The sequence below is a fragment of the Callithrix jacchus genome, chromosome 13, assembly GCF_049354715.1.
Source record: "Callithrix jacchus isolate 240 chromosome 13, calJac240_pri, whole genome shotgun sequence".
In the NCBI taxonomy this organism is placed as follows: Eukaryota; Metazoa; Chordata; class Mammalia; order Primates; family Cebidae; genus Callithrix; species Callithrix jacchus.
The window spans coordinates 60,180,903-60,252,991 of NC_133514.1; the positions used below are offsets into that span (position 1 = coordinate 60,180,903).

At 41.0% G+C, this 72,089-nt stretch overlaps 1 long non-coding RNA gene and 2 pseudogenes across 1 annotated transcript; all 3 read left to right on the plus strand.

Annotated features, from left to right (window-relative positions):
- Positions 1–18,522: 18,522 nt before the first annotated feature.
- LOC144579096 (uncharacterized) lies at positions 18,523–21,276 on the plus strand. The gene is made up of 3 exons (XR_013525981.1): positions 18,523–18,581; positions 20,742–20,852; positions 20,994–21,276. It is a non-coding gene; the product is annotated as an uncharacterized LOC144579096 (long non-coding RNA).
- Positions 21,277–43,663: 22,387 nt separating this feature from the next.
- On the plus strand, positions 43,664–48,939 carry LOC100412766 (keratin, type II cytoskeletal 8 pseudogene; annotated as a pseudogene).
- Positions 48,940–49,733: 794 nt separating this feature from the next.
- Positions 49,734–50,400, plus strand: LOC100413122 (N-alpha-acetyltransferase 20 pseudogene; annotated as a pseudogene).
- Positions 50,401–72,089: the final 21,689 nt, after the last annotated feature.

The window sequence follows — 72,089 nt, forward strand, 5'->3', positions numbered from 1 at the left end:
ATTACTGGGTATATACCCAAAGGACTATAAATCATTCTACTATAAGGACACATGTACACGAATGTTCATTGCATCACTGTTTGCAATAGCAAAGACCTGGAATCAACCAAAATGCCCATTGATAATAGACTGGATTGGAAAAATGTGGCACATATACACCATGGAATATTATGCAGCAATCAGAAATGATGAGTTTGTGTCGTTTGTAGGGACATGGATGAATCTGGAGAACGTCATCCTCAGCAAACTGACACAAGAACAGAAAATGAAACACCGCATATTCTCACTCATAGGCGGGTGATGAAAAATGAGAACACATGGACACAGAAAGGGGAGTACTAAACACTGGGGTCTATTGGGGGGAAAAGGGGAGGGCCAGTGGGAGGGGGAGGTGGGGAGGGATAGCCTAGGGAGAAATGCCAAATGTGGGTGAAGGGGAGAAGGAAAGAAAAGCACACTGCCATGTGTGTTCCTATGCAACTGTCTTGCATGCTCTGCTCATGTACCCCAAAACCTAAAATCCAATAAAAAATTAAAAAAAAAAAAAAAAAGAAGTCCAGAACCATTCTAAGACCTGTTCCTTTCTAAGAAATCAGATTTTTTTTGGAAGGTTTTTTTGTTTCATTTTTGTTTTTAGAGATGATGTCTTACTCTGTCACCCAGGCTAGAGGCAGCCTTAAACTCCTGGGCTCAAGTGATCCTCCCACCACAGCCTCCCAAGTAGCTGCAACTATGCACACCTTAAAATCTTTTTGTAGAGATGGGATCTCTCTATGCTGCCCAGGTTGGTCTCAAAATCTGGCCTCAGGCAATTCTCCTGCACTGGCCTCTCAAAATGCTGGGATTACAGGTGTGAGTCACCATGCCCAATCCCCTTTGGAAGTTTTTAAGACCTTTTACATCATTCTTTACAATGATAAACCCTAAAGTCTTACTATTACTATCCATTATGCTTGGCACTTTGTGTGATCTTACCATCTGAAAGTTATTTTTTTTTTCAATTGAGACAGGCTCTTCTCTGTCACCCAGGTTGGAGTGCAGTGGTGCAGTCATGGCTCACTGTGGCCTCAAACTCCTGGGCTCAAGTGATCATCCCACCTCAGCTTCCCAAGTAGCTGGGACTACAGGTATGTGCCACCACATCGAGCTAATTTTTAAATTGTTTGCAGAGATGAGTTCTCCCTATGTTGCTCAGGCTGGTTTCAAACTCCTGGGCTGATGTAATCCTCTGGCTTCCCAAAGTGGTGGGATTACAGGTGTGAGCCAGTGCTAAGCCTGAAAACTCTTATAGGTTAGTTTTGGGAAATGTTCTCAAATTATTTCTTTGTTGTTTTCTCTCTCCATTGTGTTCTGCTCTCTCTTCTTTTTCAAACTCTTGCTATTGATTTGTTGGACTGTCTGGTTTGTCTCTAATTTTCTTATCTTTCCTCTTTTGTTTTCCTTTTCTATGTCTTTTTTTCCCTACTCTCTGGGAGATTTCTTAAATTTTATCTTTCATCCATTCTAGTGAGTGCCTTTTGTGAGTGCCTTTTGTTGTTGTTGTTCAGATGGAGTCTCACTCTGTTGCCCAGGCTGGAGTACAGTGGTACAATCTCAGCTCACTGCAACCTCCGTCTCCTGGGTTCAAGTGATTCTCGTGCCTCAGCCTCCCAAGTAGCTGGGACTACAGGCGTGTGCCACCACATCTGGCTAATTTTTGTGTTTTTAGTAGAGACAGGGTTTCACCATTTTAGCCAGGATGGTCTCAATCTCCTGACCTCGTGATCCACCCACCTCGGTCTTCCAAAGTGCTGGGATTACAGGCATGAGCCACTGCGCCCTGCCCGTGAGTGCTGTTTTAAAATATTCTTAATTGATTCTAAGGTGTATATTTTGCACAGTTTATAGCCTCTGTGACCAGACTGTATTGCATAAATAATGATCCGTGACAACAATCATTGTCCAGGCAGCAGTCACAGCATTACTACTATTGCCTTTGCATGCACAAACTTGCTGTCTCCTCAGTTACACGCATGGTTGATGCCATGCATGTTGATACTACATGTCAGAAAACGCACCTGAAGGCAGTAAACATGTCAAAGCCTTTGGAATAAATGAGAAAACTTTCAAAGCAACGAGGAGTTGGTACGACCGATTTGTGCATTGTACAGGTTTATCACTGAAGCATCGAAACTTAGTGTGTCAGAAGCTTCCATAGACCTTGGACTGAAGTAGCATGGCATTCAGTGATGAGATTCCATGGAGAAAAGGTGAATTGATGATTTAAGTTAAATAAAGTCAAATTAGGTGCTAGCTTCAAAATTTAAAAATTGGTATCAATATCTTAGAAAAAAATCCGTGACACACTAGTGGAACAATTGCCTAAAATATAAAATATCATCAATACTCTTAATGATGTGGAGAAAGATATTAAACAGGGAAGAAATAATGTCCATGATTCTGAGCTGGGAACTGGTTTCAGAGGACTCGCCCTTTAAATGTGACGATGTTTATGAATTTCTTAAGTAAAATGTTTTGCTTAGTTTGTTCTTTCATATATACACACAATGGTGATTTTTAATACATTTATCTCTAATATTAAAAGACATTTTCAATAGGCAAAATTTGTAAATGTTAAGTAGAATTATACATTGGTTATCATTTTTTTCCTTTCTCTTTTCCCCTTCTTTCTTTCTTTTCTCTTTCTTTCTTTCTTTCTTTTCAAGATCTTGCTTTGTTGCTCAGGCTGGAATGCAGCGGCATGGTCGTAGCTCACTACAGGTGTTTACCACCACACAGGCTAATTTTTATTTTTTATTTATTTGTAGAGATGGGGGTCTTTGTTGCCCAGGCTGGTCTTGAACTCCCAGGCTCAAGTAATCCTCCTGCCTTGGCCTCCCAAAATCCTGGGATTATAGGAGTAAGCCACCATGCCTGTCCTTCTTTTTTAAATGGTACAGAAAATAATGGGATATCTTATGGCTAGAGTTGTCTTAAATGTGGGTACTTTAATTTTATAAGAGTTGAGTTTTGGTCGGGTGCAGTGGTTCACGCCTGTAACGCCAGCATTTTGAGAGGCTGAATCGGGCAGATCATGAGGTCAGGAGTTGGAGACCAGCCTCACCAACATGGTGAAACCACATCTCTACTAAAAAAATACAAAAATTAGCTGGGCATGGTGGCACACGCATGTAATCCCAGCTATTCGGGAGGCTGAGGCAGGAGAATTGCTTGAACCCAGGAGGCAGAGGTTGCAGTGAGCTGAGATAGCACCACTGCACTCCAGCCTGGGCTGAACAGAGCACGACTCTGTCAAAAAAAAAAAAGAGTTGGGTTTTTCCTGAAATTTTTTTTTATTTCATAGATAAAATATTTATTCACCTCTATGGGAATGTTCCTGATTTTTTTTAACTTTTCATTTCTATGTATAGTCTAGGTTTTCTCTGAGTTGCTTCCCCCCCACCCCCATGTTTAGAACTACACCTTTCATATAAGGAACTCCCCCTCAGCTGTCTGATCATCCTTGGCTTCCTGCCGTTGCCTACATTTAAGTACTAAAAGCTGTTTGAATACTTAGTATATATGGAAGGGGACAGAGGGGGCTTGGGCGTGCTTGGAGGCTGAGATTCTTCAATGAGGACCATTCCACACCTTCAGTTTCAGAAATTTTACGTATTTTTCTCTCATGTTGATCAGTTTCCCCAGAAGAAAAAAAATTTCTATTTCCTGCCTGGGAAGTTTACACCTGACAGCCAACATTCAGGAAGCAACTAACTTGCCCCCTCCCCCCGCCACCAAGGTGGGACTCACTCAGCTGAAGGTTTGAAGCGAGCGTCCTAAGGCTGTAAACCCCTCTGTTCCATTCCCTCCCTTCTGTCTCTTCCAGAAGGAACTGCCGCGCCATTTCCCTGGCTGCCTAGAGCTTCCCGTGGGAATCCGAGCTGCCTTATGGCAGCGGGGGCAGGTGTTGAGTCAGCTCCCCGCCCTTTCTGCTTTCGGCCTTTGCTGTAGTCTTCCCTCCTGTACTCCAGTACTGTGTGTGTTCAATCCGATGTCCATCAACAGAATCTCCTCATTTCCTCCTGGCCAATTGGAATATTTTCAAATTAAGTTACACGATTTGCTTTAAGATCAATATTTGTAGATTATTATTTTCCTTTTTTTCTCCTCACTTTATTCTCTCCAAAGCATAATCATCTTGTTTTGTTTAACTTCATTTTTATTTTTATAAGTCAGAGTCTGGCTCTGTCTCCCAGGCTGGAGTGCAGTGGTGCGATCTCAGCTCACTGCAACTTCTGCCTCCTGGGTTAAAGCGATTCTTGTGTCTCAGCCTCCCGAGTAGCTGGAATTACAGGTGCGCCGTACCACCTCAGCTAATTTTTGTATTTTTAGTAGAGATGGGGTTTCACCACGTTGGCCAGGCTGGTCTCAAACTACTGACCTCAAGTTGTCCGCCTGCCTTGGTCTCCCAAAGTGCTGGGATTACAGGTGTGAGCCACCACGCCTGGACTTAACTTCATTTTTATTTGGTGAGAGAAAAGAAATTTCATTTTGGAAAATGGAGAGGGGAAGTGAAAGGATTCCAAGTTTGAGAGTTAGTTCATTTAACGCCCACGCAACCCCAGCAGGACAGGCGCTAGCACCTCTTCCATGGGGGAAACCATCAGGAAGGTTCCACAGCTGGCTCAGGGCTGCGCGATGCCCCTGAATGGCAGATCCGCGAATGCACTCAAACTCCACCTCTGAGGCGCCTAGTTCTTTGCTGAGAGAGGAGATAAAAAATGGGAAATACCCAGAAGCACATGGTCAGACGTCTTTCCTATCCCAGACAGGATCCTTGTTTAAGCCATCTTCTAGATCCTTCCTTTCCTTTTACAGCCATGGCAGAAGACATTCCCTCCTTCCCACCTCCCTCTCTGGGCACTTCCTCAGGATCTGTCAGCCCCCCTCCCCTCCACCCTCACCCCTAACCCTGGCCAGCTGTAGATGGACAATCTCGCTAAGAGCCTGTACTGGGGAAACCATTTCGGGATTTTGTTTCCCAGCTGACAATTGGAAAGGCTGATGTGCAGTCATTTCCAGTGATAAAGATAATTGAAAGTCAGCTTGCCTCGGAAGCCTAAAAGGGGCATTGGTTCTGATAATTAAAGTTAAGGTGAGCTGGCTCCATGAGGCCTGGTGCAGGAGTGAGAAGAGAGCTTGACAGAGGCCGGGCCTGAGGGGCGTGGCCCTACATCCGCTGCTGAAGGCCGCAGGGCTCATCACCATCAGGGGTCAGTGAACAAGGGGCGCTTTGTCAAGATCTGGAGCGGGACAAAGGGCTGCTGGCTCACTGGGATAGGGAAGGGCTTCCAGCTAAAGTACAGGACACCCAGTTGACTTGGAATTTCATGTAAACAACTGATTATTCTTCAGTATAGATATGTCCCATGTAAAATATAGGACATACTTATACTAAAAAAAATTTATTACATATCCAAAATTCAAATTTAGTTGAACATCATGTATTTTTATTTGCTAAACCTGCCACCCTTGAGTGGGCGGGGGGGGGGCAGATATGCGTAGCCTCCAGAGATAGTTATTACTATAATCCATCTTGAAGAATTTTTTTTTGAAACAGAATCTTTCAAGGATGCCAAATACGATGGCTAATTTTTAGGTGTCAAGTTAAAGAACTGGTAAAGCATTATTCTGGGATGTGTCAGTGAGGGTGTTTCCAGAGGAGACTGGCCTGTCAGTCTGAGCGAACTAAGTGGGGAAGATTTGCACCATCCAATTGGCTGGGGTCCTAGATAAAACAAAAACAGAGGAAAGGCAAATTGGTCTTTCTATGTCTTCTGGAGCTGGGAAACACCCTTCTGATTTTAGACAGAACTCCAGGCTCTCTGGCCTTTGCACTCCAGGACTTACACCAGTGGCCCTTGGGTCCTGAGGCCTTTGGACTTGGACAGCCATGTTACTGGCAGCCCAAATCCTCCAGCTTGCAGATGGCTGTCAAGAGACTCCTTAGCCTCCATCATCCAGTGAGCCAACTCCTCTAACATGTCCTTTCTCATCTATCTATCTCTCTATCCATCTACCTAGGTATTATCTATTAATTTTGTTTTCTGAGCAACTCTGAGAAACATATATTTTTCAAAACAAATATATGTTTTGAAAACAGGAATATATCTGCTCAAGTTGAAGCCACTATAAGGGGCCTCTCTCCCATTAACCTTATTCCAGACTCCCTTTCCTGCAATGGCTGAGGCACCACAGCCAAATGTAAAATGCACTAAAGAACATGCTGCAATGTGAGGAAAGGGGGGAGTTTCTTGGGTTATTTCTGTAACCCTCTAGGAGTCCTGCCATGCCCATCAGTGGGTGTTGACCAGCTTTGGAGGAAGCAGAGGCCTCCCCTGCAAGGATTCACACCATCAGCACCTGATGCGAATCCTTGCAGCTCTGGGTAGAATATCTTGAATTAAATTGGTATCTATTTAATGAGATTTTGCAGTGTAAAAGATATTTGGGACAGCGAATAAAATTTTGCCCTGATAGAACCAAGTGATTGGATGGCATCCCTTATGGGAATTGGGACTCATGCGGCCAGTACAGGGTTTCAGTTGGTTTGGTCCTTGAAGAGGCCAGTGTGTAAGGTTTTGCAGGCCTTCTCTGGTGTCTGGAGATCTGATAGATCAGCCATGAATGAGCATGTAAACATGTTCACTGGGCAGGAAGCATGGAGAGAAAGAATTTTGTACCTTCCAATAGTGACATCATTTATGGGGAACAGAATGGTGTGATTCAGTACATGATGTGTGTTACTTTTGATACTCATTTAAAAACATTGTTTGTACTATATGACAAAGACTCAAGATTAATTCAAAACTCAAAGGAATAGGAAAGAATAGAACTACATGTGGTATCTTTTAGTATATTTATAATAATACAAAATAATCTATCATATTAATGGATCCTAGAGTTAGCAAGCGAACCCTTCCAGCTCTGGATAGTGTATCTTGAATTAACCTGATATCTACTTAATGAGATTTTGTAGTGTAAAGGATATTTGGGACAGCAAATACAATTTTGCCCTGATAGAACCAGGTAAGACAAAAAGAAAGATCATCAATGTAAATAAAAAAGTTGTAAAGTATACAATAAAACAGCACAAAAGGTAAAGCTTTTGTTTTCTCTCAAGCAGAGCTGTCTTCAACCTAAGACACTGGCAAAAAGAGCATCTAACTGCTTAAAATGAGAGCAGGGATGGCTGTTGGCTTAGATAGATGGCACCCCAGGGTCCCAAAAGAACTTGCAGATGTGATCACAGGACCATCTGAACCGGAGAAAGCCGGGGAATGGAGAGCCGGCAAAAGACCGGAGATGAGTAAATGACTTCCAGATTTTCCAACACAACAGGAAAGGTGACTTATGTGCTGGTTAAATTTAATGTCGAGCTTCAGCAAAACTCTGGAACAGATGATTAAAGGGGCTCTGTGTGTATTTATTAAAGAAAGTAATGACTGCTAGGCACTCTCACGAGTTCCCTGAAAGCTGAGCTCACGCCAGACAAGCTTGTTTCCATGCCGCAGCACTCCACTGGACAAGCAGGAGCATATCATAGTGAGCAATGACTTATTTTAGCAAGACAGCGAAAGTCTCACGTGACATCCTTGTGGACTGAGGAATGTGGCCTGGTGGTTACTCTGTGTCCAAGTTTCAGGGGACCCACACAGGGCCCACCTTATGCCAGTGTCACTACACAAAAGCTCAGCCACAAAGGTACAAGGGAAATAAAATGACTGTCACAGAGACAATTGGTAATGAAATTTTAAAAAACAAACGACTTATTTTTAAAAAGTGTTTCTTTTTTTATCAAGAGAACTAAATTTATTCTCAATGCTTTATGCAAAATGGAAAAAATCGCTACTTCTTACTTTCTTATTTCTTTTTTTATGGAATATATTTAAGGTGTACAGCATATTTTCACATACTTAATCTTTTTTTTTTTTTTTTGGGGGGGGGAGGAAGGCAAGAAGGGAAGGAAGAAGGACGGTAGGGAGGAAGGAAGGGATGAAGGAAGGAAGGAAGGGAGGACGCGGGGAGGGAGGGAAGAAGGACGGTAGGGAGGAAGGAAGGGATGAAGGAAGGAAGGAAGGAAGGGAGGGAGCGGGGAGGGAGGGAGGGAGGGAAGGGAAGGAAGGAAATCAAGCAATGAGAGAGACATTGCCGACCTGGATCTAGAGGTTTACAAGTTGATTTCTTTTTTTTTGAGAGAAGGAAAGAAAAAAAAAATAAGTAAAGGAGAGGAAGAAAGAGGAAGAGAAAGAGGGAGAGTAAATGGAAATATTGCTTTATTTTGAAAAAAATTGAGTATTAATAATGGCCAATCAATGTTTCATTTAAACTTATGGGTAGGTGTGATGTGGTATTGACAAGAATGTATATTTTGTGTATTTGAAGTGGAGAGCTCTATGAATATTTATTAAGTTTACTTGTTCCGGATCTGAGTTCGAGTCCTTGATATCCTCATTAATTTTCTGTCTCATTGAATCTAAGTCTCGTATCTGGGTGTTAGGATCGTTAGCTCTTGTTGTTGCATTGATCCTTTTACCACTATATCTTTGTTGCTTTAAAATCTATTTTATCTGATACGAGAATTGCAACTCCTGCTTTTTATTTATTTATTATTTATTTTTGCTCTCCATTTGGTTGGTAAATCTTTCTCCATCCCTTTGTTTTGAGTCTTTGTGTATCCTTGCATGTGAAACAGGTCTGGATGTAAAATGCCATTGGGTTAATCTTTTTTTTTTTTGGTGAGAGACAGAGCCTCACTCTGTTGTCCAGGCTGGAGCCCCGTGGTGCAACCGTGGCTCACTGCTGCCTCCAACTCCTGGGATCAAGTGATCCTCCTGCCTTAGTGCCGTCTCAGCTTCCCAAGTAGCTGGGACTACAGGCACGCACCACCATGCTCAGCTAATTTTTAAATTTTTTTTAGAGATGGGGGTCTCACTATATTTCCCAGGGTAGTCTTGAACTCCTGGGCTCAAGCAATCCTCTGCCTTTGCCTCCCAAAGTGTTGGGATTTCAGGCATGAGCCTCCGTGCCTGGCCAATAGACTTATCTTGATATGCATATGCAAGATGAGGTGGTCACTATAATCAAGTAAATTGATGTACTAGTACATTATCTCATTGGGCTACTTTTCCTCTGTGTGTGTGTGTGTGTGTGTGTGTGTGTGTGTGTGTGTGTTCAGAATACCTAAAATCTACTCTCTTGTCAAATTACCAACATGAAATAGAATATTATTAACCGTAGTCCTCATGTTGTACATTAGATTTCTAGACTTACTCATCCAACAGTTATGCAACTTTGTACCCTTTGACCTATATCTTCCCATTTCTACCTCCCTCTCTGGGTCCCCTTCACCTCTGGTATCCACCCTTTTAGTCTTTTGTTCTATATATTCAATTTATTGAATTCAGTTTTTTAGATGCCGCTTACAAGTAAGATCGTGCAGTATTTTTCTTTCTGTGTCTGACTTATTTCAGTTAGCATAATGTCCTCTAAGCTTACCCATGTTGTCACAGATGGCAGGATCTGCTTTTTTAAGGCTGAATAATATTCCATTGTGTATCTATGCCACAATTTCTTTATCTAGTCATCTGTCAATTACTCTTCAACTGTTTCTATATCTTGGTAATTGTGAATAACGCTGCAATGAACACAGGAGTGCAGCTATTTTTACGAGGTGGTGATTTCAATTCCTTTGGGTATATACCCAGAAGAGGGATTGTTGGGTTATATGGTAGTTGTAGTTTTACTTGCTTTAGGAAACCCCCACACTGTTTTCCACAGTGGCTGTACCAATCTACATTCCCACCAACAGTGTACAGGAGTTCTCTTTTCTCCACACCTTTACCATTTCTTTGTAACAAGGAATAATGGTTTTTTGGTTAAAGCCATCCTAACAGCTGTGAGATAATATCTCATTGTGGTTTCGATTTGTATTTCCCTAATGACTAGTGATATTGAGCAGTTTTCATTTCACCTGTTGGCTGTTTTTATATATTCTTTGGAGAAATCTCTATTCAACTCTTTTGCAGTTGTGTGAATTCTTATGCATTTTGGATATTAACCCCTTATCAGATATGTGGGTCACAAATATGTTTTCACAATCTGTAGACTGACTTTTCATTTTGTACACTGTTTCCTTTGCTATGCAGAAGCTTTTCAGTTTGATGTAGTCTTGTTTATTTTTGCTTTTATGTCCTGTGCTTTTCGTATCCTATCAAAAAAAGTATTGCCAAGATCAATGTCAAGGAGATTTTCCACAAATCTTTTTGTAGGAGTTTTTACGGTTTCAGAGCTTCTGTTTAAATATTTAATCCATTTTGAGTTGATTTTTGTGGATGGTGTAGGATAAGGGTCCAATTTATTTTGCATGTAGACACCCGGTTTTCTCAACACCATTTATTAAAGAGGCAGTGCCTTCCTCATGGTGTCTTCTTCTGCCTTTGTTGAAAATGTGTTGACTGTGTGTGCCTCAGTTTATTTCTGGGCTCTGTATTGCGTTCCGTTGATCTAAGTGTCTGTTTTTTATGCCAGTACCTTACTGTTTGTGATGCCTCCAGCATCTTTTTGCTCAGGCTTGCCAAGGCTATCTAGGGTCTTTGATGGTTCTATATGAATTTTAGGATTTTTTTTCAATATCTGTTTAAAAAAAAGTCATTGGAATTTTGATAGAGACGGCATTGAATCTATAGATCACTTTGGGCGGTAGGGCTATTTTAACAATATTAAATCTTTCAATTCGTAGACGTGAGATATTTTTCTATTTATTGTGTCTTCAGTTTCTTTCATCAATGTTGTATAGTTTTCTGTGTACAGATCTTTCCCTTCTTTGGTTTAACTTTCTAATTACTAATGGCTTTTTAAAGTAAGATATTACACTTAAATATTCATTTGTGCATGTATTAATTTGTTAGGGCAGCCATAACAAAATAACACCAGTTGGGTGGCTTACACAACAAATGTTTATTTTTTCATAGTTCTGGAGGCTGGAAGTTCAAGATCAAGGTGTCAGCAGGGTTGGTTTCTCCTGAGGCCTCTCTCTTTGGCTTACAGACGGCTGTCTTCTTCCTTTATCTTTGCATGGACTTCCCTCTGTGTCTGTGTGTGTCCTACTCTCCTCTTCTTATAAGGACATTAGTCATATTGAATTAGAGCCCACCTTAATAACTGCATTTTAATTTAATTGCAGGTTTAAAGACCCTGTCTCCAAATACAGTCACATTCTGAAGAATTGGAGGTTAAGACTTCAACATATGAATTTTGGAAGGAACACAATTCAGCCCATGACATCCCTTAATACCAGTACGTTTGCCAACCCAAGGTGTCAATTTCTTAGTTAGCTGCTTGCTGATACTCATGTACAATACAATAATAAAAGTGGGTACCATATTATTGAACATTTCCTATGTGCCAGGAACTGTTCCATGTGCTTTACCCATATGAACCTATTAATCCTCATTATAACCCTATGAGGTAAACATTATTATTAACCCATTCTACAGATAAGGAGATTGAGGCTCAAGTGAGCAATGAAGTAGGATTTGGACCTGGGCAATCTGGATCTAGAACTCATTTTAATAGTGATCTCATTTTCAGGAATTCAAATCAATAGAAAGGTAAAATTATAAGTCTTGAAAAATGTATAGAAATTCAAGAAGTCTTTCAGAGAATTGCTTGAAAGAGACCCAAAATCAGAAAGAAAAGAGCATCTGGAAGTAGACTTGTTAAATGAGAAAGAAAACAAAATTGATGAAGACATCAAAGGACCACAAAAGTGAATTATTTGAGTATAAAAGCCATAATGAGGACCTTGAGAAAATTAATAAAGTCTTCTAAAGTTTTTGCAGAAATGACACTCTATGGTTACGCTCCGAAACTCAAAAGTGAGATGAAGACTGCCATATCTTACCATTGTACAGTTTTGTCAGAAAAATTCTTCCCCCACCCCAAAACAAGAGAACTTTATTTATTCTTAGGATTGACGTATGATTGTAATCACAGCTGAAATTTTGCTAACTTTGGGGCAAAATAAATTCATTGGCAAATTTTTTTGTTTTATTTTTACAATGAGCTCCAATCAAACATTATTTCTAATATTTACTAGACATTTTTCTGTTTTCAATGGATTTTTTGTGACCTTTTTTTAGTGCTAATTACAGTCAGCTAATAATCTCCTATGTTACTTCAGCTGATTGTATCAAATATATATTTTTTTAATGTATAGAGAAAAGAGGTTTAATTGGCTCATGATTCTTCAGGCTGTTCAGGCTTCTGCTTCCGGGAATGCCTCAGGAAACCTACAATCATGGTGGAAGGTGAAGGGGAAGCAGACACATCTTCACATGGATGGGAGGAGAGAGGGGGAGAGGGAAGAGGTGCTACATGCTTTTTAGCAAGCAGATCTGGTGAGAGCACTACCATGAGACAGCACTAGGGGGATGGTGCTAAACCGTTAGAAACCACTCCCATGATCCCATCACTTCCCACCAGGCCCCACCTCCAATAAAGAGAATTACAATTCAGCATGAGATTTGCCTGGGGACACAGCCAAACCATATCATTCCACCCCTGGCCTCTCCCGATCTCACGTCCTACTCACCCTTCAAAACACAATCATGCCTTCCCAACAATCCCCTAAATTCTTAATTGTACCAAAGAATATTAACTGATTCGTGTCAAACTGAAGATAAGTTTCCGATGATATACCTTGGGGCCCTTGTTTTATGTTTTAATCAAGGACTTGGAAGAAGTGCAATTAGACATGCTTATTTAATAAGTTTGTGTCAAAAAGCTGGGAGGGATGATATGATGGATTAACAGAAGCAAGGCTCACAAAGATTTCAAGGTCTAGAGCATGAATGGAAACCAAACAATAAATTTTATCTGGAAAAAAATTGCATATAAGTTTAAAAGTATCTGTTTCATGAGTACAAGAGAGGAAAGAACTCACCATATTACAGACTGGAAAGCATGATTTAGATATTTGATGACATTCCTTAGATTAAGCTAAGTCATCCGAGTTTACCATGTCCTGGCTGGAGTTACTGGGCTGCTATGTTCATTTCTAGATACCATTAAAAAAAACAAACTGGCACAAGCTGGAGGGTGACTTGTATTCCAAAATATTTAAAATGTCCTATGAGAAATAGTAAAAGAAACTATATACACAATGTTAAGTCTTTAGGAAAGAGCACAGAAGGAATACACTGGGGTCACCAGACATGGAAAAGGGCAATCCACTTGTTGTGGATTTTTCACCCAAGAATACAGGCAGTAAAGAGGTATCTTTTGGTTTCATATATTAGAAAAACTGTAACAAGGGCTCACGCCTGTAATCCCAGCACTTTGGGAGGCCGAAGTGGGTGGATCATGAGGTCAAGAGATCGAGACCATCCTGGCCAACATGGTGAAACCCCACCTCTACTAAAAATACAAAAATTACCCAGATGTGGTGGTGCACACCTGCATTTCCAGCTACTCAGGAAGCTGAGGCAGGAGAATCGCTTGAACCCGGGAGGTGGAGGTTGCCGTGAACCGAGATTGAGCCACTGCACTCCAGTCTGGCGACAGAGCGAGGCTCCATCTCAAAAAAAAAAAAAAAGAGCAGACACTCAGATGTGTGCAGCATGATGGTCCAGTTGACCCTTGTGAGCCAGGAAAATTTTACTTTTCAACTTTAACTCTTAAAGGAAGTTAAATATAGTCTGAAACGGTGGACTGTGTCACTGATCTTTTTCCGTCCACTGAAGCATACAGCAGCAGAAAGTTTCAGGCAACCATGACCAGTAAGTCTGTTTCTCTCTCAGTGAGGCTATAAGAGAACTCCCTCTTCATGCTTATTCAGTGAGTTAAAGAGTCTGTGTGGGTAGAGACACTTAGAACATCCCCGAGGACAGACATGGTAAGATAAGACACAAAGTATTGCCACTAAGTATTTTCCAAGGTTACCTGCTACTTGCTGTGACTGATTTTGTTGTAGGCAAAAACCATCTTATGTAAATGAATCAGTTCAGATTAGTAGCATTAAAAAAGCTCAAAATACCAGTGGCCTAAGTAAGACAGAAGTTCATTTCTCTCACAGAGAAGTACAGAGGCCAGCTAAGAGCCTAAAGCTGCCATGACAGTTCTGTGAAGGCATTCCAGGGCTCAGTCCAACTGAGGAAACAAGGCCAAGAACACTCTGCTCTCCTAAAGTCCAGAGGAAAAAAGTCAGCTTATTCTTCCTCTGTCAAAATCTTTTGTCCCAAGTCAGGTGTTAAACACAGGGTAGAGCTGACACACTCAGAAAGAACACATGTCTTTCCCCCATAAGGAGAAAGGTGGAATCCTGGGCTGTCACCTACATCTCGCTGACCTGAACTTGATCACATGGCCACACCAGCCTTCAGGGGAGGATAAGAAATAAAACCTAAAAGATGAAGCTCTATTATTAAGCTAGAAGGGAAAAGAAACATTGGGAGTTAACTACCAATTTTTGCCATAAGAACATGGGGGCAAATTAGTCACCACATGTGTGCTGTCCAACATGGCTACCACCAATCACATGTAGCTACCGGGCACTTAAACTGTGATTGCTCTGCTGATGGGATCATTCCACAATGTGCGCATGTCTTGAAGCATCACATTGTATCCTATAAATATATAGTTATCATTTGTCCATTAAAAATACAGTAAGACTTTTTTTTAAAAAAAAGAAATGCTGCTGGTCCAAATTGGGATGTGCTGTAAGTATTAAATACACACACAGGATTTCAAAGTCTTAGTATGAAAAAAAATGCAAAAAGAATGCAAAATATCTCTCAGTTTTCATATTGATTACATATTAAATGACACTATCATTGAAATAATACCCAAATATGTTGGTTTAAATAAAATATTATTAAAATAATTTCATCTGTTCCTTTTTACTTTTTAAAATGTGGCTGCCCAGGCGTGGTGGCTCACGCCTGTAATACTAGCACTTTGGGAGGCCAAGGCGGGCAGATCACTTGAGGTCAGGAGTTCGTGTCCAGTCTGGCCAACCTGGTGAAACCCCTTTTCTACTAAAAATACAAAAATTAGCCAGGCCTGATGGTACACACCTGTAATCTCAGCTTCTCAGGAGGCTGAGGCAGGAGAATTGCTTGAATCCAGGAAGCAGAGGTTGCAGTGAGCCGAGATCGTACCACTACACTCCAACCTGGATGACAGACTGAGACTCCATCTCAAAAAATAAAAAATAAAATAAAATGCAGCTACTATAAAATTTCACATTATATATGTGCCGCACATTATATCTCTGTTAAGCAGTGCTGCTCTAGAATAATCCATACAGTGTCTTCTGAAAGACTCCAGGCTTGGTAAGTGAGACCAACATGGGAAATTTAGCAATAGAACAAAGAAAGAGAAACAAAAGAGTTCAGAGAGGAAGGGAGGGAAAGAAGGAGAAAGGAAAGAAGAAGGAAGAAGGAAGAAAGAAACGGAGGAAGGAATGAAGGGAGGGAGGGGAGGCAGACACTGAGGATTAAGTCATGGATGAGCTTTAGACTGCAAGGCTGACTTCCCCAAAGGAGTGGGAGGAAGAATTTGAGATGATCCAGGGATGCAGAAAAAGTGTTGAAAGATGCCTTTGTTGAATGAACCAAAAGGAAAACTATGTTTCTGGTTTTCCAGACCCGGACATAAATGTCTGAACTCTGGGAACTGCACATAGAAAATCTGGGACCAGAACCTCAGCACTCTTGGGCACCTCTGGGAGCTGTCTCAGTACTTCTGTGTACCTGTCAGTTGTCTACCGCCCCAGCTCCCCTCAAACTCAGGCAGTGGCCACAGAAGACTCTGGCAGCAGGCAGAGCAGGGAGCCCCGTGTGGTAGTCCTGGCCTTGTCACAGATCCCAAAGTGCATTACTGGAAGGCTAGGACTATCGCAGCTTTCGCAGGGTCCCTGGGGACTGTCAAACATAAACCCAGCCCCACAGGAAAACTGGGCTGTACACTGAAGAAGGCAAAGAATACTCTTCTGTCTCCCAGAGCTCCAGAGGAGAAAATCCAGTTCACTTTTGCTTTTAAATGAGTTTTTTAAAATCCCAAACCAGATGTTAAGCATAGGTAGAGAAAAAGAAAATGGAAGATTTGGCAATCATCTGGTGAATTGAAGCTGGATAGAGAGCAACCCTAGCTCTGCTTTGGGAATGAATTGATCTTGGTGAGTTACTCGCATTGATCCAAAAAGAAAACAGAGAAAAAAGTGCTCCCACTTCATTTTGAGTGTTGATATATAGCGAGAGAAATTCAAAAGTCTCTTTGGTCCTGAATAATATTTTCACCAACCATTACTCCCACTGTCTTGAGCACAAATGGAGCAAAACATATTGTTACTTTGTGTTATTAGAGGAAAGGGATGCTTTCAGGCCCCCTTTTTAAAAATTTTTTCTTTCTTTCTTTTTTTTTTTTTAAGATGGGGTTTCACCATGTTGGTCAGGCTGGTCTTGAACTCCTGACCTCAGGTGATTCGCCCGCCTTGGCCTCCAAAGTACTTGTATTACAGGCGTGAACCACCGCATCTGGCCAAAAATTATTTTATTTTATTTTTTAATTATAAAGACATCACCTTGCTCTGTCACCCAGGCTGAAGTGCAATGAATGGCATGATCATAGCTCACTGCAGCCTGGAACTCCTGGGCTCAAGTGATCCTCCCACCTCAGTCTCCCAAGCAGCTGGAACCACAGGCATGTGCCACCACGCCCAGCTAATTTTTTAAAAATATTGTGGAAGGTGAGGTCTTGCTATATTGCCCAGACTGCTCTCAAATTCCTGGCCTTAAGCGATTCTCCCGTCTTGGCCTCCCGAAGTATTGGAGTTACAGTCATGAGCCACCACACCCAGCCCAAACATTTTTATAATAATAAGAATTTTTATTATCATTAATGTTACTTTAAAGGCAATTCAGCTTTTCTAACTTGAAGTCGTTCCATTGCAATTTAATAACTTTAAAAAGTGCTATTAAATATACTTTTCAAAGATTTGAACTTTTTGACAAAAGTTTTCAATTTAGATTCAATGAAATTTGTATTGTACATGTCAGTGCATCTGGCGTGGCCATATTTAAATAGCCATTATGTTTTCTTTTACTCCTAGTATTAAATAATCAGGAGTTGCAGGCTTTCTACCAATGTTGGACACCTACTAATGGATTTTGTTGGCATTTAGAGAGAAATAATTAAGGTGCAAAATATAAATGTGGGTAACTGAGGAATTGCCACCTGCACGATGAGCTGATGGCAGGCAGAGCGTGAAGCCTGGGGAACTCGTGGTAACTGCCAGTCAGTGAGCAAGTGAACACAGTGACTGTGCGGAAGTTTTCCACCTGGCAAATGCCCCAACAAGCAGTAACTCCAGAATACTCTGAACCTGTTCAGACAGTTCGGGTGGAAGGTTTATGATGCTATCTGACTCCTCTCCCACTTGGAGTGTGAATATGCTTGTGTCATGACTCAGAGGGTTAATTTTCTTTTAAAAGGCTTGTCGGCATGGGCTGGAGGCAATTGCCTTTGAACAACTGCTCCTTTGGCACATTTTGCTAATGAAGGAGAACAAATGCTGCTATTATTTAATAAGTCTTATTTATTTACTTTTAAATTTTTGAGACAGGGTTTTGCTCTGTTGCCCATGCTGGAGTGCAGTGGCTCACTGCAACTTCCGCTTCCTGGGTTTAAGCGATGCTCCTGCCTTAGCCTCCCGAGTAGCTGGGATTACAGGCTCATGCCACCATGCCTGGCTAATTTTTGTATTTTTAGTAGAGACAGGATTTTACCACATTGGCCAGACTGGTCTTGAACTCCTAACTTCAAGTGATTTGCCTGCCTCAACCTCCCTAAGTGGTGGGATTACAGGCATGAGCCACCGTGCCTGGCCAGGATTTTTTGTTTGTTTGTTTGTTTTTTGACCTAAGGTTCAGTTCTTTTCACTTTATAGTTTTGGTTTTTATTTTTCTTTTTTGGAGACATGGTCTCACTCCCTTCACCCAAGCTGAAGTTCAGTAGTGCCATCTCGGCTCACTGCAACCTCTGCATCCTCAGCTCAAGTGATCCTCCCACCTCAGTTCCTCCCGAGTAGCTGGGACAACAGGCACCACCATACCTTGCTAATTTTTGTATTTTTGTCAGAGACAGGGTTTTACCATGTTGCCCCAGCTGGTCTCCATCTCCTGGGCTCAAGTAATCCACCCTTTCTGCCTCCCAAAGTGCTGGGACTCCAGGTATGGCCACTGCGCCCGGCTACATTTTGTGATTATTTGGCAGTAAAGCTGGAGCTACTTTGTCCCCTCACTAGGCGGCGATACTAACTGTCCTCTGAGTGAGGAAATTCCTGCAGCCTACAAAAGCCTGTTGAGGAACTGTCAAATCAAAGAGTTCTAGAGCAAGAGACCTTCAGTCCAGCTGGTCTTCAGTCCAGCTTGTTTCACATAAGGGTGAGGAATCTAACCCTCAGAAAATAATCAGATTCTTGGATCTCACTAGTGACAGCCCAGCGACACCTCTCCAGCTCTCTCTTCAGGGACAGAGAGGCATCATTCTTATTTGTAATGAAAACAAGTGCATATACTATGGATAGAATTGTTAAAATATCTAATTGTGTTAATTAAATATGTACTTTTAAATATTAAGCAATAGTTTGGTCCAAATCTGTAAGCCCCAGAAAAATACAGAAATCCTCCCACCTCATGCCCTCTTCCCTAGTTCCTCAGCTGTTACCAATATGTGGGCCATTCCCAGGATCTGAGCTGAAGGTGGGGGAAGGAAGGAAGCCTTGTGGCAGCCAGGGAAACTGATTATAGGGTTGGACGTCACAGAACTAGAACCTGTTTCTCTTCATTCCCAGCCCAGTGATCTTTACACAACTTTTTCTTTCTTCCTTCCTTTATTTTATTTTTATTTTTATTTTTAGGACCAGAGTCTTGGCTGATTACAGTGGCTCACGCCTGTAATCCTAGCACTTTGGGAGGCTGAGGTGGGTGGATCACCTGAGGTCAGGAGTTCTAGACCAGCCTGGCCAACATGGTGAAATCCCGTCTCTAACTAAAAATACAAAAATTAGCTGGGCGTGGTGGCGGACGCCTGTAATTCCAGCTACTTGGGAGGCTGAGGCAGGAGAATCACTCTAACTGGGGTGGGGCAGAGGTAGCAGTGAGCCGATACTGCACCACTGCACTCCAGCCTGGGCAATAGAATGAGACACCATCTCAAAAAAAAAAAAGAAAAGAAAAGAAACAGGGTCTTGCTCTGTCTGTCACTCAGGCTGGAGTGCAGAGGCACACTCATGGCTCACTGCAGCCCCAAGCTCCTGTGTTCCAAGTGATCCTCCCCCTTCAGCCTCCTGAGTAGCTTGGGCTATAAGCCCACACCGCTACACCCAGCTAGTTTTAAATTTTTTTTTTTTTTAAAGAGTCAGGGTTTTGCTATGTTGCCCAAGCTGTTCTCAAGCTCCTGGGCTTGAGTGGTGGTCCTCCTGTCTTGGTCTCACAAAGTGCTGGGACTACATGTGCACACCATCATGCCTAGCCTTAAACAACTTTTAATTGTTCCTAGGGAAGAACAGCAGCAGTAATAAAATCTCCAATCTCTCTCACATTACTGGTAGGTTGGTTTGATTTCTGTTTTCTTTCTTTCTTTTTTTCTTTTTTTGAGATAGAGTCTTGCTCTGTCACGCAGGCTGGAGTGCAATGGTGTGATTTTGGGTCATTGCAACCTCTACCTCCTGGATTCAAGCGATTCCCCTGCCTCAGCCTCCCAAGTACCTGGGACTACAAGCGCGTACCACCACACCCAGCTAATTTTTGCATTTTTAGTAGAGATGGGGTTTCACCATGTTGGCCAGGCTGGTCTTGAACTTCTGACCTCCAGTGATCGGCCCGCTTTGGCCTCCCAAAGTGCTGAGATTACAGTTGCGGGCCACTCCACCTGTTCAATTGGTTTGATTTCTGACATATTTTAATTCCCTAGATTATTTAATGTATAAATGTAGAATTTCGTGTTCTTTTTAATGAAAGAAGTTCAGCTCTTCAGGGTATAATGAGGCAGGAGGACTGAGTCATCTAGGGAAACTATACCATGTACGTATTATTTTATTTTATTTTGTTTTTTGAGACAAAGTATTGCTCTCTTGCCCAAGCTGGAGTGCAGTGGTGCGATCTTGGCTCACTGCAACCTCCGCCTCCCAGGTTCAAGCGATTCTTTTGCCTTGGCCTCCTGAGTAGCTGGGACAACAGGCATGCACTACCATGCCCAGCTAATTTTTGTATTTTCAGTAAAGACAGGATTTCACCACGTTAGCCAAGATGGTCTCGACCTCGTGATCCGCCCGCCTAGGCCTCCCACAGCTCTGGGATTACAGATGTAAACCACCATGCCAGCCCTTATTATTATTTTTTTAGTGTTGGGATTAGGGTTGTCAGATAAAATACAGGATGCCCCACTAAATTTGAATTGATAAACAAGGGGACATACTTACACACAAACATTATTCATTGTTTATCTGAAATTCAAATTCCGCTGGCTGTCAAGCATTTCTGTTTTCCACCTCTGGCAGCTCCGGCTGGGAGGGGTCCCCTGAGCTCTTCTCCCTGGAAGTCCTCTTACCTGCTGTCAGCTGAGTGATTTGCCAGGTTTGCTTTGGGAGTTGGTTTGAAGTTATTTGGATTTAATGACTTTCTTTGTCTTTTGTGTAGGAATCTACTTACCAAGAAGCAAGTGGTTACCAGAGCCTGCTTTCTAGAAATTCAATTAAACAAGCAGCCCCCATCTCTTTTTCTCCACTTTCAGTCTTGGGGAAAGGATTGGTGGGGTAGTCATTCTACCTCTTTATTTAGTAATTCTGTTTTGCATGCCCTTTACTGAATGATCATTCCTTAAGTGGTTTGCAGTCAAAAGCCTCATTCTGTATCTTATTAAACATCACGTAGTCCCATGTTTTCCTTCAGGAATACGTGCGGAGGAGAGAGGGGTCATGTTGGAGCAGCCAGGACTCAGAGCATTTCTGCAGACTGAGTCTGGATCCTTTCCTTCAGTCTCCAGGATTATCCCCGGCTCCACACCCAGGGTGGTAATCTGGGCAAGAGCTCCGGTGTGTGGCCACCCTGCCACCTACTACCTGTGTGTCCAAATGCAGCGACTCAACTTCTCTGTGCCTCCCTTTCCACATGTATAAAATGAGGATAATGTCGCTATTGTAAGAATTGCATCAATTAATAAACAGCACTCAGTAAATCTGTTAACCAATCAGTAGATCACGCCTTACATGCTGGGCACGTTCCCTCTTCTCTCTAGACTGCGTGACCCCAACTGTGAAGTGGCTGTAGCTAATCCACTTGGTATGTAGGATTTGTAAAGGAACATGTTAATAACCCTCAAGTGATTGCAGAGAATGGGGCCATTCTTTTTGGGAAAAATATAGATTGTTTATCATCAGGGATGAATACTTAAAAGAAAATCTGGGATTTTTTTTGTAAGTCACAGAGAAGGATATGAGAGGGATTGCACACTTTTGAATGGGGAAGCCTCTCTGGGAACTGGAGTGAACTGGGTGACACAGAAGTCCTGGGGATTTTGGAGCTGTTCTGAGTGAACACACAGGTCCAGTCCGGCTACTCGAGGGCAGGGTCCCTGGAATTTATCGTGTTTTGCCTGCAAAACTGATTACCCAGCTGCCTCTTCTTTTCTCACCTCCATGATATGATCACGAAGCAATTGACAACAATTAAATCTGAGAACTCCACACCATGCACTAAGATAAAAGCCTACTGCACTATTATGTCTCAATAGGTATAGAGAGAGAAACTTCAGGATTAATGAAATGTAGATAATGTCGAGAAATGGCCAAAATACTGAAGCACTAAATTAGGAAAAGAGCCTTACGCAAATGCTTGGTACCAATGCCTGCTTTATTTTTTACATTTACATTTTTTAGTTTAATTTTTGTGTTTTTTTGATACAGGCTAGAGAGCAGGGGTACAATCATGGTTCACTGCAGCCTTTACCTTCCAGGCTCAAGTTATCCTTCTGCCTCAGCCTCCCAAGTAGTTAATTTTTCTGTGTTATAGAGATGGGGTCTCACTTTGTTGCCCAGGCTGGTCTCAACTCCTGGACTCAAGTGATCCTCCAGCCCTGGCCTCCAAAAGCACTGGGATTACAGGCATGAACCACCATGCCCGGCCAATGCCTGCTTTAAACAACAGGAATAGTCACTTATCAGACCCTCAGAATGGCGTGGGTGTCCAACTGGAGTGAAGTCTGAGTATGGATGGCTTTAAAAAGCTCCAAAGGTTAAAAGTGACTAACTTAATATATTCAAAGTCCCATGCCTCCATTACATTTTAGTGAGGACAAATTGGAAACTGGCCCAATAAACTCACTGTATATTCTTTGCAATGTGCTGAACGTTTATATAAACTGTGTGGTCAGCTGTACATCGTGCTCATTCTTTGGTGTGGATTCATTCCTGACTACCTCCTTTTATGGCTTTATCAGTTCTGATTTGAAGTACCCTCCAGATATTGGATCTAGATAACTCTTGGGATCATATGGCTTTCTCTAGCTGTGGGAGTCAAGACGATAGTTTCAAGAGTGGGAAGTGTACATAGTCCCTCTTTTTTTGAGATGGAGTTTCACTCTTGTTGCCCAGGCTGGAATGCAATGGCGCGATCTCAGCTCACCACAACCTCCACCTCCTAAGTTCAAGTGATTCTCCTGCGTCAGCCTCCTGAGTAGCTGGGATTACAGGCATGGGCCACCACGCTTGGCTAATTTTTGTATTTTTAATAGAGACAGAGTTTCTCTGTGTTGATCTGGCTAGTCTCAAACTCCTGATCTTAGGTGATCCAACTGCCTAGGCCTCCCAAAAGTGCTGAAATTACAGGCATGAGCCACCGAGCCCGGTCCATAATCCCTCCTACATTGCACTAAGTTAGCCAAATTTAAGTCTCTTCCATGTGCACCACATGAGGTGTAAGTAAGGATGGGTAGGCTTGGGAGCAGAGCTGCAGCATGTTGGAACCCGCTCACAAGCAGGCAGAACATCACAGAGGTTGGAGCCCTGCAGAAGAGAACTGTCATATTCAAATATTATTGTGAAACCACAGGAAGAGAACTGACCCGCCGGCAAGAGACCTAGTTCTTCTGTTACTGAGCATGTGACCATGTGGGATTATTTTAAATCTTCAGGATCACAGTTATAACACCACCCATCCTCACTTCCTAAAGAACAAGTGAGCCCGCACACATGTGGAGACCATAAAACCCTCTCCAAATGCAATGAATGATTAAATAAGCACATGCTTATGTGAGCATATTGTTTAGGTTTCGTTTGCCCTGAAGGTCGTATTTATTATATAGTCTCCAAGGGCTGGAAACCAAGTTCCACTGTATGGGATTTATGTGTGCTAACGATGAATTCTCTGAAAATAATTCTGTTATTATTACCAAAGGACCAGGGCTGTAAGAGAGTTTTATAAAACAAACTTGAGGTCTGTCATCTCTATAAAACATTCTTATTTGGGTAAGCAGAGAGGCTTACACAGGTTTACAAAGGATTTCACAGTAAAGTCTAGAATTAATGACAGCATCCAAAAAGATCACTGGTGTCTTTCCAAACTGCCCCAAGCATTAGACTCTCCCAAAGGGAGGGTTTCGTTAAATCATCACAGAGCTGGCCCATTCTCTGTCCAGTCTGGTTCATTCTTTGTAGAGTTATGACCTTGTCAGGGCATCCAGAGGTGAACAGTTTCTCAGATTCTGACTCACGTTAATAAAATTCACAAGAGACAGATATATAAAATAGTATATCAAATGATTGATGAATAACTATAGAATATAAATTAATTGATAGAAATATTAACAAGGCAGATATTCATGTTCGCTGATGAGCACATTCATTCCCTGAAGGCAAATCCATGAGGAAATCCTTTTAAAATCCTAAGGCTTCCTGCAGAGCATGAAATCAGAATGAATTTCCGATTCAGCTGGAACCTCCATTTCCAGCTCGGGTGATCCCATCACACTGCCTAGTGGGGCCTCCCTCCCGCCCTGTGAGGCTACTCAATGAGTTGAGTAGGTCAGGGTCCGAATTTTTTAAATAAAGAAATAAAAGAATAAAATAACAGAAAGCATTGTACCTAGCAAGAGTAAGATTTATTTCATGAAACTTGTTTTAAGATAGATGATAGATAGATAGATAGATAGATAGATAGATAGATAGATAGATAGATAAAGTATTGGGTCCTATGTAAAAAAAATGTGTTTCTTACAGTGACTGCTTTTCAAAAAACATATGAACATTCACTTCTATAGAGACACTAACATCTTTTATAGGTGCCTATTCTGTAATCTTGTAAAGATTACAATGTGGGGGAGAGATTATGAGAGAGATGTAAGACAGGAAATAAACAAATACCAATACCCGTTGGGTCCCCTACCCCTTTCTCTAGTCCAAAGCCTCCAGTGGCACATTTGCTGTTCCTACAGATGCAGGTTGGGAAGGACTCATCAGTTCACCTGTCCTAGGATTAGGCCTGGCCTTTGAACTGGCCTATGCCCTGCCAGGTGGTTTCTTAGGATGGATCTATGAACAGAAGGCTGTTTTCAGCGACCACCTGCCTAGTTTTCCTTTTCCTCTTTTTTTTTTTTTTTTTTAAACTCTCTGTCGACCAGGTTGGAGTGCAGTGGCGTGATCTTGGCTCACTGCAGCCTCCACTTCCCAGGTTCAAGTGGTTCTCCTGCCTCAGCCTCGCAAGTAGCTAGAATTATAGGCAAGTGTCACCCTATCCAGCTAATTTTGTTATTTTTAGTAGAGACAGAATTTTGCCATGTTGGTCAGGCTGTTCTCAAACTCCTGATCTCAAGTGATCCACTTGCCTTGGCCTCGCAAAGGGTTGGAATGAATTACAGGCATGAGCCACTGAACCTGACCTCCTTTTCCTCTTTTATTTTTTATTTTTATTTATTTATTTATTTATATTTAATTGCATTTTAGGTTTTGGGGTACATGTGCAGAACATGCAAGACAGTTGCATAGGTACACTCGTGGCAGTCTGATTTGCTGCCTTCCTCCCCTTCACCCTCATCTGGCATTTCTCCCCATGCTATTCCTCCCCAGCTCCATGCCCCAACTGTCCCTCCCCTATTCCCTCAACAGACCCCAGTGTGAAGTGCTCCCCTCCCTGTGTCCATGTGTTCTCATTGTTCATCACCCACCTATGAGTGAGAATATGCGGTATTTCATTTTCTGTTCTTGTGTCAGTTTGCTGAGAATGATGTTCTCCAGATTCATCCATGCCCCTACAAAAGACACGAACTCATAGTTTTTGATTGCTGCATAATATTCCCTGGTGTATATGGGCCACATTTTCCCTGTCCAGTCTATCATTGATGGGCATTTGGGTTGGTTCCAGGTCTTTGCTATTGTAAACAGTGCTGCAATAAACATTCCTGTGCATGTGTCCTTATAGTAGAATGATTTATAGTCCTTTGGATATATACCCAGTAATGGGATTGCTGGGTCAAATAGAATTTCTATTTCTAGGTCCTTGAGGAATCGCCACACTGTCTTCCACAATGCTTGAACTAATTTACACTCCCACCAGCAGTGTAAAAGTGTTCCTATTTCTCCACATCCTCTCCAGCATCTGTTGTCTCCAGATTTTTTAATGATCGCCATTCTAACTGGCGTGAGATGGTATCTCAGTGTGGTTTTGATTTGCATCTCTCTAATGACCAGTGATGATGAGCATTTTTTCATATGTTTGTTGGCCTCATGTATGTCGTCTTTTGTAAAGTGTCTGTTCATATCCTTTGCCCACTTTTGAATGGGCTTGTTTGGTTTTTTTTTGTAAATCTGTTTTAGTTCTTTGTAAATTCTGGATATCAGCCCTTTGTCAGATGGGTAAACTGCAAAAATTTTTTCCCATTCTGTTGGTTGCCGATTCACTCCAATGACCGTATGACTGTTTCTTTTGCCGTGCAGAAGCTGTGGAGTTTGATTAGGTCCCATTTGTCTATTTTGGCTTTTGTTGCCAATGCTTTTGGTGTTTTGGTCATGAAGTCCTTGCCTACTCCTATGTCCTGAATGGTTTTGCTTAGATTTTCTTCTAGGGTTTCTATGGTGTTAGGTCTTATGTTTAAGTCTTTAATCCATCTGGAGTTAATTTTAGTGTAAGGTGTCAGGAAGGGGTCCAGTTTCCGCTTTCTGCACATGGCTAGCCAGTTTTCCCAACACCATTTATTAAACAGGGAATCCTTTCCCCATTGCTTGTTTTTGTCAGATTTATCAAAGATTGTATGGTTGTAGATATGTTGTGTTGCTTCAGATGCCTCTGTTCTGTTCCATTGGTCTATATCTCTGTTTTGGTACCAGTACCATGCTGTTTTGATTACCGTAGCCCTGTAGTATAGTTTGAAGTCTGGTAGTGTGATGCCTCCTGCTGTGTTCTTTTTGCTTAGAATTGACTTGGCTATGCAGGCTCTCTTTTGGTTCCATATGAAGTTTAAGGTAGTTTTTTCCAGTTCTGTGAAGAAGGTCATTGGTAGCTTGATGGGGATAGCGTTGAGTCTGTAAATTACTTTGGGCAGTATGGCCATTTTCACGATATTGATTCTTTCTAACCATGAACATGGAATGTTTCTCCATCTGTTTGTGTCCTCTCTTATTTCGTTGAGCAGTGGTTTGTAGTTCTTCTCCTTGAAGAGGTCCTTTACTTTCCTTGTTAATTGTATTCCTAGGTATTTTATTCTCTTTGTAGCAATTGTGAATGGCAGTTCGTTCTTGATTTGGCTCTCTTGAAGTCTGTTATTGGTGTATAGGAATGCTTGTGATTTTTGCACATTGATTTTGTATCCTGAGACTTTGCTGAAGTTGCTTAGCAGTTTCAGGAGTTTTTGGGCTGAGATGATGGGGTCTTCTGGATATACTATCATATTGTCTGCAAATAGAGACAATTTGGCTTCCTCCTTTCCTATTTGAATACCCTTTATTTCTTTTTCTTGCCTGATTGCTCTGGCTAGAACTTCCAGTACTATATTGAATAGAAGTGGTGAAAGAGGGCATCCTTGTCTAGTGCCAGATTTCAAAGGGAATGCTTCCAGTTTTTGCCCATTCAGTATGATATTGGCTGTTGGTTTGTCATAAATAGCTTTTATTATTTTGTGATACGTTCTGTCAATACCGAGTTTATTGAGGTTTTTTTAGCATAAAGGGCTGTTGAATTTTGTCAAAGGCCTTCTCTGTATCGATTGAGATAATCATGTGGTTTTTGTTTTTGGTTCTGTTTATGTGGTGAATTACATTTATAGACTTGTGTATGTTGAACCAGCCTTGCATCCCCAGGATGAATCGTACTTGATCATAATGGATAAGCTTTTTGATGTGCTGTCGCAATCGGCTTGCCAGTATTTTATTGAAGATTTTTACATCTATGTTCATCATGTATATTGGCCTGAAGTTTTCTTTTCTTGTTGAGTCTCTGCTGGGTTTTGGTATCAGGATAATGTTGGTCTCATAAAATGATTTGGGAAGGATTCCCTCTTTTTGGATTATTTGGAATAGTTTCAGGAGGTATGGTAACAGTTCCTCTTTGTGTGTCTGGTAAAATTCGGCTGTGAACCCATCAGGACCTAGGCTTTTTTTCTGTGGTAGGCTCTTAATTACTGCCTCAAATTCAGACCTTGTTATTGGTCTATTCATAGTTTCGGCTTCCTCCTGGTTTAGGCTTAGGAGGACACAAGTGTCCAGGTATTTATCCATTTCTTCCAGGATTACTAGTTTATGTGCATAGAGTTGTTTGTAATATTCTCTGATGATGGCTTGAATTTCTGTGGAATCTGTGGTGATTTCCCTTTTATCGTTTTTTATTGCATCTATTTGGTTATTCTCTCTTTTCTTTTTTATCAATCTGGCTAGTGGTCTGTCTATTTTGTTGATCTTTTCAAAAAACCAGCTCTTGGATTTATTGATATTTTGAAGGGTTTTTCGTGTCTCTATCTCCTTCAGTTCTGCTCTGATCTTAGTTATTTTTTGTCTTCTGCTAGGTTTTGAGTTTTTTTTGATCTTGCTACTCTAGCTCTTTCAATTTTGATGATAGGGTGTGAATTTTGGATCTCTCCACTCTTCTCATGTGGGCACTTACTGCTATATATTTTCTTCTGGAGACTGCTTTAAATGTATCCCAGAGATTCTGGTATGTTGTGTCTTCATTCTCGTTGGTTTCGAAGAACTTCACTTCTGCCTTCATTTCATTGTTTATCCAGTCAACATTCAAGAGCCAGTTGTTCAGTTTTCATGAAGCTGTGCAGTTCTGAGTTAGTTTCTGAATTCTGAGTTCTAACTTGATTGCAGTATGGTCTGAGAGACTGTTATGATTTCAGCTGTTTTGCATTTGCTGAGGAGTGATTTACTTTCAATTATGTGGTCAATTTTAGAGTAGGTGTGATGTGGTGCTGAGAAGAATGTATATTCTGTGGATTTGGGGTGGAGAGTTCTGTAAATGTATATCAGGTTTGCTTGTTCCAGGTCTGAGTTCAAGTCCTGGATATCCTTATTAATTTTCTGTCTGGTTGATCTGTCTAATATTGGCAGTGGAGTGTTAAAGTCTCCCACTATTATTGTGTGGGAGTCTAAGTCTCTTTGTAAGTCATTAAGAACTTGCCTCATGTATCTGGGTGCTCCTGTATTGGGTCCATATATATTTAGGATCGTTAGCTCTTCTTGTTGTATCGATCCTTTTACCATTATGTAATGTCCTTCTTTGTCTCTTTTGATCTTTGTTACTTTAAAGTCTATTTTATCAGAGATGAGAATTGATTTTTTTTTTAAGTGTTAATTATTTTATTTTATTTTATTTTTTTAGGGAAAAAGAGAAAAAGAAGGGGAAAAAAAGAAAAAAGAGGGAAAAAGGAATATTACTTCATCCTAAAATGGGTTTCAATAATGGCCGATCAATATTTTGATTGTTTAAAGTGGTTAATGCATATTTTATGTGTTTAAAATGGAGACCTCTATTGTGTTTATTTGTTCTGGCTCTGAGTTCAAGTCCTGGATATCGCTATCAATTTGTTGTCTCGTTGAATCTAAATCTCATTATGTGTCTCATGTATCTGGGTGTTAAGATCTCTTATTATTACATTAATCCTTTTACCCTTGCATCCTTGTAGCTTTGAAATCTATTTTATTAAGTGTGAGAATTGCAACTCCTGCTTTTTATTTATTTATTTTTGCTCTCCATTTGGTTAGTGAGTTTTTTTCCATCCCCTTGTTTTGAGTCTTTGTATATCTTTAGATATATCATTAGATTTTGTGGATAATGTATATTTTGTGTGTTTAAAATGGAGAGCTCTATTGAGTTTATTTGTTCTGGATCTTAGTTCCAGTCCCGGATATCATTAACAATTTTCTGTCTCGTTGAATCTAAATCTCATTATGGGTCTTATGTATCTGGGTGTTAAGATCTCTTATTATTACATTAATCCTTTTACCCTTGTATCCTTGTAGCTTTGAAATCTATTTTGCCAAATGTGAAAATTGCAACTCCTGCTTTTTATTTATTTATTTTTGCTCTCCATTTGGTTGGTACTTTTTTTTTTCCAACCCTTTATTTTGAGTCTATGTATATCTTTGGATATACCATTAGATTTTGTCTGTATCTTTTGATTGGGAGATTTGGTCAATTTAAATTTAGGGTTGCTGCCATTTGATATTAACTGGCTATTTTGTCCTTTCATTGTTAAAAATTCTTCTTTATGTTAATGCTCTTTACTTTTTGGTGTATTTTTAGAAAGGGTCATACTGGTTGTTCCTTTCTGTGTATAATGCTTCTTTTAGAAGTTCTTGTAAAGCAGGCCTGGTGGTAATAAAATCTCTGGGTACTTGCTTGTTCCTAAAAGATTTTATTTTTCCTTCAAATGTAAAGCTTAAATTGGCAGGATATGAAATTCTGGGCTGAAATTTCTGTTGATTAAGTATATTGAATATTGGCCCCCACTCTCTTCTAGCTTGTAGGGTTTCCATTGAGAGACCTGCTGTAAGCCTAATAGGCTTACCTTTATGGGTAACTTGATCTTTCTCTCTGGCTGCCCTTAATATTTTCTCCTTCGTTTCGATCTTGGTGAATCTAACGATTATGTGCCTTGGGGTTGGTCTTTTTGAGGAATATCTTTGTGGTGTTCTCTGTATTGCCTGGGGTTGAATAGTGTCCTGCTTTGCTAAATTAGGAAAATTTTCCTGGATAATGTCCTGGAGAGTATTTCCCAGCTTGAATTCATTCTCTCCGTCACATTCAGGTACACCAATTGATCCTTTTACCATTATGTAATGTTCTTCTTTGTCTCTTTTGATCTTTGTTACTTTAAAGTCTATTTTATCAGAGATGAGAATTGCAACTCCTCCTTTTTTTTGCTCTCCATTTGCTTGGTAAATCTTCCTCCATCCCTTTATTTTGAGCCTTTGTGTATCCTTGCATGTGAGATGGGTTTCCTGGATACAGCACACCAATGGGTTTTGGCATTTTATCCAATTTGCCAGCCTGTGTCTTTTGATTACTGCATTTAGCCCATTTACATTTAGGGTTAGTATTGTTATATGTGTATTTGATACTGCCATTTTGATGCTAGCTGGCTGTTTTGCCCGTTAGTTGATGCAGATTCTTCATTTTGTTGATGCTCTTTAGCATTTGGTATGTTTTTGGAGTGGCTGGTACTGGTTGTTCCTTTCTATGTGTAGTGCCTCTTTCAGGAGCTCTTGTAACGCAGGCCTGGTGGTGACAAAATCTCTGAGTACTTGCTTGTTTGCAAAGGATTTTATTTTTCCTTCCCTTCTGAAGCTCAGTTTGGCTGGATATGAAATTCTGGGTTGAAAGTTCTTTTCTTTAAGGTTGTTGAATATTGGCCCCCACTCTCTTCTGGCTTGTAAGGTTTCTGCAGAGAGATCCGCTGTGAGTCTGATGGGCTTCCCTTTGTAGGTGACCGACCTTTCTCTCTGGCTGCCCTTAGCATTTTCTCCTTCATTTCAACCCTGGTGAATCTGACGATTATGTGCCTTGGGGTTGCTCTTCTTGAGGAATATCTTTGTGGTGTTCTCTGTATTTTTTGGACTTGAATATTGGCCTGCCTTGCTAGGTTAGGGAAATTTTCCTGGATAATATCCTGAAGAGTATTTTCCAGCTTGAATTCATTCTCTTCGTCCCCTTCTGGTACACCTATCAAACGTAGATTAGGTCTCTTTACATAGTCCCACATTTCTTGGAGACTTTGTTCATTCCTTTTTGCGCTTTTTTTTTTAAAATCTTGCCTTCTTGTTTTATTTCATTGAGTTGATCTTCGACCTCTGATATCCTTTCTTCTGCTTGGTCAATTCGGCTGTTGAAACTTGTGCATGCTTCGCGAAGTTCTCCTGTTGTGTTTTTCAGCTCCATCAATTCACTCATATTCCTCTCTAAGTTGTCCATTCTTGTTATCATTTCCTCAAATCTTTTTTCAAGGTTCTTAGTTTCTTTGCATTGAGTTAGAACGTGTTCTTTTATCTCACAGAAGTTTCTCATTACCCACCTTCTGAATTCTGATTCTGTCATTTCATCACACTCATTCTCTGTCCAGCTTTGTTCCCTTGCTGGTGAGGGTTTGTGGTCCCTTGTAGGAGGTGAGGTGTTCCAGTTTCAGGTGTTTTCCTCCTTTTTGCACTGGTTTCTTCCCATCTTTGTGGATTTATCCACCTGTTGTCTGAGTAGTTGCTGACTTTCCACTGAGTGGTCACTGAGTGGACGTCCATATTGTTGATGATGAAGTATTTCTGTTTCTTAGTTTTCCTTCTAACACTCTGGCCCCTCTGCTATAGGACTGCTGAGGTCCACTCCAGGTCCTGCTTGCCTGGGGAATACCTGTAGCAGCTGAGGAACAGTAAGGGTTGCTACCAGTTTCTTCTTCTGCTATCTTTGTCCCAGAATGATGCCTACCAAATGTCAGTCTGATCAGTCCTTTGTGAGGTGACTCTTTGTATATACGGGGGTTAGGGAGCTGCTTGAGGAGACAATCTGTACTTTATAGGAGCTCAAGTGCTGAGCTGTGAGCTCCGTTGTTTATTCAGAGCTGCTAGGCAGGTACGTTTAAGTCTGCTATAGCAGAACTTATAAAGCCCCTTTTTTTCACCAGGTGCTCTGTCCCAGGGAGTTAGGGCTTTATTTACAAGTATCTGTTGCACTGTCCTGCCCAGCAAGGAGGCAGTCTAGTCACTACCTGCTTGCAGAGGCTATGCTGAGGTGCTCTGGGCTCAGCCCTGCTACAATGGGTTCTGCCCTGCTCTCATGGGCTCCACCCTGCTGCCATGGGCTCTGCCCTGCTACGGTGTGTAATTCCCTATAGTCCTGTTTATATGGGTGTGGTTAGAACTGCTGTGGCAATGGTGGCCCGCCTCTGTAATGGCAGACTCTCTCTGTTATGGTGGGTTGCCTCAGCAACCTCAGGCTGTGTCAGCAATGGCAGAGTACCTTCATAGGGGTGGAGTGCCTCGGTAATGGCGGACACCCCTCCCCCACTGAGCTGCACTGTCCTGGGTTGAGCTGTGCTTGCCGTGAACCTCTCAACCCCCAGTGTTTCTAATTGCTGTTTTGTTTGTTTTTGTGGGGGTGGGACCCGCCAAGGCTGATCACCTGGCTCCCTGCCTCAGAGCCCTTTTTTTTTTTAAGTTGAAGGGTTGACTCTCTCTCCGGTGTTCCAGTCACCTGCTGAAAGGGTGCCGGGATCTGTGTGATTTCCCGTGCGGTGACCCACTGCGCCAGCTGCAACAACGTTGCCGCCTGGGACTCTCCTGGCCTGGCTTACTGTTTAAGTCCCATTTAATCAGATGAATGTGCTAATCTGCCTTCCCAAATCTCAAATTGCTGGTTTAACAGGGCAACCAGACAAGTGTATTTTGTACGAAGTGCCACTGTGCTGCAGCGCCAGCCGAAACAGCCGCACTGGCCCAAACAGTTGCGCTGGTGGCCCGTGGGGCTCCTACACCTGGGAATCTCCTGGTCTGTGGGCAATAAAGATCCATCTGGAAATGTGGCGTCCACTCACCCTCTGCGCTTTCACTGGGAGCTGCAATCCTGAGTTGCTCCTATAGCGCCATCTTCCCTTCCCAAAACCCCTTTTCCTTTTTTAAATCTTCATTGTTTATATCACCTACCCACTTTCTTGAAATAGCCCTATGGTTTTTTTACTCTGTCTAAAGATAACCAGGCAAAATATCACATAAATGTACAGTTCAAAGGCCTGAATGAAGAAAACTACAATATGTAATGGCTGGAAGAAATCCTGGAAATTCTCTTTTCAACTTTCTTATTTTCAAATGAAGAAACTGAGATTCAAGAAGACTGTGACTTGCTCAAGGTCCAACTCATCCAGTAACAGATATGACACTAAACCCTGGACCTTCAGACCCCAAGTCCAGTGCTCTGTTATTCTGCCACACAGCCTGTCAAAAAGAAATCTGTTCAAGCTGAGAAAGCAGATTAAGGAAATAAATAAATAAATAAATCTGACTTAAGGAACACTGAGAATGCTTCCTTTTCAAGTTACTCAAGATGCATCATTGTTACTGTGTTGTGGTTCTGTATCAATAACAGGCATGGAGAAAATGGAGACATTTTCATGATGAAAGATTGAAGGGGCACCACTGAGATAAAAAAAATTTAAAGCAGTCTTGCATTTATAGTCTTAATAAATCTCCAATCCAGGAATTGATGTTATTTATTCATTTTTTCATTCATTCAACCAACCAATACTTACTATGAACCAGGAAGTGTTCTAAGTGCCAGTGATATATCAGTGTTTATTAGACAACAAGTCTCTGCCCTCAGGAAGTTTTATTATCATAGTGGGGGTCGGGAATGGATGGATATTGTAGACACAAAGGTGCTCCACTCAGACCCCCCCTTCAAGGAAGAACTTGTTGCCAGCTGTGGGGCGTGGTCAGCAGCAGACTCCAGCTGTCAGTTCCTTCAGAGTCAGCCTCAGCTGCAGGTTGCTATTTTTCCCTAGGTCATACCCTTCCCAAGGCAACCCACATCCAGTGGCTACACAAAGCAAGGGTATAAAGGCCTGGCCATTTCCACCCAATACAGGACAACTCTGATGGGCAAAATTTGCTCTATGGCTCCCTGCCAAATTGGCCAATGTTTCGTCAAGCTTGTATCTCAATTCAACTTCTCCTTCTGTCCCATTCTGCTTTTCCTGTATCTTCCTTTTGCAGGCGCTGAGCCTTCATAAACATCCTGCATTCCAAACTCTGTCTCAGTATCTGCTTTCAGAGAACCCAACTTACAATAGGGTGTGTGTGTGTGTGTGTGTGTGTGTGTGTGCCTATTTTATATAAGGTGGTAAATGAAGACATGCTTAAAATAAAATGAGATTTGAGCATCTGATCAGAGACCTGAAGAATGTCAGGAAGTAAGTCTTACAGAGATCTGAGGAAAGAACATTCCAAGCAGAGGGGCCAGTGAGTGCAGAGGCACTCCCTCAGAGTGGGGGTGTCATAGAAGCTGGGGCAGGGGGCACGTTTGGTTGGTGTGAGGAACCACAGAGGGCCACAGGGAGTTGGAGCAAAATGGAAGAAGGAAGCAGAAAATGAAATGCAAAGGGCATGTAGTGTGGGGTGGGGAGTGACACTGTCCCACCGTGCAGGGCTTTGTAAGCCATGGTAAAGATCTAGGTTCTACTCTGAGATAAAAGGGAAGCTTCAGGGGGTTTTGTGCATAGGATTGACATGATTCAACTTATATTTTCACCCTGGGTGAAGGTAGAAGCAGGAAGGTGAGATGGGAGGCAATGGTGAGAATTCAGTATGAAGTAAAGGTGGCTTAGATCCAAGTAAAAGAGCAGGTGGTGAGAAATCAAAGGCTAAATGTGTTGAAGACAGAACCAGTATGAATTGGAAGTGAGGCACGAGAGAAAGAGAGCATGGGTAACTTCAAAGGTTTTGTCTCAAAGACTGAAAGGAAGGAGTTGCCATTCACTGCATCAGGAGTTAAGTTTGGGACACGTTCTGTTTGCAAATAGAATCTGTTAAGTCCCTAATTAATATAACTTATCATCCAAAGGGAAAAACTTATAAGAATAAAAGAGGGTGTGGTGAATAATTTCGTGGTGTAAAGCAGGATTATCCAGGGCAAACCAGAGCATATGACCCTGGGGTAGCCCAGGACTCAGGAAAGGGCCCTGCAGCATGTGTTGGGAGAACTGATTTAAGCTGGCATTCTATCATTGGTGTTGGTAGGTGTATGGCCTGAATATATATAGCCACTCAGAATTCACATGGTGAAATCTAACTCCCAAGAGGTGGGGCCTTTGGGAGGTAATTAGGTCATAAGGGCTGTGTCCTCATGAATGGGATTAGTGCCCTTTTAAAAGAGACCTGAGGGAGCTTGTGAGCCCCTTTTTGCCCTTCTGCCATGTTAGGGTCCAGGAAGAGGCACCATCTATGAAGCAGAGAGCAGGTCTTCACCAGACACCAAATGCTGCTGATGCTTTGCTCTTGGACTTCCCAGCCTCCAGAACTGTGAGAAATAAATTTCCACTATTTATAAATTATCCAATCTAAGGTACTTTTTATAGCTACTCAGACAGTCTAAGAGGAAAATTTTTTCTCTACTCACTTTGGTTCAAAGGTCAGAGGCCTGAGAATTAAGTAACAATGGACAGATTAACAAAAGAAAGGACAAGGTTTATTTACATGTACATGTGAGAATATCCAATAATGGGTAACTCCCTGAGTACTCAGAGGTAAGGGTTTTTGTTTTTTTACATTTATTTTAAGTTCAGGGGTACAAGTGCAGGTTTGATACATAGGTAAATGTATGTCATGAGGGTTTGTTGTACAGATTATTTCATCACCCAGGCATTAAGCCCAGTACCTATTAGTTATTTTTCCTGATCCTCTCCCTCCTCACACTCTTCACCCTCCAATAGGACCCAGTGTGTGTTGTTCCCTCTGTGTGTCCTTGTGTTCTCATCATTTAGCTCCCACTTATAAGTGAGAACACGCAGCATTTGGTTTTCTGTTCCTGCGTTAGTTTGCTTGGGATAACGGTTTACAGGCTCCATCCACATCCCTGCAAAGAACATGCTCTCATTCTTTTTTATGGCTGCAGAGTTAATGGTTTATATACCAATTTAACAGACAGAAGCAGTGGAGTTTGGACTCCATGGGAAAGTAGGGAAGGTTCTATTGGGCCTTGTGATGATAACGGATAGCTAAATTCTCACTGCTGATTCTAGGATCAGTCTTCTTCCAATCAGGAAACTCCCTCAGAGTGGGGGTGTCATAGAAGCTGTAATTCGGGAGGCTCTGCCTAAGTTTAGATAATGCTTCTCTCTGTAGCTGCTGATTGTGCAGATGTTTTGAGTTTAAAGTAATTTTCATACCATTCTGATAGGCTGCTAATTCTTTCCTTTTTCCCATTTAATACTTGCCCAGATGTTTCACAAACGAGGAACTGGGTTTATTGCCGTGGAGAGAAGACACTGGTCGACCTTATGAGGTAAGGATCTGCAAAGGGAAGGAACATACATCAGAGCAAATGTCAGTCAGCACCAAAGACCTAACATAAACACACTGCACCATATTTTGTCAAATCAATCTCCTAGTCTTGGGCATGAGTGGAAACATAAAGAGAAACAAAGATTAATGGTGAGAACAGGCGACAGACCCAATTTTTGAGTCCATAGTTCAGCCAATTGAGATGATTTCTAGACACTGGGCTTAAAGCATTGTTAGATGATAGAGTGAAGACAGCAGTGGCAACCTGACAGATTTCTCAGTTCACAGGTAACTGTTTTTGGTGATAGTATAGACATTAGAGTCACAGTCATGGTTACTTCTCAGAGCAGATTATGGAAGATATGGGTGTTCTGGTGAATTTCCTCCATGGCACACACTGCGGTAGTGATGAGTCCTTTGAAATTTATATCAAGTCGTCCAACTTCAGTTTATAGGGCTTTGGGCAAAGGACAGCCACAAGACAACCTAGAGTTTCAAAAAGGATCTCAGCGATCAGGTTTTAGGTCTCAACAGCACCAAGTCAGAAAGGTGAGAGTAGAAATTGGAAATGTTAATTTGGAGCCTGATATTGAAGAAAACTAGAAAAGTTGAGAATTTGATAAAAATGTAGAGGATGGCAGGATTCAGTCAAGTTTATAGGTAGATAATAAAAACTCAAAGGCAATTAACAGGACCAGAATATGATAACTCACAATATTTAATGCTAATTTTCTATTGAAACATAAAATTTCAATAGAAAACAATTTACATAAGTGCAACAAAAATAGTAATTGAACTCAGAAAAGTTTCAAGTTTGCTTTGCTGGAATTTTTTGTACAGAAGCGTATATTGAACTTTTTTAAAGCCTCTCGAGGCTAGAAACCCAAACCAGGAACTTCCTATCAGACTCTGGCAATACCTATACATTTGGGTGAATGCTTCTCTTCTTGAGATCCCCAAACTATCCTAAGTTTCTTGGACTTGCTAGGAAGTGACCTTATTTACTTTCTTGAAGACTGGGAACCCTGTAAGTCAGGAATCAGAACAGTTTTCCAAGAGGACTTTGTAAGCATTGGCTCCATAAAGTCAACCTTAGTTTTTAAAACTGTCTGGTAGAAGAGGGAGGGTGGGAGGGGGGCCAGGGTTGAAAAACTACCTGTTGGGTTCTATGCTCACTACTTGGGGTGATAGGACCACTTGTACAGCAAACCTCAACAACATGCAAATTACCCAGGTAACAAATCTGCACATGTACCCTCTGAACCTAAAATAAATTTTAAAAAACTGATCATATCTGATTCTATGCACACTATTCTTTTTTTTAATCCACTTGACGTCTGATGTTGGAAGAGACGCATACCATTCTTAAAATATGCCATACTAGTCAAAGCTTTGGTTATACAGCCAATGCTTCCAATCATGCCTTGCTATAAAAAGAGCAAATTCTTATTCAATGTATGCAAATAATTATATTTCCATGAAAATAAGAGTACTTATTGAGAGTTAATGAATTCTGGAGGAATGAGGCAGAAAGAAAAGAAAATTTTTTCATTTTTGTTTGCAAACATTTAATCTATTAAATTGTTACAAGTATAGGTAACTTATGAGAAATGAATAAGAGGTTCCTTAAATCCAAAAAATGGAACATTAAAGAAAAAGAAATGTTCCAGACAAAAGCCCTAATTATTTTTCATCAATTCATTTACTCCCACGTAACTAATTCTTGTTCTACGTGATCTTGGAATGATAGTTTTAAGAACACATCAGCTTCTCCAGTAGAGCTCTAGAAACTCTTACTCAATTCAGTGCTATAATTTCAGTTATTTAAGCATTGCCATCAGAAGCCTGTGTCCCAAAGTACCTGACACGACCGCTTCATGGATATCTGAAATAGTCTCCTTTTCTTTTTTTTAAAGATAAAGCATTCTGGCCTGTAGTTGATGGTAAGAGCTTTTAGAAAAGAATTGACATAAAATACATTGTCTGTGGATGACAAAAGATTAAAAATGATCATGGTTAAAAATCTGATGAGAGTTCATTATAAAAATAATGCAATTTGACAAGAGAATTCAGTTGTTTCGTGGCATATAACATCTAAAATAGTAACTCGAGTTGCCACTGATAATATTATATTGTAGTTGTCTAACAGCAGAGATGACATTACTAGGACACGTCATGTACTGTGAGGGCATTGCCAAACTTCTAGAAATTTTATGTAACTTCTGAAATAGTTACACTAATAATATTTACCCACATGAATATAATTAGGGAAAGCTAAGTATTTCTTCTTCCTTGACAATGCTTTTCATGCAATTCAACATATCATATAAACCTAATTTAAAAAAATTGATCTCTCTTTATTATGTAAAAGAACAAAGTCTTTAAGATTTTCCATAGCCAGGCATGGTGGAAGGCACCCATAATCCCAGCTACTCATGAGGCTGAGGCAGGAGAATCACTTGAACCCAGGAGGTGGAGGTTGTGGTGAGCCGAGATCACTCCATTGCACTCCAGCCTGGGCAACAACAGCAAAACTCTGTCTCAAAAAAAAAAAAAAAAGATTTTCCAGAAGCCCTCTGGAAAATGTCAAAGTAAATTGAGACTAGATTTTATCTAGGATTTGAATTTGGGAAGGCAATATGTAAAAACTTGTAAAATGTCAAAACGTTTAAGAAGATAAATTTTTCATTTCTACTTGATTGAATAGGATGACAGTTCACTGCAAAACAACAGACTTACCATTTTTTTCAGTTTACAATGGATTTATCCAGACGTAATCCCATGGTAGTAAGTCAAGGAACATATTAAACATGTTTTACCTTCACACCATTGTAAAGTCAAAAAATTGTAAATTTAACCATCATAAGTTTGGAGCTGTTAAATACTTACCTATTTAATAAGGTGATAAAGATTTCAAAGGTAAATATAAGAGGTAACATGATTGTAAGGAAATCTTTAGCTCTTTTTAAAATTATGTTTGGTTTCCTTAAATAATTGAGGACAGCATAAAGACAACATAGAAAATTATCCTGCTGGAAGATCCAAGATGGCCCTTATAGGAGCAGCTCAGGATTGCAGCTCCCAGTGAAAGTGCAGAGGGTGAGTGGACACCGCATTTCCAGATGGATATTTATTGCCCACAGACCAGGAGATTCCTAGGCAGAAGAGCCCTACAGGTCGCCAGCATGGCTGTTTTGGCCAGCGTGGCTGTTTTAGCTGGTGCGGCTGTTTTGCTGGCTCTGTGGTGCGGCAGCTCTCCATACAAAATACACTGGTCTCATTGCCCTTTTAAGCTGGCCAGGAGATTCGCAGGCAGTGCTGTTGTTTCAGCCGGTGCAGTGGGTCACCACACAGGAAATCACACAGATCCTGGCACCCTTTCAGCAAGCAACTGGAACACCTAGGAGAGAGTCAACAGTTCAACTTTAAAAAAAAGGCTCTGAGGCAGGGAGCCAGGTGATCAGGCTTGGCGGGTCCCACTCCCATGAAAACAAACAAAAAACCCGGCAATTGGAAATGCTCAGGGTTGAGAGTTTCATGGCAAACATAGCTGAACCCAGGATGGTGCAACTTGGTGGGGGAGGGGCGTCCGCCATGACCGAGGCACTCCACCCCTACAGAGGTAGTCTGCCATTGCTGAGGCAACTTGCTGTTGCTGAGGCAACCTGCCATAACAGAGAGAGTCTGCCATTACAGAGGTGGGCCACCATTGCCAAGGCAGTTCTAACCACACCCATATAAACAGGACTACAGGGAAGCTCAATGGCAGCAGGGCAGAGCTCAGCAAAGTCTCTGCAGGCAGACAGTGACTAGGCTGCCTCCTTGCTGGTCAGGGCAGACCTGAAAAAAAAAAAAAAGGCAGCAGCATGACAGACACTTATAAATAAAGCCCTAACTCCCCAGGACAGAGCACCTGGTGAAAAAAAGGCAGTTTATGAGTTCTGCTGCAGCAGACTTAATTGTACCTGCCTAGCAGCTCTGAATGAACAACGGAGCTCACAGCTCAACACTTGAGGTCCTATAAAGAACAGACTGTCTCCTCAAGCAGCTCCCCGACCCCTGTATATCCAAAGAGTCACCTCACAAAAGACTGATCAGACAGACATTTGGTGGGCATCATTCTGGGACAAAGATAGCAGAAGAAGAAACTGGTAGCAACCCTTACTGCTCTGCAGCTGCTGCAGGTGATCCCCAGGCAAGCAGGGCCTGGAGTGGACCTCAACAGTCCTACAGCAGAGGGGCCAGACTGTTAGAAGGAAAACTAAGAAACAGTAATAACTTCACCATCAACAACCTGGATGTCCACTCAGAGACCCAATCTGAAAATCAGCAACTATATAGACGACAGGTGGATAAATCCACAAAGATGGGAAAAAGCCAGTGCAAAAAGGAGGAAAACACCCAAAACAAGAACACCTCTCCTCCTAAAAGGGATCACAACTCCTCACCAGCAAGGGAACAAAGGCAGATGGAGAATGAGTGTGATGAAATGACAGAATCAGAATTCAGAAGGTGGGTAATGAGAAACTTCTGTGAGCTAAAAGAGCATGTTCTAACTAAATGCAAAGAAACTAAGAACCTTGAAAAAAGATTTGAGGAAATGATAACAAGAATGGACAACTTAGAGAGGAATATGAGTGAATTGATGGAGCTGAAAAACACAACAGGAGAACTTCGCGAAGCATGCACAAGTTTCAACAGCCGAATTGACCAAGCAGAAGAAAGGATATCAGAGGTCGAAGATCAACTCAATGAAATAAAACAAGAAGGCAAGATTAAAGAAAAAAGCGCAAAAAGGAATGAACAAAGTCTCCAAGAAATGTGGGACTATGTGAAGAGACCTAATCTACGTTTGATAGGTGTACCTGAATGTGACGAGGAGAATGAATCCAAGCCTTAAAATACTCTTCAGGATATTATCCAGGAAAATTTCCCTAACCTAGCAAGGCAGGCCAATATTCAAGTCCAAAAAATACAGAGAACACCACAAAGATATTCCTCAAGAAGAGCAACCCCAAGGCACATAATCGTCAGATTCACCAGGGTTGAAATGAAGAAGAAAATGTTAAGGGCAGCCAGAGAGAAAGGTCGGTCACCCACAAAGGGAAGCCCATCAGACTCACACCAGATCTCTCTGCAGAAACCTTACAAGCCAGAAGAGAGTGGGGGCCAATATTCAACAACCTTAAAGAAAAGAACTTTCAACCCAGAATTTCATATCCAGCCAAACTGAGCTTCAGAAGGGAAGGAAAAATAAAATCCTTTGCAAACAAGCAAGTACTCAGAGATTTTGTCACCACCAGGCCTGCGTTACAAGAGCTCCTGAAAGAGGCACTACACATAGAAAGGAACAACCAGTACCAGCCACTCCAAAAACATACCAAATGCTAAAGAGCATCAACAAAATGAAGAATCTGCATCAACTAACGGGCAAAACAGCCAGCTAGCATCAAAATGGCAGTATCAAATACACATATAATGATATTAACCCTAAATGTAAATGGGCTAAATGCACCAATCAAAAGACACAGGCCGGCAAATTGGATAAAATGCCAAAACCCATTGGTGTGCTGTATCCAGGAAACCCATCTCACATGCAAGGATACACAAAGTCTCAAAATAAAGGGATGGAGGAAGGTTTACCAAGCAAAGGGAGAGCAAAAAAAAAAAAAAAAAAAAAAGGAGGAGTTGCAATTCTAGTCTCTGATAAAATAGACTTTAAAGCAACAAAGATAAAAATAGACAAAGAAGGACATTACATATGGTAAAAGGATCGATAAAACAATAAGAGCTAACAATCCTAAATATATATGGACCCAATACAGGAGCACCCAGATACATAAGGCAAGTTCTTAATGACTCGCAAAGAGACTTAGACTCCCACACAATAATAGTGGGAGACTTTAACACTCCACTGTCAATAATAGACAGATCAACCAGACAGAAAATCAACAAGGATATCCAGGACTTGAACTCAGACCTGGAACAAGCAAACCTGATATACATTTACAGAACTCTCCACCCCAAATCCACAGAATATACATTCTTCTCAGCACCACATCACACCTACTCTAAAATTGACCACATAATTGAAAGTAAATCACTCCTCAGCACATACAAAAGAACGAAAATTATAACAACCAGTCTTTCAGACCACAGTGCAATCAAATTAGAACTCAGAATTCAGAAACCAACCCAGAACTGCACAGCTTCATGGAAACTGAACAACTGGCTCTTGAATGTTGACTGGATAAACAATGAAATGAAGGCAGAAATAAAGAAGTTCTTTGAAACCAATGAGAATGAAGACACAACATACCAGAATCTCTGGGACACATTTAAAGCAGTCTCTAGAGGAAAATATATAGCAATAAGTGCCCACATGAGAAGAGTGGAGAGATACAAAATTGACACCCTATCATCAAAATTAAAAGAGCTAGAGGAGCAAGATAAAAAAAAACTCAAAACCTAGCAGAAGACAAGAAATAACTAAGATCAGAGCAGAACTGAAGGAGATAGAGACATGAAAAACCCTTCAAAAAATCAATAAATCCAGGAGCTAGTTTTTTGAAAAGATCAACAAAATGGACAGAACACTAGCCAGATTAATTTAAAAAGAGAGAGAAGAAGCAGCTTCTCCGCTCCTTCTGGAATCTCTCCCTGGCTCAGCCCGACTGCCTCCACTCCTGCCTCCCATGTCCATCAGGATGACCCAGAAGTCCTACATGGTGTCCCCCTCTGGCCCTGGGGCCTTCAGCAGCCGCTCCTTCACTAGTGGGCCCAGTGCCCGTTTGAGCTTCTCCCGAGTGAGCAGCAGTGGCTTCCGGGGGTGGCCTGGGTGCAGGCTATTCTGGGGCCAGTGGCATAGGCATGGGAGGCATCACCGCCATCACCATCAACCAGAGCCTGCTGAACCCCATTAAGGTGGATGTGGACCCCAACATCCAGGCCGTGCGTACCCAGGACAAGGAGCAGATCAAGACCCTCAACAAGTTTGCTTCCTTCATCGACAAGGTGTGGTTCCTGGAGCAGCAGAACAAGATGCTGGAGACCAAGTGGAGCCTCCTGCAGCAGCAGAAAATGGCTAGGAGCAACATGGACAACATGTTTGAGAACTACATCAACAACCTGGGGCGGCAGCTAGAGACTCTGGGCCAGGAGAAGCTGAAGCTGGAGGCGGAGCTTGGCAACATGCAGGGGCTGGTGGAGGACTTCAAGAACAAGTATGAGGAAGAGATCAATAAGCATACAGAGATGGAGAATGAATTTGTCCTCATCAAGAAGGATGTGGATGAAGCTTACATGAACAAGGTAGAGCTGGAGTCTCACTTGGAAGGACTGACTGACGAGATCAACTTACTCAGGCAGCTGTATGAAGAGGAGATCCGGGAGCTGCAATCCCAGATCTCCGACACGTCTGTGGTGCTGTCCGTGGACAACAGCCGCTCCCTGGACATGGACAGCACCATCGATGAGGTCAAGGCGCAGTACGAGGAGATTGCGAACCGCAGCCGGGCTGAGGCGGAGAGCGTATACCAGATCAAGTATGAGGAGCTGCAGATGCTGGCTGGGAAGCATGGGGATGACCTGCGGTGTACGAAGACTGAGATCTCCGAGATGAACCGGAACATCAGCCGGCTCCAGGCTCAGATCGAGGGCCTCAAAGGCCAGAGGGCTTCCCTGGAGGCCACCATTACAGATGCTGAGCATCACGGGGAGCAGGCACTCAAGGATGCTCATGCCAAGCAGCAGGAGCTGGAGGCCGCCCTGCAGCGGGCCACACAGGACATGGCAAAGCAGCTGCGTGAGTACCAGGAGCTGATGAATGTCAAACTGGCCTTGGACATCAAGATCGCCACCTACCGCAAGCTACTGGAGGGCAAGGAGAGCCAGCTGGAGTCCGGGATGCAGGACATGAGTATCCACATGAAGACCACCAGCGGCTATGCAGGTGGTCTGAGCTCTGCCTATGGGGGCCTCACAAGTCCCGGCCTCAGCTACGGCCTGGGCTCCAGTGTTGGCTCTGTCACGGTCTCCAGCTCCATCAACCGCACCAGCTCCACCAAGGCTGTGGTTGTGAAGAAGATTGAGACCCGCGATGGGAGGCTGGTGTCTGAGTCCTCTGACGTCCTGTCCAAGTGAACAGCTGCAACAGCCCCTTCCAGCCTGCCCCTCCTGAGGCTGCCCCAGAGCCCAGGAGGGAGGCTGCTGTGTAGGGGAGTGCAGGGAACAGGAGACCCACGTGATGCTCAGCCCTAGCCCTCAGCCCACCGGCGGGGAGTTTACTGCCTGGGGACCCCCCTTTGCCCATGTCTCCAGCTGCAAAACAATTCAATTGCTTTTTCTTTCTTTTTTTTTTTTTTGGTCCAAAATTAAATCTCAGCTAACTCAGAAAAAAAATGGAGAGAGAGAGAGAGAGAATAACCAAATAGATGCAATAAAAAACAATAAAGGGGAAATCACCACAGATTCCACAGAAATTCAAGCCATCATCAGAGAATATTACAAACAGCTCTATGCACATAAACTAGTAAACCTGGAAGAAATTGATAAATTCCTGGACACTTGCATCCTCCCAAGTCTAAACCAGTAAGAAGTCGAAATCATGAATAGACCAGTAACAAGATCTGAAGTTGAGGCAGCAATTAAGAGCCTACCACAGAAAAAAAGCCCAGGTCCAGATGGGTTCACAGCCGAATTCTACCAGACACACAAAGAGGAACTGTTACCATACCTCCTGAAAGTATTCCAAATAATCCAAAAAGAGGGAATCCTTCCCAAATCATTTCATGAGACCAACATCATTCTGATACCAAAACCTGGCACACATTAAACAAGAAAAGAAAACTTCAGGCCAATATCTATGATGATGATAGATGCAAAAATCTTCAATAAAATACTGGCAAGCTGATTGCAACAGCACATCAAAAAACTTATCCACCATGATCAAGTAGGATTCATCCCGGGGATGCGAGGCTGGTTCAACATACACAAGTCTATAAATGTAATTCACCACATAAACAGAACCAAAAACAAAAACCACATGATTATCTCAATCGATACAGAGAAGGCCTTTGACAAAATTCAACAGCGCTTTATGCTAAAAACCCTCAATAAACTCGGTATTGACAGAACGTATCACAAAATAATAAAAGCTATTTATGACAAACCAACAGCCAATATCATACTGAATGGGCAAAAACTGGAAGCATTCCCTTTGAAATCTGGCACTAGACAAGGATGCCCTCTCTCACCACTTCTATTAAATATAGTACTGGAAGTTCTAGCCAGAGCAATCAGGCAAGAAAAAGAAATAAAGGGTATTCAAATAGGAAAGGAGGAAGCCAAATTGTCTCTATTTGCAGACAATATGATAGTATATCCTGAAGACCCCATCATCTCAGCTCAAAAACTCCTGAAACTGCTAAGCAACTTCAGCAAAGTCTCAGGATACAAAATCAATGTGCAAAAATCACAAGCATTCCTATACACCAATAACAGACTTCAAGAGAGCCAAATCAAGAACGAACTGCCATTCACAATTGCTACAAAGAGAATAAAATACCTAGGAATACAATTAACAAGGAAAGTAAAGGACCTCTTCAAGGAGAAGAACTACAAACTACTGCTCAATGAAATAAGAGAGGACACAAACAGATGGAGAAACATTTCATGTTCATGGTTAGGAAGAATCAATATCGTGAAAATGGCCATACTGCCCAAAGTAATTTACAGACTCAACGCTATCCCCATCAAGCTACCAATGACCTTCTTCACAGAACTGGAAAAAACTACCTTAAACTTCATATGGAACCAAAAGAGAGCCTGCATAGCCAAGTCAATTCTAAGCAAAAAGAACACAGCAGGAGGCATCACACTGTCGAACTTCAAACTATACTACAGGGCTACGGTAATCAAAACAGCATGGTACTGGTACCAAAACAGAGATATAGACCAATGGAACAGAACAGAGGCATCTGAGGCAACACAACATATCTACAACCATACAATCGTTGACAAATCTGACAAAAACAAGCAATGGGGAAAGGATTCCCTGTTTAATAAATGGTGTTGGGAAAACTGGCTAGCCATGTGCAGAAAGCAGAAACTGGACCCCTTCCTGACACCTTACACTAAAATTAACTCCAGATGGATTAAAGACTTAAACATAAGACCTAACACCATAAAAACCCTAGAAGAAAATCTCGGCAAAACCATTCAGGACATAGGAGTAGGCAAGGACTTCATGACCAAAACACCAAAAGCATTGGCAACAAAATTGTCTCTATTTGCAGACGACATGATAGTATATCTAGAAGACCCCATCACCTCAGCCCAAAATCTCCTGAAACTGATAAGCAACTTCAGCAAAGTCTCAGGATACAAAATCAATGTGCAAAAATCACAAGCATTCCTATACGCCAATAACAAACTTAAAGAGAGCCAAATCAAGAACAAACTGCCATTCACAATTGCTGCAAAGAGAATAAAATACCTAGGAATGCAATTAACAAGGAACGTAAAGGACCTCTTCAAGGAGAACTACAAACCACTGCTCAACGAAATAAGAGAGGACACAAACAGATGGAGAAACATTCCATGTTCATGGTTAGGAAGAATCAATATCGTGAAAATGGCCATACAAAATAGACAAATGGGACCTAGTCAAACTCCACAACTTCTGCACAGCAAAAGAAACAGTCATTAGAGTGAATCGGCAACCAACAGAATGGGAAAAAATTTTTGCAGTTTACCCATCTGACAAAGGGCTGATATCCAGAATTTACAAAGAACTAAAACAGATTTACAAAAAAAAAATCCAAACAAGCCTATTCAAAAGTGGGCAAAGGATATGAACAGACAATTTACAAAAGACGACATACATGAGGCCAACAAACATGAAAAAATGCTCATCATCACTGGTCATTAGAGAGATGCAAATCAAAACCACATTGAGATACCATCTCATGCCAGTTAGAATGGCGATCATTAAAAAATCTGGAGACAACAGATGCTGGAGAGGATGTGGAGAAATAGGAACACTTTTACACTGCTGGTGGGAGTGTAAATTAGTTCAAGCATTGTGGAAGACAGTGTGGCGATTCCTCAAGGACCTAGAAATAGAAATTCTATTTGACCCAGCAATCCCATTACTGGGTATATATCCAAAGGACTATAAATCATTCTACTATAAGGACACATGCACAGGAATGTTTATTGCAGCACTGTTTACAATAGCAAAGACCTGGAACCAACCCAAATGCCCATCAATGATAGACTGGACAGGGAAAGTGTGGCACATATACACCATGGAATATTATGCAGCAATCAAAAACGCTGAGTTCGTGTCCTTTATAGGGACATGGATGAATCTGGAGAACATCATTCTCAGCAAACTGACACAAGAACAGAAAATGAAATACCACATGTTCTCACTCATAGGCGGATGTTAATGAAACACATGGACATAGGGAGAGGAGCACTACACACTGGGGTCTGTTGGGGGGAATAGGGGAGGGACAGCAGGGGGTGGGGAGTTGGGGATAGATAGCAGGGGGAGAAATGCCAGATATAGGTGAAGGGGAGGAAGGCAGCAAATCAGACTGCCACGTGTGTACCCATGCAACTATCTTGCATGTTCTTCACATGTACCTCAAAACCTAAAATGCAATAAAAAAATAATAATAAAGAAAAAAAAAGAAAATTATCCTGCTAAGGCATAGCATCTTTGTTTTATGGAGAGATAACTTGTAAAGAAAAACTTTTTATAGTCATTTATTAAGAGCAAATCAATAATCCAAGAAATTTTGTCATTTTAACAAAGATTGAAAATCAAACTCTAGTTTTGCATTCCGGTACTATTAATGCTAAAGGTAATTTTATTTTATTTATTTATTTTGAGACAGAATCTGTCTCTGTCACCCAGGCTGGAGTGCAATATGCAAGCTTGGCTCAGTGCAGCCTTGACCTCCTGGGCTCAAGTGATGCTACTTTCTCAGCCTTTTGAGTAGCTAGGACTATAGGCATATACTACCACATCCGACTAATTTTTTTTAAGAAATAAGGTCTTGCTGTGTTGCCCAGACTGGTCTTGAACTCCTGGACTCAAGTGATTCTCTGGCCTCAGCCTCCCAAAGTGCTGGAATTACAGGCATGAACCACTATGTCCAGTCCCTTGTGTACTTTTCATACAAAGTTTTTTCCCTTTTCTGTTATTATTTTTAGTAATTTAATTTACTTATATTAATTATAATTAATTTTTATCATTAGCAACCTTCCTTTTATAGAGAAAATGAGACAGTAGTGAAAAGTAGACAGTTGTGAATTGTCTGTCATATTCCAGTATTCCATTGTAGGCTAGCAGTTTATGAATACATCATTTGATAATTCTTATATGCCTCTTCATAATACAATTTTTCAGTATAATAAAAAATGTTTATTAATAGACCCAAGTATCCTTAGTCTCTCTGTAAAAATAAGAAATCACGACCGGGTGCAGTGGCTCATGCCTGTGATCCGAGCACCTTGAGAAATCAAGGTGGCAAATCACTTGAGCCCAGGAGTTTGAGACCAGCCTGGGTGATACGGTGAAACTCCATCTCTAAAACAATACCAAAGTTACAAGGTGGTGTATGCCTTTAGTCCCAGCTACTTGACAGGCTGAGGTAGGATGATCACTTGAGTCTGGGAGGTTGAGGCTGCAGTGACCCTTGATGGTGCCACTGCACTCCAGCCTGGATAACAGAGCAAGACTCTGTCTAAAGAAACTGAAAATATATAAACTTAAACTTTGGTTTAATAAAGAATGTTTCAGGAGATCCTTACTTAGAAATTATGTAGATTTGTAATGACTATCTATTCCTCAGCATAACTCTAAGGTTGCAAGTCACCAAAAAGGCTTTTTTTTTTTGAGATGGAGTCTTGCTCTGTTGCCCAGGCTGGAGTGCAATGGTGCAATCTCGGCTCATTGCAACCTCCACCTCCCAGGTTCAAGCAATTCTCCTGCCTCATATTCCCAAGTAGCTGGGATTATAGGCGCTTGCCACCATGCCTGGCTAGTTTTTGTATTTTTTTAGTAGAGACAGCGTTTCACCATGCTGGCCAGGCTGGTCTTGAACTCCCAACCTCAAGAGATCTGCCCACCTCAGCCTCCCAAGGTGCTGGAATGACACGCATAAGCCACCCCGCAGAGCCCAAAAAGGCTTTTGAAACTATCTTAAAACACACATATTTTAGCTTTACCTGTGCCGACCTGTTCCGCTTCAACAACAGTAACTTGGATCCACTTACAGAAACCTATGGGATTCCTTTTTACCTACAGTACCTCACCCACTGGCCAGAGTATTTCATTGTTGCAGAGGCACCTGGTGGAGAATTAATGGGTTATATTATGGGTAAAGCAGAAGGCTCAGTAGCTAGGGAAGAATGGCACGGCTATGTCACAGCTCTGTCTGCTGCCCCAGAATTTTGACGCCTTGGTTTGGCTGCTAAACTTATGGAGTTATTAGAGGAGATTTCAGAAAGAAAGGGTGGTTTTCAGAAAGAAAGGTGATCTCTTTGTAAGAGTATTTAACCAAGTTGCAGTCAACATGTACAAGCAATTGGGCTACAGTGTATATGGGACAGTCATAGAGTACTATTCAGCCAGCAATAGGGAGCCTGATGAGGACGCTTATGATATGAGGAAAGCACTTTCCAGGGACACAGAGAAGAAATCCATCATACCATTACCTCATCCTGTGAGGCCTGAAGACATTGAATAACCCTGGGCAGTGGTTCTTGGGCAGATACTCTAGATGCTTTATGGACAATATTATTTTCATTGGATGATTCTGGAGATCTATTAGGAGAAAATTAATCATTTTAGGTCTTAAAGATTCAAGAAAATACAGGTTATCAATTTATTCTAAATCCCATTGTTTCCAGTTAGCAATATCCTACCTATGAAAGCTGCTCACTGTAACAAAATTCAGTCAAAAAGGCAGCGAGGTCAGAAGGAGTCATAGCCACTGTTATGGTTCATAATATTCGCTATGTGTATGCTAGGGAAAGACTTGCTCCTGTCTCCTCCTAAATGCGGTGCCTGAAAACCACTGCTGCATATATTTGTTTTTAAATTTTGTATTGCACTGTTAATTAAAGCTTTAAAAGCATATATGAAATGTATAAATCTAAGATGTATAATAAAACACATTGTTGACTCTAAAAAAGCATACATATTTTAAAAGATAATTGTTCAAAAGCCTATTCATTCATATAATTTTTATCACACTTATACAAACTAAATAAATGTATTCTTAAAAATTCTGTTTGGGTCGTTCATGAAAACTTGCTCTTTTTTTAAGAGACAGGGTCTTCTTGCTCTGCTACCCAGGCTGGAGTATAGTGGTGGGATCATGGCTCACTGCAGCCAGCTTGGTTCTCGTTCTCTTTCTGCCTTGTAAGACGTGTCTTTCACCTTCGATCATGATTGTGAGACCTCCCCAGCCACGTGGAACTGTGAGTCCATTAAACCTCTTTTTCTTTATAAATTACCCAGTCTCAGGTATATCTTTGTTAGCAGCGTGAAAACAGACTAATACACCCACTTAGGTGTACAGTGATGGGAGCCTGAGAATTAACTTGCAATAGACAGAATACCAGAAGAAAAAAAACACAATGGTTATTTACATGCACATGTGGGAGTATTCAGTATGAGTGACTCCCTGAATACTCAGAGGTAAAGGATTATACACCAACTTAACAAAAAAGGAGAGTAAAGGTTTGGGCCTCAATGGGAAAGCAGAGAAAGTTGCACTAGGCTTTTTTATGCTGACAGGTAGATGAATTCTTACTTGCTGATGCTACCGTCAGTCTTCTCCCAATCAAGAAACTCCCTCAGAGGGAATCATAGCACCTATAATTCAGCAGGCTCTGCTTAAGTTTAGATAATGTTTATTCTTGTAGTTATAGATTTCAGTTGTTTCTTTTATACCACTTTGGTGGGCTGCTAGTCTTTTCATTTGCTGATTTGTAAGTTGGGCAAGTAATGGTTCTCTAACCAGAGGAAGAGTTATGGGCTATAGAAGGTTTGCTCTGAGAGAAAAGTACACTTAAGAGCCCAACCACATGATTTCCAGGTAACTCGTATAGCCTAAAGTATGTCAGTTGAATTACCTTGCCAGTTGTAAACTAATAGACAAACCCAGAATTCAACTGGAGATCATTTTAATACCCTATAAGAGTTATGAAATCCTGAGAATAAGAAGGAATGCAGGAATCTTGCAAACTCAAAGTTCTTTAAAGGGACAAGGAAAACATTTACACATCTTTGCCAAATCCAAATAAGTGGTGTGAGTGGGGTAAACTCTCCTGAGAGAATCACAAGGGTCTTGGTTTTGGGCTACTTGATCTATCCTGCTCCTGAAATTCATGAGTAATTGACATAAAACCACTAAGAGAATTCAATTAGTTACCAAAGAACTCAGCCTCCTGGCCAAAATCTTTGGTGGCTGTGGAACCTCAAGCTATAGTTAGAAGGGAAAATTGTAGCCTGAGTGGGAAATGCCTTACTCCAATAAGTTTTGAGAACAAAACTCACCATATTTGCATTTTGGGATTAAGGAGTTTATACATATTCGATATTTTTATAAACTTGTCATGTTTTAAGATGATTAAATTATTCTAGCAACTGCTTTGTAAATCCAATTTAAAAAATATACAAATGCATAATTGATTCTGATGTATATAAGTTTATATCCAGGTCTGAATTATTTAAGAGAACCTCCTGTTCAACATATTATCAGTTTATTTGAACATATGAAATTTAAAAGAATTATTTAGTGGTCAGGAAGGTTTTATTTTCTAAGTCAGATAATTATTTAAAAATTGAATATGAATTAAATTTATAAGTACAAAATAAAAGGTTCTAAAATATTTGATTTTGTTTATATATAGGACCAAGTTTTAATCAGAGTTCTCTGTAGGCCAGTTCAGGGGCTCATGCCTGTAATACCAGCACTTTGGGAGGCCGAGGTGAGTGGATCACTTAAAGGCAAGAGTTCAAGACCAGCCTGGCCAACATGGTGAAACCTTGTCTCTACTAAAAATATAAAAATTAGCCAGGCATGGTGGCCCATGCCTGTAATCCCAGTTACTTGGGAGCCTGAGGCAGGAGAATCTCTTGAACACGGGAGGTGGAGTTTGCAGTGAACTGAGATCACAACACTGTACTTCAACTTGTGCAACAGAGTGCAAAACAAAACAAACGAAAACAAAAAAAACCAAAGTTCTCTGTAAGGTGATTACCACATTCATTGGACTTAAAAAAATAGAATTTGTAAGGTAGACTTAAAAGCCTAAGGATTAGATTGTGAGATTTGTACCTTAATATATTGAATATTAATAACAATTTAAATTAATTTTTTTCCTGCAAACAAAACCACCTGTGAGGATAATAAAAAACTCATATTTCACAGAGGTTATTGTGAAAATTGAAAGTGATAATCATCATGAAAGAACTCTGAAACCTCAAGCATGCTCTGTCAGTATAAGGAATGAGGGAGACAGTGATTGGCTCTGCAGCACCTATTCGACTCCTCTAGCAGCTCCTGGCTCTCCCATGCCCTTGGAAATGCTCAGTTAAGAAAACGCTTGTTGTTGTGTCTGGGTGTGATGACCAGGATCTCAATGGCCATCTAGGGAGAGGATTCAATCTCAAGACGAAGCCCACACAGTGTGGCGAAAAGAGCAGAGGTAGAGAAGAAAGCTGGCTGGGCATGGTGGCTCACACCTGTAATCCCAGCACATTGGGAGGCCAAAGCAGATGAATCATGTGAGGTTAGGGGTTCGAAACCTGCCTGGCCAACATGGTGAAACACTCTCTACTAAAAATACAAAATTAGCCATGCCTTTTGGTGCATGCCTGTAATCCCAGCTACTTGGGAGGCTGAGGCAGGAGAATCCCTTGAACCTGGGAGGCAAAGGTTGCAGTGAACCAAGATGGTGCCACTGCACTCCTGCCTGGGCAACAAGAGTGAAACTCCGTCTTAAAAATTAAAAAACTTAAAGAGAAGGAAGGTGAAGTGCCCACGTCATGACTGGGACTACCCTATCTCCGACTTCCTATGGAAAAGAATACATATTTCTTTATGTTTATATGGATCCGAATTGTGTTTTTCTATTATTTGCAGACAAAATAATCTCACAAACAGGTTTTTAAAATCCATAAAATAGTGCTTTCTGTCCATTTAAACGAGTACGTGGCAGAGTTGGGTTTGATTCCACTTAATAGCTACAGTCTTAAGTTGTTTGATCTCTAAATAAAACAGCCTCATTGTCTGGAGTAACCACCCTCAGGCCGTGAGAACAGTGAGGACGCACAAACAGTGAGACTGAGAGTAGAAGTTTAATAGGCAAAAGAAAGAGAAGAACTTTCCGCTGCAGAGGGGACCCCGAGTTACTGGATCTGTGGTGAAATGCAGCAGGTTTCATAGATGAGCTGCTGGGGAGGTGGTGTCTGATCTACGTAGGCAAGAAAAACTAGTTACACCACTTGTGCCATTTGCATAGGGCGTGAATCTCTGGTAGCCCCCATCCTAACCTGTTTTCTTATGCAGGCAGTTTCTCTGCCTGAGCTGTGCCACGTTGCCCATTTCTTTATTACTGTACATGTGGTAACAAAGACAGGGAAGATGGAGCCTCCAAGCTGGACATGGCTGGCCCCCAGTAGCCCTTTTCTATTGGCACAGCTGCTGGCATTCCCCTATGCAACCTTCCATCTTGTTCATCTATGCTTGCAGCTCAATTTTTTCGGGCTTCTCTTTGTTATGAAAAGAAATGATTTTCAGGGCTGCTTTTTGTTAGAGGGGAAGCTCTGTTGAGGACTCTTTGGTCCTCACTATCTGCTTAAATATTTTTTTTCTACCTCCTGTATCATCAGCTTCATTTTCTTACAGGTTGTTGCAAATGCAGAGCTATATAGGTAAAGTTGTAGTGTTAATATCTTTAAATGTAAAATGAGGATCATATTAGTATCTAGCAAATACCAAATGCTAGACACCTAATGGTATCTAATACCTCATTGTTATGAGGATGAAATGAAGATCTATGTAAAGGTCTTAGAACAGTGTCTGGTACACAGCTATTTTTATCACCGTTATTTTCAGAATACCAGAGTGGGCTACGAAGACCCTGAGGGAGTGTATCCCAACAGTTGGGCCTAATAGTAAAATTTTGCAGACTTGCACAGTTTCTCTCATAGGCAGGTTATCTCCTATCTCCACTGCCAGGTCTGCAGTAGACAATGTAGAGAATTTATGGGTCTTTGGAATACCAGTAGTTTTGGACATATTGCCCCGAGGGATTCTGGAGATTTAAACCAGAGAAGATGGAGTTTTAAAAGTAGTTAATATTTGTCACTCATTCCTCCTGGCAACATTTATTGACACCGGGGTTACAGAGATGAACCTGACCCTCATAAATGCAAACTCCAGTGGAAGCAGAAAGACCCGTTCCTGAAAAAATTTACTCCAGGTGCTTTGATGAAACTATGCAGAGTCCATTGACGGCCACAAGGGAGAGGGATGCTTCTCTTCCTGGGAGAGTCAGGAAATAACTTAGAGGTGAGGTGATGCTAGAGAATGTTGAGGAGAAGCTTAAGAGATTGACAGAGACAAGGAGGAGGGGTGGGGAAGCACTTCCAGGGGAGGAGGCAGGGATTTAAGGGGGTGCTTTTCAACTCCAGTTGCACATTCAGAATCACCCAAGGAACTTCTAAAAAATACTCCTGCTTGGGCCCCACCCCAGAGCACAGTAATTGGAACCTTTAAGGATGGGCCCAGGCTCTGTATGCTTTTAAAACTTCTCACATACCTCTAATTTGTAGTAAAGGGTAGAACCACTGATGGAAGAGTAGGATTAGAAAAAAGTGGGTGGTATGGCAAGGTTGGAAAGCTTAAAGAGAGAGACTGGTTTGAATTGGGAAGACTGGCAGGAGTCATATCATGGATAATGATAAAACATTGTTTTGCAGGTAGCTTTGTTCCTAATTAAAAACAAAATCAAAAACTAACCTGAACACCACTGGCCTCAAGGGGGACTCTTTTCATAGAACTGGTAGCATCAGCACTTAATCTTTATCTGTTGAATAAATAAGTTCACCAAAAGCCCAGTCTTTACAAGTTAAACTACTTTTTAGAGGTTTCTTTAGAACCCCTACCAGTGTCTCTTTTCTTCCAATTTTCCAGTCAGAAGTTTGGCTAGCTTTGTCGTGATAGTGATCACCCACCAGTATTTCAGAATTTTGCTTGTTCTAGAAAGGCACTTCCTCATCAACCTTGGTAACCTCGGATGAAGCTAGCTGCTTCCAATCTAATTTCAGCAGTTCAGATTTCAAGCAAAGTATCTACACAACTAATATTCTCATTCTGTTAACATTCACCAAATCTGCTATATCTAGTGTGTAATTCAAGGAAGCAGTTGGGCCCTGGAAGCTCTTGGCAGAACTCTTGTCTGATAATATTTTAGTGCTTTCAGTAGTCCTTCAAAATGGGCAGTTCTCACTCTAAAGATTTAAGTACATGTGATCCTTGAATTAACATACTGCCAGATTTTGCATTCATACAAGTAATTTTGATAATGCAGATACAAAAAATGGATTTTCTCAGCCATGAATGGATAAACACAGCTGTTTTCTTTACTCATGAGAAGGATAGAAAACTAAAATTATAGGGTAGCCTATGGGCCTATGATTTAAATTATTACACTGACTCTTTTAAAGTCTAAATAAATTAATGATGTTTATTGGGTTAAATAAAGTACATTGCACTCCATGGTAAAAACATCAAAGGTTTTAGAGTAAAGCCGTCTTCATAATTTCCTAAAATAGTCAAATGAGTGCCTAAAGCTTTTTAATTTACTTAAAATCCCTTATTGGGTAAAGAGGAAAACCCATAACACCCTTTAATTCACAGAATCTTAAGGCATGCTCTCTCTCTCTCTTTTTTTTTACTAACTACTCAATCGTACAGAAACAAGAGTATCTTCAAAATACGATCTATCAAATTTCTCCCAATTTAAATATCAAATAGAAGATAAATTTGTATAATTAGAAATAATCTCTGGAGAGGAGGAGATCTAAAAGAAGAGTGAAATATATAGGTAATTAAACATTCTTTTCTGAATGTTAATCATATACTGAGTTATTATCTAGTTTTAACTTGGTATGAAATCAGCTTGCTCAGTAAGTTATTAACAACTAATCCCTATTAATTTTCACATTTCCTAATATGTTTATTTCGTGTTTGCTTACCTATATAAGATGTGAATAATCATTTATTCATTTGTTCATTCATCTATTGAAGGTCTACTTGCACTTGGGAACGATGAGACACATGATTAGATTAAAGTCCTATCTTGGGTCATCTCACAAGTTACTGGGGAAGACAGACATGTAAATATATCATTAAATGGTAGTGTGGTAAGAGATATAGATAAGCTATTGTGAAAGAACTACCAAATTATTGGGAAGAGATTAGTTAGTATTTAGAAACCAATGTCACTGGATTAGCCATAGAGGAGGTGCTGTTTGGACTAATTTTTGCAGAAGGGGTAGTCCTACTTCTTGGGTAGGGTGATGCATCCAGGGCTATATGCTGATATCTTCTAAATCTCCATCTTCAGCCTAGATCTCTTCATTGGCTTTGGATTTGTACATACAGATGCCTACTAGGCAACTACATCTAGAAGTACCTCAGGCATCTCAGAGTCCAAAACGAAACCTCTTTACCCCACCAAATCTATTCTTTCTCCCATATTAACAATCTCCGTTAATAATATCACCCTCCATCCATCCAGTCACCTAAGCACAAGCTGGTGGGTTCTCTTTGTTCTGGCGATTCAATGCTACAAAATAAACCTCCCCCAAACTCAGCAGTGCAGCAATTTCTTACTATCTTTCCTGATTCTGTGGGTCCACTGGCTCAGGTAGATAGGTCTTGCTGGGTTCTCTTAGGTCATTAAGGGCAGATGTTGGGTGGGGCTGCCATCATCTCATGGCTCAGTGGGACTAGCTGCCCAAGATGGTTTACTCCTATAGCTGGAAGGTGATGCTGACTGGTAGCTGTCAGCTGGGCGGCTTGGGCTTCTCACAGCATGAGAGCTGGGTTCTTACTCCAAGAGGCCCAGACAAACCTTCCTCTAACCTAGCCTTGGAAGTCATGGGAAGTCATGTAGTACCATTTTGTCTCATTCCATCAGTTTGAATGGCCCAGTTCAGAATCAATATGAGACAACACTGCTGGGTGTGGTTCACTGGGGACCATCTTTAGAGACTAACTACCACACCCTGACTTTCCCCTTTCCTCCATTTACTTTAGAAAGTTCCCTAATCTCTCCATCCCAGCTATTAATGTCCTAGTCCTGCTTCTTGTCCTCTGACACCTGGATTATAGCAATAAAAAGCTTCCCTCAACCGAGCCACTTTTCCTGACTTCTATTTTGCTCCTCTGCAGTTCATACAAGACACTCTTTCCAAAGATGGTAAGAGATCCTTAAAAAAAAAAAAAAAAAAAAAAAAGACTTTAGGCACAGTGGTAATTCCAGCACTTGGGGAGGCTGAGACAGATGAATCACTTGAGACCAGGAGTTTGGGACCAGCCTGAGCAACAAAGTGAGACCCCACCTCTACAAAAAAATAAAAGAATTACCCTGGTATGGTGGTACGTGTCTATAGATCTAGCTACTCTGGATGCTGAGGTGGGAGGATCCCTTCATCCCAGGACAGTCTAGGCCACAGTGAGCTGTGTTCATGCCACTGTATTCTAGCCTGGGTAACACAGCAAGATCCTATCTCAAAAGAGAGAGAAAACAATAGACTTTATATTTAGCAATACAACCTATATACAGAAAAGGGCATAGGATATAAATGTACAGCTTAAGACCTTATTATACAGCAAGCTTCCTGTAACCACAAGACATAAACTATTGCCAGAATCCCAGAAGCCCCCTCACATTCCTTCCTAATCACACCCATTCCCCTGCTCCCCCTACCAGAAGTAACTACTGTCGTGACTTTTGTGGAAACCACGTCTTTGCTTTGTTTTATTCTTTTATCACCTACACTGACTCTTCTAACATCTAAATAATTAATGATGTTTGTTGGGTTAAACATCATTAATCTCTAAAATACCTAGTTTAGTTTCACCTGTTTTAAAATTTTAAACAAATGGAACTATACAATACATAGTCTTGTGCTGGCTTCTTTCATCCAAAATTGTGTAGATGTATTCATCTCATGCCTGTATCTGCAGTTTGTTCCTTTCACTGCTGAATAGTATTCCATCGTATGAATACGCTACATGTTATTTATCTATTCTAGAAACTGAGTATACTAATTACTTCTACTTTATGCTTCTTTTTCAAAATCGTTTTCATTATTCTAGTATCTTTGCTTTCCTATGTAAATTTTAGACTGATGCTGTCTATATCTATAAAAATCTTGCTGAGATTTTGATCAGAATTGGTGGAAATTATTTATCAATTTGTGGAGAATTAACCATTTTTCTATGTTGAATATTATAATCGTGAATGCACGATATATCTTTATTTATATTGTGAGATGGAGTTTTGCTCTTGTTGCTCAGGCTGGAGCAATGGCGCTGTCTCACCTTACTGCAACCTCCACCTCCTGGATTCAAGTGATTCTCCTGCCTCAGCCTCCCAAGTAGCTGGGATAACAGGCATGTGCCACCACACCTGGCCCATTTCTTCATTTATTTAGATCTTCTCTGATTTCTGTCATCAGCATTTTTTGCATGAGTCCTATACATGTTTTAAATAAATGAAATGAAACATGAGTCCTGTGCATGTTTTGTTAGAGTACACTCGCATATTTCATTTCATTTATTTGTTTGTTTATGTATATATGTATTTATTTTTAGAGACAGGGTCTTGCTCTGTTGCCCAGGTTGGAATGCAGTGGCGTGACCACAGCTCACAGAAGCTTTGAACTCCTGGGCACAAAGCGAAACTCTTGCCTAAGCCTTTAAACTCTCTAAACATTTTTTAAAAATGAATAATCAGTACCTGTTTAACTTTATAGTCACAGCATCTACTGACATATAAAGTACATGGGCATAAAAGTTATTTAGAAAAATGTTACTTAAGAGAGAAAGCTTTCTGTTTTACTCTTTAAAAATGTGAATTAAACAAATACTTTATAAGAAAGAACTGATCTTTTATTGCAGGATTTTCTAGTTGGCTCAACCAGTTAAAAATAACTTAATCTAAGCAGCATTATTTGTAAGGTAGAAATTTGGAATTTGGTCTTTAATGTCTACTTTATCCACTGAGATTCTTAGTCTGTAAAATGGTGTTGATGCCTACCATTTAGAAACACTACATATTTCTAGAAAGTGTTTAATGTTTGTAAAAGATTATCATTATTATTACAATTACCTGATCGAACACCTTCTTTAGGCATTGTAGTAAGCTTTTTACATACATTACCTCTTTTAAGATACTTAGCAACCCTGCAAAGTAGAGGTAATAGTCCTGTTTTCTAGGTGAGGACCCTGAAGTCACAGGCCACAGTCATGTGGTGGCAATGACCTCCCTCCATTGTCTTTGCTTCTGTGCCACCACACTGCCCAACGATTCTAACGATTCTTATCCATTTTTTAAAATCATTCCTAAGTCAAGTTTAGGATATAGTTTTTGTTTTGATTAGGTAGAACTGGAGATTTTTCTATGGTGTTTGACTGGACCAGAGTGGCTGTTGTCTAAGTCTTCTGTTTGGCTAAGCTGCTCCTCACCTGGTCCTCTGAAGATAGAGAGGAGGCCTTTGCTGCTGCTAGGTTGGTGCAAAAGTAGTTGTGGTTCTTGCCATCACTTTCAATGGCAAAAACTGCAATTGTTTTTGCACCAATCGAATATTTTTGCCTTGTACTTGCCATCAATTCTGGGTTGTTGACTTCTTCAGCTCCAAGTATTAGCTACACATGGCAAAAAGCAAAGCCAAGCAACTCATCTTTTTGTTACAGGAGTCTTGAGGTTCCTAACTCATCTACTTTTTTCTTTCCACTTTTCAGAGTTTTCTTATGCATGTTCATATATTATGTCCAGGGTTTAACATTGTACCTAATGAAAGGAATAGAGAAAATTACATTGAATTTATATTTTCTGAAGCAAATTTTTCCTTGCACATTATTAGCATATATTATAAATCTTCTCTACATATCTCATCAGTAACATCAGTTCTATTTTACAGATCTAATAATACTAGTAGGTGTCCTAAGAAAACCTTTCAAATGGACACCTATGCCCTTATATAACTGGTGAAATAAATTAGGCTGGACCAACACAAATTCGAAAATAATTCTACCCCTCTCCTGCTGGCCCCGGCTGACCCTGTATTCTTCAGCCTCCCTTCACCACTTCTTTTTTATTCCCTTCTAGTCTTCCTCTCCATCCTCTCCATCTGTCCTTCTTTAACTCTTCTTCCTCTATTTCTCCTTTTCTCAATTTCATTGTGGTTGTTTAAATAAATCATGTCTATGGTAAATATACCCACAGGTAATTTTTAGACGGCTTAATGACAGTATTTGTAAGCAGACTCTAGAAATGTGTTCATGACAGATAGATGCTTCTTTTTGGGGTTCAAAGGAAAGTTGTAAAATTTTTAAAAAATTATTAGTATTTTCTTTTTGAAATAGTGAAAGTTATGTGTGATAATTTTTAAAGCATCAAAGGAAAATCTGAAATTGTATTTCAGGTGTGTTCCAACCTACTGACTGAATTCATCGCTTATTGTTACTGAGTCTTTTTTTCTTTCTGTAAATATACACATTTCCAGCAACTATTCCCATGGAAATCTAGGAAGTCAGAGGTAAAAACAGTAGGGTATATATTCAACAATATTCTGCCTGAAGCAATATCAAGATAGGGTATGTACTCTGCCCTTCTTGAAGGACTAGCAGGTAGTTATTAGGGTGAATTGTATGGGATCAGTGAGGAAAATGTACAGTGAGTTAACCTGAGAAAACTGCATGTTTTGTAAAGTATAATCTGTTTTTCAGAGTAGTTCCAGGAGCTGCTGCATCAGGACACAATGTAGTCGGTGACATGTGCGTTGTGTTCTCATCTGTATCAGTTAAGTTACAGAAGATATGCCCATTTTCTGAAACCAAATAAGGTATTAAAACAATGCAAATGTCAAGTGAGTCTTGATATTCTTTAGCTGCACAAGCAAATCCAGTTAATTGTTAAACTTCCACCGTTATCATATAGTAAACTGACAAGTTGACAAATGCAAAACAAACCAGTTAAAAATGAAAGAGCCTCTTTGTTAGGCCAAATACAAGGAAATATGTGGGACTTGGTAATCAATCTTATATCATTTAATTCTGATTTTAAAATCTGTCACTTGCCAAATTTTTGTCTATAATCGACAAAAAGAATGTTAAAAAATGGATAATGCTCAGTGTTGGAAAGGGGGGACAAACAAGAGGCACCCTGCTACATGGTCAGTTGCAGGATAAATTGGCAAACATTTTGGAAGAGTAATTTTATAGTCTTCCAAAATTTAAAACACACATCATTTGACCCAGTAATTCTACTACCGGGAATTTACTTATGTGATACCTTCGCAAAAGTATGACTAATTCAATGCATTAATTGTCATATGTTCATTAGATATGTTCATTAGAGCATTAATTGTAATGAAAAAATTCTGGGCCGGGCACCATGGCTCATGCCTGTAATCCTAGCACTTAGGGAGGCTGAGGTGGGTGGATCACTTGAGGTCAGGAGTTTGAAACCAGCCTGGCCAACATAGTGAAGTCCCATCTCTACTAAAAATACAAAAAAAATTAGCCAGGTGTGGTGGTGGGCACCTGTAATCCGAGCTAGTCAGGAGGCCGAGGCTGGAGAATTGCTTGAACCGGGGAGGTGGAGGTTGCAGTGAGCCAAGATCACGTCACTGTTACTGCACTCCTGCCTGAGTGACAGCAAAACTCCGTGAGAGAGAGAGAGAGAGAAAGACAGAGAGACAGAGAAAGAATTCTGGAAATAATCCAAACATCCAGTAGTAGAAATTAAATAAATTGTGGCTGCTGAGTGTGGTGGTTAACGCCTGTAATGCCAGTACTTTGGGAGGCCGAGGCGGGTGGATGGATCACCTGAGAGTTCAAGACCAGCCTGACCAACATGGTGAAACCTTGTCTTTACTAAAAATGCAAAAATTAGCCAGGTATGGTGGCGGGTATGTAAAAACAGCTCTTCGAGAGGCTGAGGCAGGAGAATGTCTTGAACCCACGAGGCAGAGGTTGCAGTGAGCCAAGATCATGCCATTGCACTCCAGCCTGGGGGACTAGAGCGAGACTTCATCTCAAAAAAACATAATAATAAATAATAAAATAAAATGATAAAAATAAAATAAATTGTGGCATACAATGGAATAATGTGCTGCTGTTAAAAAGAATGAAATAAATTCACATTTCATGTAAAAACTTCTAAGATATATTAAGTGAGAAAAAAGCAAAATATAGTCAGTATTTAATATATCTTTGTATAAATGTTTTCAAGACTATACACATATGTTGATATTTGCCTAAACAATTCTTGAAGAATAAATAATTATGAACATTAATTACATTCAAAGAAAAGGGATGGAAGTTAATGGAGAGGGAGACCTCATTTTATATTCTGTACTGTTTGCACTTCTTTAGTTTTCTTTCTTTTTGCCATCTATGTATCTTATGTTTCAAAACATTGCCTCTCCTGTGGGGACAGGTAACTGCCCAATACATCCATTCAAACAGTTTATAAAACTCAAAATTTTATAGGCTCATAATTCTAGACTTGAGATCTTCTTGTCTCATAAATAAGAAAATTGAGGTCCAGTGTATTCAGATGACTTAGTCTTGAAAGTGATTTAGCAAGCTAGTGGCAAGCCAAGATGAGGTCAGGTCCTCATCTGACATGGCCCCAGGCCAAGTGACAATTGCACTCTACTATCTTGATTTTGTGGTATTTGGGAAATTTCTCCAAATGTGCCTGAAATTTCAATTCATTTAGATTTCAGGGATAGGGAACTATTTCCTGAAAAATGTCATACATGATATGCATTAAGAAATGACCTCAAAATTAATCAATGTTTTTTACTGAATAATTTTGAAGTGGCTTAAATGCATGAAAACTAACAATTCCCCTCAAACTGGGGCCACTACTGGTGGCCAGACACCCCTCAGATTCATGGGTGATTCAACACATCTGCAAAGTACAGTGTAGCCTTTCAGTCCACTACTGTGTTCACAGAACACGCGTGTGAGCTGTGAGGCATCTCAGGGCATTGCATCAAGGTAACTAGAAACACAATTTGCATCGCTTCATAAACTAGTGTAGTTCAAATCTTCACTCATTTTTAAGTTCATTTTTTATGGAGGTGTAACTTACATTCAGTAATGCATCCAAGTCCTAAGTGTTCAGGTCAATAAATTTTAACACACACGCACACACACACACGTGTGTGCATACCCCCCTATAGCCACCACCCAGATCAAACCACCCAGGGGTCTTCCTCGGGCCACATCTTATCAATTTCCCAAACTCTACAAAGGTAACCACCATTCTGGTCTTTAACACCAAAGATTTATTTTCAAGGCTTCACTATTAAAAAACAACATCAACCACAAAAACCAAGCGACTAATGGCATAGGGTCGTAGGGTGGATAAGGAAGAGCAGCCAAGAGTGTTTTAATCTAATATTTTAAAACTCTCTTACTATCTTTTAACTTATCTCCCTTGCTCACTGTGTTCTTTTAAACTATAACTGTGTGAAAGATCTTAGATTTAATACATCTCTTTTAAAGGAGAATTCTTCTAGACTTCTCTTTTTATGGTTTATTTGTGCCTGAACTTTTGGCATGCTCTAGAGATCAGAAAAAACCTAACGACACGGCAGGAGGAAAATAATTTCAGAAGGACACTGATTTCCTTTTTCAGTCTTACTTAAGTTCAGTTTTCCTACCTGCTTTTTTTCTCACTGCTTTGACTCCAGACCAACACTTAGCTCTAAATATTCACCAACGTGTGTGCATAACATCTCAGAATACACATATTGAAATATTATTGTTTCTTATTTAATGCTTTAGAATAACTGCAGGAAGACTGTAGAGTTTGGGCATAGGGACTTCAAGGAGGAAGCAGGTTCTGAAATGGATTTTGTTTGAAGTGTGGGGCTAATTATTCTGGAGTCCAAAGGCAGCAACTTAAAGGATGCTGAAATTGGACCAGAGTGCAAAGGGAGTGTCTGGTATGGAACATCAATGTACTGCGGGTGGAGGTAGCTCCTGATCGGGTGCAGCAGAACCTAGAGTTCCACATCTGGCCATCAGCTGACCTAATGCGACCCTTCCTACCAAGAGTAGATGCCATCTGCTGGCATCTGTTGGGACTGAGAACACTCCACTTCAACACTCTTTCAGCTATGCTGAAGAAAGCTAACAATTTTCAAGAGGCTGGAGATGGCAATGGCAAAGCCAGCCTTATTCCCTACAGACAGTAGTCCTGTCCCCGGACACTTAAAGTCAGAGAGCTAAGACTTCAATAGAAAATTTAGAAAACAACTGGACGCAAGCTTCATGCAGCATCATAGTGAACAGTAAAGATCAAATTCGTGGCTGATCTGGTATAAAACCAAGAAAGCACTCTTCACTGTAAGTTCAAAATGTGGAAGGAAAAATGATCACAGATATTTGTTTAAAATCTTGATTGTCCCACCACGCCGCACACTTTCCCTTTAAACTACTCTCTACAAATATTTTCTGACTCTGTTTAACAACAAATACAAACATGTTGAGAGTGGTGAAAGAAAATAGGAGTGCTCTCAATTACAGGTGAAACCACAGGCTGACACAAAATGATATTCACTCTAGAAATGAGAATGAGGAGGTGGGAGGCCGATGCTGCTGTCTTTTTAGATGGAGCCCTGGTGGGGGTGTGGCTGGCCTGGAGCTGGGGTGGCAGAGTCCCCCTCCTGGTTTTGCTCTCGAAGGGCATGAGGTCTCCCTGGAGCAAGGTGGAACCACTGCCAAGCTCACATCAGTCACTACGCTTCCTAGGAAGGTTTCTGTCACCACATCATTTCCTGTAAGCTGGGATTTCTGCCCATGGGACAAAACAAAGACTACAACTCATCTCTTGACGATGGTAAACATTTAAGTGAAAAACAGAATTAATGATACATTGCCCTGGAATTTATATTTTTCTGGAAAATGGAAAAAAACAGTCTCTGCTTATATCTACCTACCCAAAAGACGGATATAAAATGAAAGCCTCCCCGACTCCAAAAGGAAAGCAGAACTACTGAATAACGTTAATGAAAATCCAATACCAAGGTCACTGGCCATGTTGTAGTACATCTGAGTGACGCACAGCGGTAGAGATAGGAAACAGACACACACAAAGGGGAAGCTGCAGTTTTGTCTTCCTCTCAGGAATGTGGGCAGGAAAGTGAGTAAGCAATATATGACAGCTCTCCCGACCTGTTAGGTTAGTATTGTAATCTGGGAGTAAGGGGGAATGTCTACAACACAAGTGTCTCATTAAAACAAAGAGGAGGGGGCAGGGCATGGTGGTTTATGCCTGTAATCTCAGCACTCAGGGAGGCCAAGTCAGGAGGATCACTTGCGGCCAGGAATTTGAGACCACTCCGGGCAACAGAGCAAGATCCCATCTCTACAAAAGTTAAAAAAGAACCTTAGTCTGGAGTGATGGTGTGGCCTATAGTCCTAGTGGGAGGAGCAATTGAATGAGCCCAGGAGTTCAAGGTTATAGTGAGCTAGGACTGTGCCAAAGCACTCCAGCCTGGGCAATAGAGCGAAATCCAGTCTCTAAGAATAAAAATAAAATAAAAACCAAGAGGAGGGGAAAGGAAGGATATTTCCATGTGAAATAAAAGAGCATAATTTTGAAAGAAATATTTATACTTTTTGGCTGGGTGCAGTGGCTCATGCCTGTAATCCCAGCACTTTGAGAGGCCAAGGCAGGCAGATCACCTGAGGTCATGAGTTCGAGACCAGCCTGGCTAACAAAACCCCGTCTCTACTAAAAATAACAAAGTTAGCTAGGTGTGGTGGTAGACACCTGTAATGTCAGCTACTCAGGAGGCTGAGGCAGGAGAATTGCTTAAACCTGGGAGTTGGAGATTGCAGTCAGCCAAGAAGGCGCCACTGCACTCCAGCCTGGGCCACAGACTCAAGTCTCAAAAAAAAAAAAAAAAAAAAGAAAGAGAGAGAAATATTTGTACTTCTTTATGCAGTAAGCTGTGCTTAAGCAAGGATATTATTGGTAAGCCCTCGATAAATATCAGCTATAATTACAGGCATATCTCATTTTATGCAAGTACCTTGCTTTACTGTGATTCACAGATAATGCATTTTTTACAAATTGAAGGTTGTGGCAATCCTGCACTGAGCAAGTCTATCCATTCCATTTTTCAACAGCACGTGTTCACTTCCTAAATCTGTGTCACATTTTGGTAATTCTTGTAATATTTCAAACTTTTTCATAATTATATGAATATGAATTATTATCGTCTTTGATGTTACTATTGCAATTGTTTTGGGGTGTCGCAAACCACACCCACATAAGATGGCAAATGAAATCGATCAATATTGTGTGTTCTGACTTCACCAAATGTGCCCCTGCATGGCCATTCCCCCATTTCTCTCCCTCTCCTCGGGCCTCCCTGTTCCCTGAGAAACAACAATTTTGAAATGAGGCCAATAAATACCCCTACAATGGCCTCTAAGAGTTCAAATGAAAGGAAGAGCACATCTCTCTCCTTTAAATCAAAAGCAAAAAACGATTAAGCTTAGTGAGGAAGGCATGTCAAAAACCAACATGGGCTAAAAGCCAGGCCTCTTGTGGCAAATAGCCAAGTTGTGAATGCAAAAACAATGTGAAATGCAAAATCAAATGTAAAATGCTACTCATGTGAACACACCGAAGATAAAAAAGTGAAACAGCTTTATTGCTGATTTAGATAAGGTTTGAGTGGGGTATATAGAAGATCAAACCAGCCACAACACTCCCTTAAGACAAAGCCTAATCCAGAGAAAGCCCCTAATCTCTCTTCAATTCTATGAAGGCTCAGAGAGGTGATAAAGCTACAGAAGAAAAGTTGGAAGCGAGGTTACTTCATGAAGTTTAAGGAAGGAAGGCATCTCCATAACATAAAAGTGCAAGATGAATTCCAAGCACTGATGGAGAAGCTGAAGCACCTTATCCACAAAGTCTAGTTAAGATAATTGATGAAGGTGGGTACAGTCAACAGTAGATTTTAAATGTAGAAGAAACAGCATTCTATTGGAAGAAGATGCCATCTAGGGCTTTCATAGCTAGAGAGAAGTCAAAGCCTGGCTTCACAGCTTCAAAGGATAAGCTGACTCTCTTGTTAGAACCTAAGGCAGCTGGTGACTTTAAGTTGAAGCTAATGGTCATTTACCATTCTCAAAATCCCAGGGCTCTTAAGAATTATGCTAAATCTATGCTTCCTATGCTCTCTAAATGAAACAACAATGCCTAGATGCCTGTATATGTCTTTCTTTCTTTCCTTCTTTTTTTTAAAGACAGAATCTTGCTCTCTTGCCCAGGCTAGAGTGCAGTGACTCAATTTCGGCTCACTGCAATCTCTGCCTCCTGACTTCAGGTGACTTTCCTGCCTCAGTCTCCTGAGTAGCTGGGATTACAGGTGCCTGCCACCACACCTGGCTAGTTTTTATATTTTTAGTGAAGATGGGTTTTGCCATGTTGGTCAGGCTGGTCTCAAACTCCTGATCTCAAGTGATCCACCTGCCTCGGCCTCCCAAAGTGCTGGGATTACAAGTGTGAACCACTATGCCCAGCCAAAAGTATATCTCTTTATAACATGTTTTACTGAATATTTTAAGCCCATTGTTGAGACCTACTGCTCAGAAATAAAGATTCCTTTCAAAATATTACTGCTCATTGACACTGCACCTGGTCACCCAAGAGCTCTGATGGAGATAGACAAGGAGATGAATATTGTTCTCATGGCTGCTAACACAATAAACATTCTTCAGCCCATGGGTCAGGGAGCCATTTTGACTTTCAAGTCTTACTATTTAACAAATACATTTTGTAAGGCTAGAGCTGCAATAAATAGTGATTCCTCTGACAGCGCCAAGCAAAGACAATGAAAACCTTCTGGAAAGGATTCACCATCCTATATGCCATGAAGGACATTGGTGATTCATGGGAAGTGGTCAAAATATCAGCATTAACAGAAGTTGAGAAGAAGTTGATTTTCTTGAACTTCAAAGTTCATCCTCAAAGTTGAACCCTTCAAAATTCATCTTCAATGTTGAACCCTTCAAAGTTCATCCTCATGGATAAAGTTGAACATCTCAAAATTTATCCTCATGGATGACTTTGAGGGGTTCAAGACTTCAGTGGAGGAAGGAACATCAGATGGGGTGGAAATAGCACAAGAACTAGAATTAAAAGTGGAGGCTGAAGATGTGACTGAATTACTGCAATCTTTTTAACAAACTTGAATGGATGAGGAGTTGCTTCCATGGATGAGCAAAGAAAGTGGTTTCTTGAGATGGAATCAACTCTTGCTGAAGATGCTGTGAACATTGTTGAAATTACAACAAATGACTTAGAATATTACATGAACTTACTTGATAAAGCAGTGGCGGGGTTTGAGAGTATTGACTCCAATTTTTAAACAAGTTCTACTATGGATAAAATGCAATCAAACAGTATCCTATGTTGCAGAAAAATATTTCATGAAAGACAGAGTCAATTAATAAGGCAAACTTCATTGTTGTCTTATTTTAAGAAATTGCCGCAGCCATTCCAAACTTCAGCAACCACATCCCTGATCAATCAGTCAGCAGCTATCAACATTGAGGCAAGACCCTCCACCAGCAAAAAGAGTACAGCTTGCTGAAGGCTCAGATATTCATTAGCATTATCAACCCAAATGCCCATCAACGATAGACTGGATAAAGAAAATGTGGCATAGGCCAGGTGCGGTGGCTCAAGCCTGTAATCCCAGCATTTTGGGAGGCCGAGGCGGGTGGATCACGAGGTCAAGAGATCAAGACCATCATGGTCAACATGGTGAAACTCCATCTCTACTAAAAATACAAAAAGTTAGCTGGGCATGGTGGCGCGTGCCTGTAATCCCAGCTACTCAGGAGGCTGAGGCAGGAGAATTGCCTGAACCCAGGAGGCGGGGGTTGCAGTGAGCCGAGATCGCGCCATTGCACTCCAGCCTGGGTAACAAGAGCGAAAGTCCATCTCAATAAAAAAAGGAAAAGAAAAGAAAAGAAAATGTGGCATATATATACCATGGAATACTATGCAGCCATAAAAAAGAATAAGTTCATGTCCTTCTCAGGGACATAGATGAAGCTGGAAACCATCATTCTCAGCAAACTAACACAGAAACCAACACTACATGTTCTCACTCACAAATGAGAGTTGAACAATGAGAACACATGGACGCAGAGAGGGGAACATCACAACTGGGACCTGTCAGGGGGCAAGAGGAGGGAGAGCATTAGGACAAATACCTAATGCATGTGGGGCTTAAAACCTAGATGATGGATTGATAGGTGCAGCAAACCACCATGTCACATGTATACCTGTGTAACAAACCTGCACATTCTGCTCATGTATCCCAGAACTTAAAGTGAAAAGCAAAGCAAAGCAGAAAAGAAAAGAAAAGGAAAGAAACCAGCAGTTGCCCCTACTGTCTGTTCTTCCTTTTTCCTTCGTAGAAAAATTTACATGTTTTTACTGGGCACAAGGCTTACTCACAAAAAAATATATAATTCTACACCAGCCTTGTAGCTAAATGCAGCCACATTGGTGAAATCCTATGCAATATGTAAATCTTGTGGGAAGATATTTAAATGGAGTGGGCATCCTCATTTCCTCTTCTTCTGTCTTTCTTCTGGCTATAAAGTAGATGTGATGGCTGGAGCTAGAGGGACCATCTTGAACCACCTGGTGAACTTGAGCCTGAGACTTGAATACTGCAGAGTGTCATAGTAACTGTGATGGTCTACTCAGACTTCTAAGTAAGAGAGCAATAAACTTCTTTCTGATTTAAGCCAGTACTACTTTGAACTTTCTGTATTACAGTCAAGTCTAATCCTAAGCAATCATATGCTCCCTTCACTTTTCCTCAGGCACTGGGAGAAAAGACACAGCACAAAAGATGCAACCTCAAACCAAATTTCTAAGAGGAAGACGAGTCTCAGAGCAATGGGAAAAAGTAATAAAAAAAAGTAACAAATAAAAATTTATCCACACTATATCTGCAAAAATAGAAAACATGGATAGAGCCCCACATGTTAAAGAGCAGTATGGAGAGGAGGGTTATATGAAAATGCAAAAATGCAGCAATAAAGAAAAGGAATGACGTGGGTTGCCTCATGCAATCAGTTGAGGATCTGAATCGAACAAAAAGTCTGAGTGTAAGGGAAGCTCCTCCTACCTGACTGCTTTGAGCTGGGACATCAGGTCTTTTCTGGCCTCTGGACTCCAGCTGAAACGTCGGTTATTCCTGGGCGTCAAGCTTGAACACTTTTGGATGGGAACTTACACTATTGCCTCTCCTGACTCTCAGGCTTTTGGTCTGAGTCAAATCTAGACTACAGCCTAAAAATAGTTTTCACATTTGTAAATCATTTAAAAATAGTTTTGACATATGAAATATAAATGTGTCTGTCCATGTAATTTTAACTGGAACACAGCCACACCCATTCATTTCTTACTATCCATAGCTGCATTTGCTCTATAGGACAAATGCGTAGCTGCAATAAGACTGTATGTCTGGCAAAGAGAAACATTTATTATTTATCCCTTATAGATCTGACTTAGAAAGAGAAGAACCTGAAGGAAAATTTAATAACCTTCCCTCCAAATCAAATTGCCTGCATCTTCCTTAAAAATAAAGAAGTTAAAAGATTTTGAACAAAAATTCCGTAGCCTAGAAGATCTGAAAGTAAACAACCAGATTTCCAAGTTTCAAAAAGAAAAGTACACACTTAAAGCAAAGGAAACAGAAAAATCATTAAGCAAAACAAAGGGTGTATTAAAAATATAAAATATATTCTGATGAAAAATTAACATCAAATATATGACATGTGATGTAGTAAATACATAGGAGAAAAAAATCAGATTGGGTTAAAAAAGATTAAATGTCATATATAAGAGAGTTAGAGGCCGGGTGCGGTGGCTCAAGCCTGTAATCCCAGCACTTTGGGAGGCCGAGGCTGGTGGATCACGAGGTCAAGAGATCGAGACCATCCTGGTCAACATGGTGAAACCCCGTCTCTACTAAAAATACAAAAAATTAGCTGGGCATGGTGGCGCGTGCCTGTAATCCCAGCTACTCAGGAGGCTGAGGCAGGAGAATTGCCTGAGCCCAGGAGGCTGAGGTTGCGGTGAGCCGAGATTGCGCCATTGCACTCCAGCCTGGGTAACAAGAGCAAAACTC